General features: G+C 37.0%; 2 protein-coding genes and 1 non-coding gene across 4 annotated transcripts; 2 read left to right on the forward strand and 1 right to left on the reverse strand.

The window, feature by feature from the left end:
* Window positions 1-21,454: 21,454 nt before the first annotated feature.
* Window positions 21,455-21,528, forward strand: TRNAR-UCG (transfer RNA arginine (anticodon UCG)). The gene has a single exon. It is a non-coding gene; the product is annotated as a tRNA-Arg (tRNA).
* Window positions 21,529-24,418: 2,890 nt separating this feature from the next.
* LOC145066886 (uncharacterized) lies at window positions 24,419-26,679 on the forward strand. The gene is made up of 5 exons (XM_079014135.1): window positions 24,419-24,526; window positions 25,375-25,560; window positions 25,632-25,881; window positions 25,956-26,371; window positions 26,590-26,679. Exons 1-5 carry the CDS (start codon window positions 24,419-24,421, stop codon window positions 26,677-26,679), a joined length of 1,050 nt encoding a protein of 349 aa, XP_078870261.1.
* A 39,007-nt stretch (window positions 26,680-65,686) lies between these two features.
* On the reverse strand, window positions 65,687-67,451 carry LOC145070925 (Translin family protein). 2 transcript variants are annotated; one of them, XM_079017878.1, is made up of 7 exons: window positions 67,324-67,451; window positions 67,067-67,188; window positions 66,773-66,852; window positions 66,518-66,659; window positions 66,280-66,429; window positions 65,995-66,196; window positions 65,687-65,909 (listed from the first exon to the last, which is right to left on the reverse strand). In XM_079017878.1, the coding sequence occupies exons 1-7, from the start codon at window positions 67,433-67,435 to the stop codon at window positions 65,809-65,811; spliced, it is 909 nt and encodes a 302-aa protein (XP_078874004.1). In that variant the 5' UTR covers window positions 67,436-67,451; the 3' UTR covers window positions 65,687-65,808. The 2 variants fall into 2 exon arrangements, with proteins under 2 accessions (XP_078874004.1, XP_078874005.1); XM_079017879.1 differs by having other exon boundaries at window positions 67,067-67,182; window positions 67,324-67,437.
* Window positions 67,452-72,089: the final 4,638 nt, after the last annotated feature.

Below are 72,089 nucleotides of genomic sequence, written 5' to 3' on the forward strand. Positions count from 1 at the left end.
AATGGACCATGCCGGGTCGGGTCAAGTCTTACCAATTATAGTTATGGACTTAGACATTAATCCAACATTCTCCCACTTGGATAAGTCTAAAACTATTATTTCAAGTATGACTTCAGAACTCGACTAGCAATCGTAGCTCTCAAAAGCTTCTGTTGAACTCTGACCTTGTAGATGAACTCTGACCTTTGTCAATGACTTGTCCATTAGATAAGTGATCATATATTCCTCCATTATAGATATCATATGGACTGAGACATGGATTATAATCATTCTCTCTGTCCATTTGTTGTTTCCCGATTTCTGATTTATGACGACTGACTAATTGAACAAATCAAATCAGTCCAGGCCCGGCCGAGCACTTACTTTTGTCATCACTGAATCATCGAGGGGCCCACATATATCGCTTTTATCCCTTTGAGGGTAAAAGGAATGGATAAACTTCGAATCATATGCTTGTACTAACTATTTGTTGAATCATACACAAAGGCACGTTTTATAACATCGAGTTACCAATGCGTTTACGTGCAATCAATGTATAACCAACTCATAGTCAACAACTCATATCTCTAGGTTTGAAGAATATAGGATATTATCGTCTCATGATTCACTCGTGATAAAATCCATGAAGTGAATCCAAATGAGCGTGGGTTGAATCCAATACTCAGCCCTTATGAGTACTCATGAATGTTGTAGCAACTATTGCATTGTCTAAAGCACTTTAGACAAATCATACAAGCCAAATTCACGACAGTCTTGATTCATATCTACTTCCAACATATGACCGACTGTGGATGGTTTGAATAACTTGGTCATTCGGGAGAATAACCTAGTTGTTCTGGAAGTCAAAACATGCAAAGTGAAACACAAAATAATACTAGTCCTATATGGCCTCAATACTTTGAGCGTAAATAAAACACCATTTATCTAAGCACCATATTGATCACTCATTATTCATGTTTCGATTAATCAACTTAATACTTGAATTGAAACAGTAGTGATGCCATGCTCCAAGCATGCATACTATGTTTCTCTAAACAATAGCTATGCCATACTCCAAGTATGCACACTATGTTTACATGTGGTCATCTCTTTGTGAAATGTATATCAATTGATCATGACTTCAATGATTCTCATTTCACAATCCCAATCCTTATTGTAAATGTAAGAATACCAAGTTCTTGTCATTTACCGTAATCTATGCAATGATCCTCTTGTAATGATATTCACACAAGTCACAAAGACTTGGCAACAAACATTACAAAGTATTCCAATGGAAAGCAATTCCATGGAGATGAAGTCTCAAATTCAAAGTACATTCCTTTGAACATCCTTCTTTGCATTAAGTTCTTTAATCTTACACAGATTCAAAGAATAACTTCCACCTATGGAAACAATTCCATATTCCCATCTTGACCATCACTTTTGAACAAGAGTTGCCTCTTTCCAAAATATGTCAATACGATCCTTACTCTATACTTCCAATTGTCCATGAGTAACCAAACTTTGGAAAACCCCAAATTGTTCTCGACAATTGCTTAATCATCTTAGTCATATCCAGTTCTAATCCCTTTTCCCTTCTTAACGCCCTAAGCATTAGGAAAATTTAGAATGGTTGAATATTATAACACATGCAATCGATCCTATATCTGAAGCATATGGGATACGATTCATGCTATAAAATTTTTATTTGCCATGTTCTCATAATTCGAACTATGAAGAGGGATGCCGCAATCATAATCGAAATTTGAGAAAGCAACATATATAGAAATTCCTTATGTTGAACCATTTCAACATAACATTCATATATATTCTTGACTAAAGTTGATTAAAATCTCAATCTAAGCTTGTAGAATTGGAATGAAGTATAAATTTCTCTCCCTTAATTATAGTAAAACAACTTTTTCAAAGCGAGTTGAAACTTTTGTTTTCTATAATTAACATTGCTAACTTTCAACATAATCATCATGCTCCCACTAGCATAATGATTATTATCTAACTAGCATAACACTTTATGCTCCCACTAGCTTTGACATGTACCTAGAAATCAGTCAGATTTCTGATACTAGATTGCCTTGATAAGACTTTATCAAATCATACACCTGGAGTCTAAACCTTTCCTTAGATAGCTCACATGTGAGTCTAAACCTTTGCCATTCTCATTAGTTAGTGTGCCGGTTAACCACGCACGCTCCACTAACGACATGAGAATGCAAACTTCACACTTGCTATCTACTTAAATCTACTTAGTGAAAGAGTTTCCTCACTATCATTTTCATGAATCGGAGAGAAACCTTATGACACTTAGATTTTGATGGTGTATGTGTTCCTATCCATGTGAATTTGACATAACCATAATCACACAAAAAGGTTAATGACAAATCCAAATTCATATGGACTGAACTTGTGCAGTCTTAATTTCTTGCCACCTGGTAGCACAATGGCCTGCCATTGCTTCCAAGTTGTTATGAAACCAGTTGAGAACTCTCAGAATTCAAATGCAAAACCATCTTTAACTGGAATGGGCACAGAATATGTCAACACGACAGGTTACAAACCTCAATTCGTGGTCTAGTGATTAACAAAACTCTTGATTAGTTCTTGAATCTATCTTAAGATCCTTTTAAGACTCCCACTGACCTCTTGACCAAAACGAATATTCAAGAGTTAGTGCAGATTCTTATCAAGTTAAACACTTCTTACAATTGGTCTTAGTTGGTCTTTGTTTTATCCAAAACATCACAACTTACCAATTTCAAATGTACAAGAGTAAGAACACATTTTACTCTACATTTAACAAGTGTTTTAAACCTTTCTTAAGATTATGTCACTCAAGGATTAATCTTGGAGTATGACTCTAAGATTTAATTTTGGAACGAAGTATAATTTATCTTTTGATCTAACCATTTCAACAATTCACGATTCCTCTCCTTAGCCAAACAAAATGAACTAAGGTGTCCTTAGAGGATCAATTGTGACATGGTTTCATAATCACTGAGATAATCATAAAACAAGATACTCAAGTACTCTCCCATCTCTTCAGATTATAGAAACTTTTATCTTTCTGCCTTATTTGATTCTTCTTACTCATTATGTCTATCATTAAAACTTCTCCAATGATCCAGAACTATACTTAAACTTGTAAGTATAACCATATTTACTAAACTTTAGTAAATCATAATGAATAATCTTATCAACTTTGTGGTGGACCTGATCAGCGCACACCCATGTGTATCTGATCCCTTTGTCCTTCACTTGATTCACATATACATGTGAACAAGGAATTAGACTTAATTTCCCAAATATATAAAAAAAATTCTCATGATCATACAATACAAGTTGCATGATTCCAAGTTTCTATCCAACTGAAACTTGGGTGATGAGAATCTTTCCTTATTTGGTAAATTATGACACTTCCACTAATGAAAGAATCAAATCCATTTACCCATATTTCTTATCAATGGAAACATATAATCAACAATTTTTCACAAATGCCATTGTAAGGATACTTAAATAAATAAAATCAAAACCATTTTTCTTTTTATTTTAAAACTTTGCGGAAAAATTTATCCTTACAATCCATATGGAAAACTTGTTGTTATCTATTCCTAAGCAATATATCATAACTCTTAAGTAACAACTCAAAATTCTGATCACCGAACCATGCGATCGAAATCCATCTTCGCGATCATAATCAGCATTTACTTCCTTTAAGTTTCTTCACCTTTTCTTTGATTCTTAAAACATCAACATGTGACCTCGTCACATTATGCAATAAGAATCTCAGAATAGAAACTTAATAGAGTTAGACAATGGACTTTACCTGAAGTAGAGTGAAACCTATTGACTTTACCATCCTTAAGATGTTTCAGGTAAATTTAGCACCTTCGCAACCAATGTCTTTCCTTTGGCAACAGAATCATATGAACTCTTTGGAAACGGTACATGGGACTATCACAGACTTAACCTTTCTCTTTACCATTTGGTCAACCGAGTTGACTATGGCCGATCCCTTTCCATTGGGAAGAGAAAGTTTTTCCTGGACCTCCAATGTCACCATTTTCAATGTCCAAATAGGTTTGGAAAGTAGATCTTCCAATCCAATTTGCTTTACTAATGCTCCAAATCACTGCTGATTTAGCATCATCAAGCAAATAGGTAAGATCATTAAGGGTGTTGTCGCGACCTGTCATCAGGGAGTGACAGAAGAACCAAGTCAGCAGCCAGCTACCTCGAGACTTCGACACCCGACTCTCCCGACTTGTCAATATGTGGCTTAATCCCCAAGATCTAATCACATATAGACTTTTCTTGCCAATAGGGAGTGAGTGACTTAGAACTTATCAAGTCTTAAAACTTGTGGGGTAGGGAGATTTATTGGAGGAGGTGGATGAAGTGAAGTATGATTTCTAGTCCCACAAATGCCCAACAAAGGGATTGATCTTTCACCTTGATTTCCATTTGGGATATCATCTTCATTAGGAAGCTTGTTACTAAAGATTTGGGAAGACCATAGCTGTCTAAACTAGACATCTATAATGGGAGAAATTCAAGTTAGTTGATTTAAAGTCCTTAATATAACACCCAATATGAAATATTAAGGCTAGGACCCAACAACCTATTTATAACTGGAAGAGGGATGCCGTAATCCAAATTATAAAATAGTTGAAGGTAGGTAAATGACGATTTACCAATTTCCACCATGAAAACGAAATATTTTATTATTAGGTTTTATTAGTTTTGAAACTCCTAGATCTTTTGAGATACATTGAACTTTTCAATGACATGTTTGAATATCGATTGTGCCCTCTCAAATTTGTGACTAGGATGCCGAGGATCACAAACAAGGTGTGAATAACCATACAAATTGACTTGGTACCCTTAACAATATTACCTAATCGATGTGCCGGTTAACCACACATGCTCCACCGATCTATAATAAAGTCAAGTTACCCTTTGCCACTCTTACTAGTCCATGTTAGTGTGCCGGTTAACCACACACGCTCCACTAACGACTTGGTAAGGTACAAAGTGTAATTTTATGGGCTAGCACCTTTTCACATTTTCCTAAGTAACTAAGATTGGGAATTTATAAGTGTTTAGTTACTTAGTATTTTTCATTATACTTTTAATGAAGGGAGAATTATAGTCCATTCCTACCCGTTCGGCTAACGACCCTCCACCAGTCAAGGAAGCGGTGGGTGAGAGTGGACACCCATTAAACTGCCATTTTATAGGCAGTAACCTTATACCCCCCTTATAGACCGGCTTCGTGAATGAGGCCTACTAACGGTAAGATTGACTTCCTCTTATACATATCTATATAATTAAAATTATAATAATAGTATAAGGGTTGAATTTTAAACTTTTTTTAAAATTTCAATGTTCAATTTGGAATTAAAGTATACATGAGGAGTAACTTTTCAAATTCCAAAACTTGAGGGAAAGTTTTGAAACTATTTCAAGACTCTTTAAATCATAACTTATGAGTTTAATGGTTCATTAAAATGAAGACTCTTCATTTTAATGTAACCCCTTATTCTTTAAAAACACTTTAAAGAAGTGTCTCTTCAACATCCATAACTTGAGGACAAGTTATGGAGTCATTAAACTATTTAATGAAAAAAACTCTTACATTTTATGTAACCTACAAAACTTTTATGAGTTTTTAAGATTCATAAATATGACTTTTCACATAACTTGAAGACAAGTTACAAAAACATATTTTATGAACTTCTTTTAGACTAATATGGATTGAAAACAACTAAAACATAATTTTTTCATTATCAATCTAAACTAACTCATAAATCAAGGAAACATAAAATTCTTGAAAGTTCATAACTTGAGGACAAGTTATGAATTCCATACAATTTTCAACAAGATCATGAATTATATCAACAAACAATTTGCACACAATTCCTATGATCTAGCAAAACTCATAAGCATGATCATTCATAATCAACAATTTTCAAGAATAACATGAAGACATATAAACTTGAAACTTTTATTATAGCATTGAAATTGGTTTAACATAATCATTGCCACATTCAAAACAAGTTTTATAAGCCCAAAACAGTCAAATGTAATGATTCTAGACCAATTCCAGCACCAAAACTCGAAAATATACTGTCTGAGGGTCCAACTCGTCGAGTGCATGAACAAACTCGGCGAGTTGGATGCATTTTTCCTTGGACTCGTCGAGTCCCTTCATGGACTCGGCGAGTCTGCTGGGCAGACAACACCAAAAGTCCATTTTTAAGCAGTTTAAGCAAGTACAACAAGAAAACAAGCCTAGGCTCTAATAACACTGTTGGGTTTTGAGCAATATAACACTCATAAGTGTACATGCAACCCTAAATACCTTGCATCTATGTTTTCTCTATTATACATGCAAATATCAACTTTCCAAGGTATTTTTCTATTCTAGCATACAAAACTTTGAATAACACAAGTTAGAATAACATACCTTTTGTTGGTGCTTGTCTTCATGAAGCTTGAGTGCTTAGTGCCCCAAGTGTGACACCTCAAATGGTTCACACAACACCATAAGCACTTGGAATAACTTAGAGAGAAATTAGAACACTTCAAGAATCGGCTTGCCCTCCATGCATATCTTGGTGGCCGATTTCTCACATCAATAAGATGCTTATATAGTTGTTACAATTAGGGTAAACCCTAATTGTCATTGCTTTCCATTTCCTTGGATCCATGGGTTCAAATACACCATGGAGCATCCAATGGGTTTTAGCCCAACTTGATAATCCATGGAGCATTAGCCCACTATATAAGTATGGATGATTTACACAATCAACCCATATATTTAATTAGTCTTCTTTTGATCACTTAATTAATTCTAGATTAATTCTTGATCAATACTAATTAAATAATCTCTATTAATATATTAGAACTTATAATATATTAATAAACCTTAAGTGTTATTTCTCTCATTTTAGTCTATCCAAGTGCATGATGCCATGCAACCCAAATGGACCATGTCGGGTCGGGTCAAGTCTTACCAATTATAGTTATGGACTTAAACATTAATCCAACATTTTTGACCTTAGAAATAGTTTTATTTCACTTCATGTCCCCTGTTTTACAGAATATTACAATTCAGCCCCTTAAAAACTTCAATTTTCGCAATTTTGGGCTTGTTGGGCCGAAAAGCCCATATTTAGCCCAATAACTCAATTTTTGCATTTTAAGTCCTTTGTAAATTCTGATATTCAGAAAAATGATTATGAAAACTGTTTTGACTCTTTTGACCGTCAAGAAACCGTGACTTGGCAGTTTTTACCCCAAGTTTTGTACTTTTAACATTTTAAGCCCTAAAATGAGTTTTATGTTAAAGTATGTTCCTTATAACCTTATAAGCTATTTTTCTTGACTTGACTAGTGTAAAATAACTTATATTATGTTTGTTTCCTTTCTCATGTCATAGATCTAGAATTATCACCCCTTTTTGTCACATATTTATCATAAAAACACATAACATCACACACATACATGCATAAAATCACACATAGCATACACATACACATAGATCTACACATTTTCTTGTATTATCCCCCATAAAACATATGAAAACCAAAAATATAGGGGTATGAAGTGCACCTTGAGTTGTAATTTTGGTTTTGAAGAAGACTAGAAGAAGATTTCGATCCTAGCAAGTCTTCTTGGTAGATCTCAAACTTAGATGCTTCTAAGGTGCAAGATCACAAGATTGAATGGATTTAGAAGAGATTTTTGGATAAAATGAAGTAGCTAGATCATGGATCCAAACATAAACTTACCTTGGATGATGAGTTTTGTGGAATAATCTCTTAAAAGCCTCTTAGATCTCGAAAATTTGGAGAGGAATGGAGAGAGTTTCCTTGAGAGAATTTTGAGTGAAGTGTGTGTGTGTTTGGGTTCGGCCGAGAGAAAAAGAGAGAGGAAGAGAAGAGAGAGTGAGTGATGAGATGGTGCATGGAAATATGAGTTATATGCATGGAAAACCTCCATGTAAAAATGAGGTGGCAAGCATAAGTCAACTTCTTCCATCTTGGTGGGCTTGGGCCGAAAATGGAGTGGAAAGGAGAAGATTTTTGGGCTTTTAGCCCTTAATCCCATATAATAGTTAAGTTAGGTGATTTTTGGCCCAAATAAATAAAAGTATGATTTTTTATGACCTTATTAGGGCTAAATTAAATTTTTTTGGTCCAATAAGGTCCATTAAAGTTAATCTAGTTTATTTTGGGTTCATAAGGCCCAAAAATGTTAAGTTTCATGTATATGGGTCCAATTAGGGCCCATTTGAGAGTTCTAGGTTCAAGATAGTTAAATTGGAAGCATATTAGTCCATTAGGCCCAATAAGGAAATCCTAGTCCAAAGTGAACTCAAATTGGAATTTCAAAGGTTTCCAATTCTTTGTTGACCACTTGTAGGGCTAGAATGAAGTATTTGATGGAGTTTTGTTGTTATAGAATGAGCATCATGCATGCTTTCATGTTATTGATTCATAATTGTTATAAGTGTTGTGATTACAAGGCACCAAAATTCCTAGTTGTGACATCATCCCCCGTTAGAGGGAATTTCGTCCCGAAATTCTTTTGAAAGCTAGATTTGAGAATGCGAGAATAGATGAGGGTATTTCTGCTTCATTTGATCTTCGTGTTCCCATGTAAATTCTGGTCCGCGTCTTGCATTCCATCGAACTTTCACGATCGGAATGTGACTCTGCTTGGTACGCTTTACCTCTCGGTCCATGATTTCAACCGACTCTTCGATGAACAAAAGGTTTTCATTGATTTCGATTTCCTCTGATGGAATGACGAGAGTCTCGTCAGATAAGCACTTTTTCAAGTTGGAGATGTGGAACACAGGGTGTACACTGCTGAGCTCGGCGGGTAGTTGCAATCTATAAGCCACTGGACCGATTCAGGCAAGAATCTCGAAGGGTCCAATGTATCGAGGGTTCAGTTTGCCCCGTTTCCCAAAATGAATCACTCCTTTCCTAGGAGAGACTTTTAGTAATACCCTATCTCCGACTTCAAATTGCAAGGGTTTTCATCGTTTATCGGCGTAGCTCTTCTGTCTATCTCGTGATGATTGTAGTCGTGCTCTGGTCTGAATTATCTTCTCGGTCGTCTCACGTATGATTTCCGGTCCCGTTAGGGCGTTGTTTGGAGTTTTCCCTCCCGCTAGCTGGGTGTCTCCTACTTCAGCCCAACACAACGGTGATCTACACTTGCGCTCGTATAATGCTTCGAAAGGGGAAACATTGATACTCGAGTGATGACTGTTGTTATACGAGAACTCGATCAAAGGCAAGTGGGTATCCCATGATCTTCCAAAGTCTATTACACACGCTCGGAGCATATATTCCAGTGTTTGAATGGTTCGCTCGCTTTGACCATCCGTTTGTGGGTGGTAGGCAGTGCTCATATCGAGTTGTGTTCCCATAGCTTTCTGAAGCGATTGCGAAAAACGTGAAGTAAATCTACTATCTCTATCTGAGATGATTGATACTGGTACTCCATGGAGTCTCACGATTTCCTTGATGTAGATTCTTGTTAGGCGTTCCATCTTGTATGATTCTTTTATAGGTAGGAAATGGGCGGATTTCGTTAGTCTATCAACTATTAACCAGATCGTGTCCTAACCGTCCGACTACTTGGGTAGTTTGGTCACGAAATCCATGGTAATCCTTTCCCATTTCCACTCGGGAATTACTGGCTGTTGTAGTAATCCAGAGGGCTTCTAATATTCAACCTTTACTTTAGCACAAGTGAGGCACTTGCTCACGTAAGTGGCAATCTCTGCCTTCATATTTGGCCACCAATAATGTTGCTTAACATCCAAGTACATCTTGTCTGAACCCGGATGGATGGAGTATCGCGTCTTGTGAGCCTCTTTCATGACTACCTCTCTGAATCCCCCAAGTTTAGGGACCCATATGCGGTTCATGAGGTAGTATGCTCCATCTTCCTTCACCTCCAAGTTCTTCTCCATTCCACGCAACGCTTCACTTGTTTTGTTTTCCGCCTTCATGGCATCTAACTGATTCGTTCTGATTTGCGAGGTCAAGTGGGATTGGATGGTTATCGAGAGAGTTTTTACACGATGATTTGAGTATTCTTTCCGACTCAAGGCATCGGCTACTACGTTAGCCTTGCCCGGATGATACTTGATTTCGCACTCGTAGTCGTTTAGCAGTTCGACCCATCTTCGTTGTCTCATGTTTAGCTCCTTTTGATTCAAGATGTGCTGAAGACTCTTGTGGTCAGTGAAGATAGTGCACTTGGTACCGTACAAGTAGTGTCTCCAAATCTTCAGGGTGAAGACCACTGCTCCCAGTTCCAGGTCGTGGGTCGTATAATTCACTTCGTGTGTCTTTAGCTGTCGGGACGCATAAGCTATCACCTTTCCACGTAGCATGAGTACACAACCTAAACCCCGATTTGATGCATCACAGTAGACTATAAAGTCTTTTGTTCCTACGGGTAGTGATAGCACTGGCGCACTGCAGAGTGCTTGCTTCAGAGATCGAAACGCGGTTTCCTGCTTGTCCGTCCATACGAAGGGTACACCTTTTTGTGTAAGTGAGGTAAGTGGCTTGGCGGTCTTAGAGAAGTTCTGGACGAATCTTCTATAATAGCCTGCGAGACCCAAAAATTGGCAAATTTCTATGGGTGTTGTTGGGATTGCCCATCCTTCGATGGCTTTGACCTTAGAAGGATCCACATGTATTTCTTCCTGACTAACAACATGACCCAAAAAGTTCACGCTTCGAAGCCAAAACTCGCACTTGGAGAGTTTTGCGTATAACTTTTCGGCTCACAGGGTTTCCAGGATTTGTCGAAGGTGTTGGCCGTGTTCTTCTTCGCTTCGGGAATATACTAGGATATCATCGATGAAAACTATTACGAAATTATCAAGAAAAGGTCGGCAGATTCGATTCATTAGGTCCATGAATGCGGCAGGAGCATTCGTTAGACCAAAGGGCATTACGACGAATTCATAATGTCTGTAACGAGTTCGGAAGGCGGTTTTTGGAATACCTCCTCCCGGACCTTGAGTTGGTGGTATCCGGATCGCAGATCTATCTTTGAGAAGTAACTAGGTCCTTGGAGTTGGTCGAATAGGTCGTCAATTCGTGGAAGTGGATATCGGTTTTTTGACAGTAAGTTTGTTAAGTTCTCTGTAGTCGATACACATCCTGAATGTACCGTCTTTCTTCTTGACAAAGAGAACTGGAGCTCGCCAAGGTGAGAAACTGGGTCGGATGAATCCTTTATCCAAAAGCTCACTGAGTTGACTGGACAACTCTTGCATCTCCGGAGGAGCAAATCTGTAGGGCGATTTGGCGATAGGGGTAGCTCCTGGTACAAGGTCGATTCGAAACTCGACTTGTCTTTCTGGGGGTATCCCCGGAAGATCATCAGGAAAGACGTCTGGGAATTCACGAGCTACTGGAATGTCTTGAATTTTGACTCTTTCTTGGATTTGTCTACTATGTGAGCTAGGAACGTCAAGTCCTTCTTTCGTAGGTGCTTCTGCGCCTTAATGCACGAGATAAGACGAAGGTTCGTACTGGGTTTGTCTCCGTAAACAACTAGGGTTTCATGATTTGGGAGATGAAGGCGAACGACCTTCTCATGTCACATAATTACAGCATGGTGGGGGCTTAACCAATCCATGCCAATAATCACATCAAAACTCCTAACGGAAACAGGCATTAAGTTTATTTGAAAGACGTGGTGATTTAAGGTTAGGGTACATCCGATATAGATTTCCCCAGTGGATTCTGTCTTCCCATTAGCCATTTCCACCGTAAAGGTTTCATTAAGCTTCTGGGGTTTTTGATTTAACAGGTGTTTGAATTTATTGCTCACAAAACTCCGCTCTGCCCCGGTATCAAATAGGATGCATGCATAGGTGTGGTTTAGGGGAAACGTACCAGTAACAACAGTGGGATCCTGAACTGCTTCTCCCTGACCCATAACTAGCACCCTTCTTGTTCCTGTGTTCCCAGAGTTGTTGGCGTTGGGGCAATTCCGATGGATATGCCCTGTCTTTCCACATCCGTAGCATGTGGGGCTTGATCCCGTGTTACTGCTTCTATTTTTGGTGTTGTTGTTGTTGTTGTTGCGGTTGTTGTTGTTGTTGTTGTTGTTTCCTTGCGGTTGATTCTGGGGAGGATAGGTCCTGCAATACTTTGTAGTGTGACCCTTCCGATTGCAGTTGGTGCAATGCATTTCTCTGCATTCGTCGTTGTGGTGGTAGTTACACTTGTTGCACTTTGGGAGATTCCCAGAATACTGCCTAGGAGCACTTGGATTAGCTGAGACTGGAGCATGTACTGTGAAGGGTACTTGAGTGGTTGCAGCATTGACCGCCACCGTTTGTTGCTTCTTTGCTGATTCCGAGCCTTGTCGTCCTTTCCTCTTATTGTTCTTCCCTTTCTTGTTGTCATTCTCTTTCTTGCCCTCGATTTCCGCTGGCTTCTCGCCCTTTTTGTTGTTGTGGTCGTACAGCTTCTTGGCCAAGTCGAACGTTTCAGGTTTTGCAACGATCACATTTCCCTGAATTGGGGAGGTCAGTCCCAGATGAATCGTTCGATTTTCTTTCCTTCAGACGAAATCATGCCATGGCACAATAATGACAGCTCGCTAAACTTTGATATGTGTGCATCTATATCAGAATTTCGGACGGTGAGATCCCACAGCTCTTGCTCCATCTTCTGAATTTCGCCGCGAGGGCAGTACTCCTGCAGCTCCGTCCATGGCATCGAGTTGGCTACAGGGAGAGTCATGGCCTCTATATGCCCATTCCACTAGGTGAGAGCCTGGTCGACAAAGGTGCACGCGACAAACTTCACTTTCAATCCCTCGGGGCATTCACATATTTCGAACACTAATTCCACCTTCTCTATCCACCTTTTCAGGGCTATGACACCACCCGTGCCATTAAAGGTTCGCGGCTTGGCATTGGTGAAATCCTTGTAGGAGCATGTTTTGGTCGGTCCTTGATTTATCTCGTTGTTTGAACTTCCGGCCCCTTGTCCGTTGACTCCACCATTGTTCCCTTGGTGAATTTGTGCCATAGCTGCGGTAACCACATCAGACACAGTTGCTTGGAATGCAGTTGAGTCAACCTATGGAGGGGTTGGTCCAGGGTTACCGCGAGTGGGTCGTCGAGGCATCTTTCTGTCATGGAACGGAAAGATGTTGAGTGTTTGTGCTTTTGTGAGGTTGTGATCCTATAAACTAGGTGTGTGGCGCGAACTTAAGTAATTCCACAATTTAGCATACAATCATGGATATATAACACATAGTAGATTACGACATCATAGTGGAACACATAAAACCTTTCATTAATATTATCCGCATTTTTCGATACATGAAAATTTTGCTCGAAAGAGCAATACATAAGTGATGCAAATTCGGCAGCATAACGGCTCTATGAGTAGTGTAATCACTTAAACATAGAGTCGGGGGTACATAGCATAGATCCTAGTAACATAGTACTAAAGACGGGTATGACTAGTCCTAGTCATGCTGAGTTCTATATAGCAGGTAGTAGAGCAGGTCCTATTAGTAAGGATGACGACGACACTCAATCGTCGAGGTGACGCACCAGAAGTTCAGCTAGTTCATTCGCCTCTTGGGTGATTACCTCTACTTTTCACTCGACTCGTGCAGCCCTTGCCTTGGCCATAATGAGTTGAAGCTTCAGGCTGATAACTGCCTCCTCGAGAGCGCGTAAGTAGTCTGTACCCACCCCTTGAAATATGCGGAAATTTGACGGGGCTTCCAACTGGTGAGGTTCACTACACGCGTCCTCTACGCCCTTTTCCTCGTTTGGCTCCTGGTCCAACTCATCATAATCAAAATCAACCATCACGTATTCGTCCTGTTCCTCTTCAGGTGCAATGTCGTGTGCCTTTCCTTGATCTACCTCTGGCTCATCCTTGACCCTCCCGTGGGCTACTAGGACTTGATGAAACTGAAGGCCCTGGTGTTCTCCTTCCATGTCGACTGAGAAGAGGCATGGGATTAACTATCGTTACTCCTATGACGCTTCTATTATTGTATAGATTAAGTTGTTCTCTTTTTGGTGCTAAAGGAGTATGCTTTTAGGTTCCCTAGCCATCACGATCTCCTCGGGACATGTGATAGTTATACCTTGGAGGAATGTAGTTGATCAGGCTACATCCACTCCTTGATACGACTATGAACAGTCCTGGCTTAACCGAGATGCTAGCATTATCTTGTTTGGTTTGGTTTTATGTTTTGTTTCCTAATTCAAGCAAGCAAAGATGTTTTATAGTTGTGTTTTTATTTGTTTTGTTTTGTTCAAAGTTGGGTTAGTCCCTTTTTGGTTTATAGTTGCAAATCAATGTGTGGTTAGATATGCTAGTTCACTATAAACAATGCTCTGATACCAACCTGTCACACCCCCGAACCAGACGGCGGAACCGTCTGAGGGCTCGCGTGACTTTAATTGAATACCATCACAGTGAATATACATGAATCATAACATAAACGTCACCATGCATCAATATATTACAACTGGAATTGTTCACATCAAGTACATTGTTTTAACATTACACATTCATAACATAAATAGTTGAGTGTTTTTAACAACATAACATCTAACATTACTTAATACTACTCTTCCGCTTACCTGTTACCTGAGAATACAAGTTATTTTGGAAAAACGTCAACATATGAAATGTTGGTGAGTCCATAAGCAATGTTGTGGTAAAATGATTTGTGTATTTTATAAAACCCAGAAAATCCGATATTTTCTTAAAAGACTTTTGTTTATCAAAGTGTGAAGATCCATAAGTTGATGCATGAATGATTTTAAAAGCGCACACACACACACACACATATATATATATATATATACATATATATATATATATATATATATATATATATATATATATATATATATAGGGTTAGGTTATTTTGTTTTCACTATCTATATATTGTGTGCATGTATGATTGATTATGAACCAATCATTTTAGTTATTTTAAGAATGTAATTTATGCATATTACATGTTGAAGATATAATGGATATTAATTACATCTTCAACATTTAATATCCATTAATTACTTTCTTAAAATAACTAAAATGATTGGTCCAAAATCAATCATACATGCACACAATAGATAGTGAAAACATTTGAACCTAACTCTCTCTCTCTCTCTCTCTCTATATATATATATATATATATATATATATATATCTACGAAGGGTATTTTGTAATATTGTTATAAAGTTTCGAACGAGTAGTATTGAATTCCCTGGAAAACCCGATGTTTCCCGATGCTGAAATGTATTTGTGATTACTGATTTTTGTATTGTCTTAACGAATGAATATTGAATTAACCCGTATTGTATATCGTCCTAAGTATGTCTACTTTAATTTCGTGTAAGCCTTAACAAATGAAGAGAAGGGGAGTATTATGTCCCACTACTATCGTAAGTTCCATAGGCTGTCGTGGATGCGAAAGACACGATGGTCCAACTCGCATTTGATTACTGTGACCTTACTAGCTTTTCTAGCGGGACACTTTGGCCTACTAGCACACAAAGCTATTGAAAGTCCTTTTATAAAATATTGGGTCATTGGAGGCCTAATAATATATAAGCGTTATCCCTTTGGGCCCAAAGATCATGTTGGTGGGCTTGCAAGGCCCAACAAGCATAATTTGAAACTCATAAGCCCAAAGTTTGTAGGTTTTACTCATTGTAGTTGTCACGTATCTATTGAAGTGTTTTGATTTAACGTTTGTTGTTTTGTATTGATTCGAGACCGAATCAATTCGTTTATAACGATATTTGGTATTGAAGGTGTATTTGTTTTTCGTTTTGTCGCTAGCCGGATATCTTGTATTCTGTCTTAATGAATTAATTTGTTTAGAAGTATGACTTTGACCCTTTTCACTACCTTTCTTTTATAAAAATAACACTTTTAGTCCTTTATATAAAATAATTTCATTTTTAGTATTTAAGAACATTTTCTTGACATTTTTGTATCATAAACTTGTTGAAAAGACATTTTTAACCCAAATTATATTTAGTAAAAACTTTTAACCCTTCCAGAATGGTATTTCTCGGTTAGAACCCCAAAATTTGCAATTTTTACAGTTTTGGCCCAAAATACAAAAGTTTACATTTTGATCCTTTTTGGAGTTTAAAAGCATTTTTGACCTTAGAAATAGTTTTATTTCACTTCATGTCCCCTGTTTTACAGAATATTACAATTCAGCCCCATAAAAACTTCAATTTTCGCAATTTTGGGCTTGTTGGGCCGAAAAGCCCATATTTAGCCCAATAACTCAAATTTTTGCATTTTAAGTCCTTTGTAAATTCTAATATTCAGAAAAATGATTATGAAAACTGTTTTGACTCTTTTGACCCTCAAGAAACCGTGACTTGGCAGTTTTTACCCCACGTTTTGTATTTTTAACATTTTAAGCCCTAAAATGAGTTTTATGTTAAAGTATGTTCCTTATAACCTTATAAGCTATTTTTCTTGACTTGACTAGTGTAAAATAACTTAGATTATGTTTGTTTCCTTTCTCATGTCATAAATCTAGAATTATCACCCCTTTTTGTCACATATTTATCATAAAAAACATAACATCACACACATACATGCATAAAATCACACATAACATACACATACACATAGATCTACACATTTTCTTGTATTCTCCCCTATAAAACATATGAAAACCGAAAATAGAGGGGTATGAAGCTCACCTTGAGTTGTAGTTTTGGTTTTGAAGAAGACTAGAAGAAGATTTTGATCCTAGCAAGTCTTCTTGGTAGATCTTAAACTTAGATGCTTCTAAGGTGCAAGATCACAAGATTGAATGGATTTAGAAGAGATTTTTGGATAAAATGAAGTAGCTAGATCATGGATCCAAACATAAACTTACCTTGGATGATGAGTTTTGTGGAATAATCTCTTGAAAGCCTCTTAGATCTCGAAAATTTGGAAAGGAATGGAGAGAGTTTCCTTGAGAGAATTTTGAGTGAAGTGTGTGTGTGTGTGGGTGGGTTCGTCCGAGAGCAAAAGAGAGAGGAAGAGAAGAGAGAGTGAGTGATGAGATGGTGCATGGAAATATGAGTTATATGCATGGAAAACTCCATGTAAAAATGAGGTGGCAAGCATAAGTCAACTTCTCCCATCTTGGTGGGCTTGGGCCGAAAATGGAGAGGGAAGGAGAAGATTTTTGGGCTTTTAGCCCTTAAGCCCATATAATAGTTAAGTTAGGTGATTTTTGGCCCAAATAAATAAAAGTATGATTTTTTATGACCTTATTAGTGCTAAATTAAATTTGTTTTGGTCCAATAAGGTCCATTAAAGTTAATCTAGTTTATTTTGGGTTCATAAGGCCCAAAAAAGTTAAGTTTCATGTATATGGGTCCAATTAGGGCCCATTTGAGAGTTCTAGGTTCAAGATAGTTAAATTGGAAGCATATTAGTCCATTAGGCTCAATAAGGAAATCCTAGTCCAAAGTGAACTCAAATTGGAATTTCAAAGGTTTCCAATTCTTTGTTGACCACTTGTAGGGCTAGAATGAAGTATTTGATGGAGTTTTGTTGTTATAGAATGAGCATCATGCATGCTTTCATGTTATTGATTCATAATTGTTATAAGTGTTGTGATTACAAGGCACTAAAATTCCTAGTTGTGACAATTAGCCACCTGGTTTTATTAAAGTCTCATTATTTTATCTTAATTTACGAATAAGTCTCAAACTAAAATTTGGTGATGATTTTACCAATTTTCTCCCTGTAACATATATTTTATTGGTGTTATTGCTGACCTTGACGCCTAATCAATAAATGAGCTGATGAGATGGATATGTTGGGTTATATAATATTATGTTTACCATAAAACTTGATATTCTGATGCATTATATATATTTTGGAATATAAAATGTATCCAACAAACACAACAATAATTTCATAAACTAGCAACAACTTCGTCATTTTTACATTTATAAGAAAATTTTAAATTGTCTATATAATCTTATGTAACCCGATATATCCATCTATCAAACATCAGCTCATTTCCTGTTGTTTTTTTTTCCTGGAAATACACATTTTATTTGTTTCATTGTTGACCTACATACATAGTCATAAACGAGTCGATGAGATTAATATCAAATTTTATAGTATATGTAGCATTATATAATTCATCGTATCCATCTTATTAGCTAATTTAATGACTATGTGTCAATGTCAACAATGAAACATATAAAATGTATATTACATATAGAAAATGGATAAATCATCACTAAATTTTAGTTTGGGACTTATTCATAAATTAGGGTAAAATAATGAGACTTTAATGAAAACATCTAAGTAATGAAACCTGTAAACCGGGAAAAGGGAGTCAAATCGTCATTTTTACCAGTAATTTATGTTTTTTCGTAAACAAATTTAAGTTTGAGATTTTTTCATAAATCAAGGTAAAATATTATGAATTTTCTAAAGATTTCCCTTTTGAAAAAAGCTAGAAATTTTACTAAAAAGTTACTGTTTATCGAACATGTTTTAAACTTGACTTTTTAAAAAGTCAATCAGGCTAAAAGGGTGTGGTGTATTTTTAATCAATGGTAAAACGGTATCACCTAGACATCACATCAACTTTTATATTTTTTATAAATTTTACCTGTGAACTTGGATGTGGTAATGGTTTTTACTTATAAACTTTTTGTTAATTTCAATAATAAAAAAAGAATTTTTTAATAAAAACCATACTAAAATTAAAATTTACATTTTAGAAATCCTACAAATAAAAAATAACATGAAATTAAAAATTACATTAAAAAAACATTAAGTAAAAATTTAAAAAAATCTAGAAAAAAACATAACATTGAAATTTTATTTTCTTTTTAAATTATATTTTCGCAAATCAACGTCTTCACCATTTTAGCTGCCTCCTGATCTTTGGGGTCGTATGTCTCATATCTTGCATCAACAACGAATATTATGTGAGTCAGACGGTTTCAGTCATATGTTTATCTTAAGTTGTATTCAATTGTGTCATTTGTGTCATCATTTCCTCCGATCTAGTTAACCGTTCGGTTTCGACCGACGATTTTGAAGATGTCGTTTAGCTTTTGTTTTTTCCCTTCTCATGGGAGGAGGAGGTGGGCGTATTTCTTCGATGTCATTGTTATCATCATTAAGATTAACGCCTATGTAACCATCCGATGAGACTTGTTGTGAGCTCGAATATGAAGGTGTTCAGCTTCTTTTTGGCTAATTAGCAATGTCTTTGTGTGTTGCAAGTTCCCTCCACCTAATGCTTCTTTTGACAATTTTCCACACATTAATAAACTTAAAAGGCTTTAGCATGTCATATTGAAATGTCGCGTGCGTTTTTTTCAACAAACTTGCTTCATTTTTTCCACTAGCCCATTGTTTTTCAAAGTTTGTGTAAATTTTGTTCCAATACGTTACGATTTTGTTTACAATATTCAATTTCGATTTATATTGGTCGAATGTCTGGTAATATGGATCTCTACCCATTCCTTTACAAAATCGATTCGTAAATATGTAACCAAAATTGATCACGTGATTGACTATTTCCCATGCCGCTATCTTCGGATATGTCAACTCATGTCTTTGTTAATTTTGTATCTTCTTTTTGAGTCCATCTTCTCGGATGGGCTTTCCTTTTTTTTTTTTTTGAGGTTGGTCTTCGGGTTCGGAATCACAAATATTTTCGATAGAGGGAGTGAAAGATGGTTGTGATTGAAAATGGACTTGGGTTTAGGATGTTTATGTTTGTGGTTGGATTGGAATTGAAAATGTTGTGGCATTTGAAATTGTGAATAATAGCTAGGAACATCATCCATTTATAGTCAGTAAGGTGGTGGTGTTGTCAGATCATAACCGAAAGTGTGAATAAGTTCAAAGCATTCTGTTTGCAAGAGTTTGGATTGTTAGAATACATTTTGATTAAAAGGGTGTGTAAATTTGTAATGGGTTGGAAGAATGGTATGTATATATAATGATAAATTTGTTTAAAAAAAACAGAAAATAAAAAACAACTGTTGGTAATATTCACATTTCATCCCAACGGTCACAAAGAGGCATGTTTTCAAAATTTTACCCCGGTGGAGTACTACCGTCTGTACTTATAGCAGCGGTGAAAATGAATGTACAACGGTTAAATAGGACACATAGGCTTACCACGGGTAAGGTCTTTACAATGTCATCCAACCTAAGTTGTATTTGGTCTCCTATTCATCAAGTTTTACCATAATCCACCTCAATATCCTGATTTATGTTATTTCAATTTTTCTCATGGTCCTTTAAAAAAAAACTGGTAGTTCTTTAAATGACGGGAAATAATTTGTACCCAACAGTTTTTTGTCATACCCAACAATATGTGCATTATAAAGTTGTATAATATAACATTTTAAAACACCAATTGTTGTGTATGGAGAAAAATTGTTGTGTACAAATCATCTCTATTAAATAAACCCCGGGAGCCTATGACTCAAATTAGATATATACATTACTTATGCATTTCGCGTATTACATGACATATGGGTTGATAACTAGTCGATGTTCATTACAAAGAGTTGTTTCATTGTTGGACCATTTGAGTATCACGATCCTACAATCATTACGGAAAAGTGGTGTTAATTTTTGTTTAATGGAATACCAAGCGTTAATATAATTCTTGGAAAAAAAATTGTTGAAGAAGTTTTGTGAGCTATTTACCATTGTATTCCAAGAAAATATGGCATCAATCTTGGTTGAGCTTAATACTATTAAAGTGGAAAACATTTCATTTTTTTTTTCAAATATTTATTTTTTCCTTAGTATTTTTATTTTTTGTTGATAATAATATGTCATTCGTTCATCACAATATCATTTTCATTTGACCATTCTAGTCTTCTATTTTTATCAGTCTTCTATTCTTCAAAGGTATGTTTTTTCTTTTAAATAAGGTTAATAACAATCTTATGTGGCAAAATTAATAAATTATAAAAGTAGCAAACGACTATGGATCTAAATAAAGATTTAAAAAGAGCACTATTATAAGACATGTACTCAACAAACACACGAGATAATTACAGCTAAGACAATTCCTCAAGCAACTACTTTGTATGAGCATGAATGACAGAATGAAGCCGTTTTTATATGTGTTTCTCTTAAATGATATAAATTATTAAAAAAAATTATGCTTGTCATCTTTCTTACAAACCTTAATTAATATTTTACGATGACATTATGTCATTTACAAAAACGCAATTGTTTGATTCATTGCGATTTGCGAAGTTTAAAATTTGTGGTTTTTGTAATAGATATTTTGTAATCATTAAGTCATTAATAAATTATCTTTCCTTAAATATGTTAGTATCTATGTATTACCATTGAATGAAATAAATACACATATATGCAGTATAAATATCAATCTGACCGCATAGCGCAGTGGATTAGCGCGTCTGACTTCGGATCAGAAGGTCGTGGGTTCGACTCCCACTGTGGTCGACATTTTTTGATTCATGAAGCTTTTCCATTTTTTTACGTTTTGAAAACTTATAAATAGTTTTATTTTATTTGATTTCGTCCACCATAAGCCAAATTAAAATAGGTGTGATTTATTTCAACTTGCAACTTACGACGAAATGTTGCTTATTTGTAATTTATCTTAAAATCAAAACTGTTTATTTATTATGAAAATATATAAGAAATAAAACAAGGATAATTAATATATACGACACGACCAATTAAATATTATAATGGTCAAAGGAGATTTGACCGCACACAACCCAAAGTCCCAAACACATAAACAAATATGAAATAGTTAAAAAGCCCCATATTTTACTGTCCCGGGTTTTCGGATAAACCCGACCGAAGTCACGTGACTTGACACCAACGAACATGGCCCTGTCATACGTGTTATGGGACCAAACATGGCACTTATCTTACGTGTCAAAAATTTATTTGTTGTTACTTCTTTTCTTATATCAAACTTTTGCTTTTCAGATCTTTAAATGTCTTCTCAAGGTTGGGTAAGGTCATTTTATCATATACCTATTTTATATAAAAGGTGTAAACTTAGATTATTTATATTATCTCAATGTTTTGTTAGAAGTTACAAGTTCGGGTTTTATGTTTGATTGTTAGGCTTTGAGGTATACTATCATTATCAAGTCATCTTAGCATTAATTATTATTATTATTATTAAAAATAAAAGTTTAATATAAAGTTAAAATGACATAATCAATTGGATACTTGATATCAGTAATTTAAGTTTCAATTATAAAAGATTTGAAACATGGAGGAAATAAGTGACCCGTAAAACATTTATTTTAAAATTTAATAGAATGATATCTTACAGCCATTAGACCAACTCCAACCAATCACTAAGACACAATTATAAAGGCCGATAAAGTGGTATGATCATTCCAATCAACCTTTAAAAAACATCATTTTAATGTTTGGGATAGCTTCACACACCAAATATGAAGTCCAAACTACTTAGCCTCTAAAAATCACCAACTTTAGTGATTGGTTGGAATGCAAAAACTATTTTAATGTTAACAAATTACAAATTTAGTGATTTATGGTTGGAGTTGTTCTTAATAAATTGTGGATTTTAAATATATGAAAATGAAAAGTTGAAAAAAAAAATAATTCAAAATATTGTAGAAAATAACATATGTCAAATTCGATAAAAACATAACATTTTGACAAAAACAATTTTATTTTATTAAGTTGGATTATTTGAGGTATATAGCATAAAACTTCTTATTATTATTAAACAAAATTTCACAATTGGTCCCTGTGGTTTATAAAATATCGCACTTTGAGAACTTCCTAGTAAAAAGTCACATGAATGGTCCTTAAGGTTTCAATTCATTGCGCAATTGGTCCTTGACCATAACCCCGTCACTTTTGTATCGTTAGTGCAGGAGTCAAGGTTGTAAAAATCGTTTGACGGTAGCTCGACGGTCGACTGGTGTTAAGGGATTAATCGGTCTTTGCGATGATTAATCGGGGACCATAGACTATTAATAAAATATTAAAATTAATTAAATATTAATATATCTTAAGAAAAAACAAGTACTTCAAAATTAGAAAATAAGAAAAATTGTAATTTGGAAATTTGGAAATACGAAAATATGAACATTTTGGTATAATATTTGAAATTTTGATAATTTTGAAGTAAAAAAAATAAAGTTGGTTTTTTGAATTTTTTAAAAATTTTTTGACCTTTTTTTGACTTTTTTTTTTTTACTTTTGTTGACCGATTAATCCCGCCAAACCCGATTAATCCTAAATTTCCGATTAATGCCCTCATCCTCGACGGTTGGAGAACGCCAAACGATTAATCCACGATTAATCGCCGATTAATCCCGATTTCTGCAACCATGGCAGGGGTAATTTTGTCTTTTCACCCTGCAGTCATTGTAATAATCCTTCATTATGCACATTATACGCATGATCTCTGCAATTAAGTACAAAGATCATCATCCCCAGCTACGCATTATACTTTCGCATTCATCATCGTCTCCAACACAACGCAAGGCAAGGATCATCTTCCAGTTCGATTGAAAATGATAATGGTGTTAACGTTATGGTCAGTTCATTCCAAACACATGAAAGCATCAAACTATGATTTGGAAAGGATATATCGTAAGTGACTTACTAAAGTGATCATAGATTTTGTCGATTTGAAATTACACCCAAATAGTTGAATATTTTTTGTTATTCTTTATTTTAGAGGGAATAAGCAACTAATTCACACTGAAAATCCATCACGGTGGGATATTCATAAAAATCTTTGGGAGAAGGTATGTAGATGGAACAATAGACTATGTTGACTTCGTAGATATTGACATTTTCTCTGTGCATGAGTTGGATACAATGGTTCGTGAAATAGGGTACGTAGAAGGGCAAACTTTGTATTATCATTTTCTTATTCCAGAAGTAGAGTTAGACTTTGGTCTCTTACCTCTGGGGAATGATGGGGATATGCATGTATTGTCAAATTATGTGGAAAAAAATAACCTTTTCAGTATCTAGATAGAGCATGGCCATACAAGGGTTAACAGTTATTTTTTGTCCCCCACAAAGGTTATTATTGAGGAGTTGGTTAATGATGTGTCCCCTGAACTAGATAGGAACCAAAAAAAGGGAAAAGTTGTTGGATCTTCTAGGAAAAAATTAAAGGGTAATGAGCCAGTCATGAATGATGATCCAATCATGACTGATGAGCCAGTCATGAATGATGAGCCGATCATAGATAATGAACCGGTTATAGATGATGAATACGATTGTGAGGATAGTGCAGATGAAAGTGAATTTCATAGTCAGCATGATGAAAAAAAAAGTGTTTGATGAGGAACCTTAGATATATGATGTGGAGGTGAACATGATCAACTTCTGTAGTGTACTTGATGAAGACATTGAGTTGGGGCAACCTGATCCGACAAACAATAATACAGAGGAACATGAAGACATTCAAGATGAACCTTTAGAAGTCTTAGATAATGATATGTTTGAGCCATTCTAAAACCAATTGCTTGTTCATTTGGTAAGGTTCACACTAAATCTTTTAAGATTGGTCAGACATTCAAGGAAAAGGAAAAGATCAGATAAGTTATTGCCAACTACTCTGTAAAAGAAAGGAGGGATCTACATTATGTAAAGAATAACAAGACAAGAGTTAGGGTAAAGTGTAGGGGTTTTGTCCTTGAATTGGTTGGTGACAGTAATAAAGGTAGGGGCAATTTAGTACTTTCCAAAAAAAACAACATGTCCATGGGTTCTTTTGATATCTAGGGCTGATGAATAAAAAGTTTGGATTGCTAAAACATACGAAGATTTCCATTCTTGTTTGCAAACAAGGACAGTGAGGGCTTGTTCATCTAAGTTTCTAGCTAACAACATATTGCATTAAGTTGAAAGTAACCCCACAAGATCCCTACAAGTGCTTTACAGGATGACTTAGTACAGAGGTATTCACTTTCAATATCAAAGATGAAAGTATTTCGGGCAAAAGCTAAGGAAAAACAATTTGTTTATGGTGATTATGAAAAACAGTATGGTATTTTGAGAGAATATGCCATGGAATTGCAGTAAAAGAATCTAGGAACAACTGTGAAGATAGATGTAGAAATTGAACCCAACTTGTGTTCTGAAACAAGGATCTTCAAACATGTATATATACACACACACACACACACACATATATATATATATGTATATATATATATATATATATATATATATATATATATATATATATATATATGCTTAGGTCCATTGAAGGATGGATTTAAAAAAGGTTTGAGGGATTTTCTTGGATTTGATGGTATGCTTTTGAAGGGTCCTTTTCCTGGACAGATCCTCACTGCAGTTGGGCTTGATTCGAACAATGACATTTACCCAGTTGCATATGCCATTGTAGAAATTGAAAATATTAACTCTTGGACATGGTTTTTGGAACACTTTGGTGATGACTTAGATTTGAATTCTTCATCTAACTTCACTTTCATTTCAAATCGACAAAAGGTACCCTCTAACTTCAACAACCTTTATTTTTTTAAATTTCATTTACTAACTTATTTTAATTGTTTTCACAGGGAATTTTGGCTGCAATAAAGAAACTATTTCCATCAGCTGAACAAAGGTTCTGTTTAAGACATGTGTATGACAAAATGAAATTGAAATACAAAGGAGATGAATTGAGGGAAGCAGTATGGTGTTGTGGAAAAGTATATAGAATACCAAAATTTAATAGGGCTATGGAGAAAGTGAAAAATCCTAACCCAGAAGCACATGAGTGGTTAAGTGAAATTCCTGCAAAACACTGGGCAAGATCCCATTTCTCTGGTAAGTATCATACTCTTTTCACTAACATATTTCATAACTATGTTCACTAATTAATTGTTTGGTTCTATACATAGGAAGGGCATTGACCGATAGTTTGACAAATAACTTGTGTGAGGTATTTAAATCCAAGTTAAATGACGCTAGGGACAAGCCTATAATCACTTTTTTGGAATTTATTAAAGAATACCTCACAAAGAGAATAGTAAATGTCCATAAAGTGCTAGACAAATGCAAAGGTTCTCTAAGTACAAATGCAACAACAATCTTAGAAAACAATAAGACAGAGGCAAATAAGATAAGCGTTATATTCAGTGGGGCTAATAAATATCAAGTGATTGGTCTATGGATAGAGCAATCTGTTGTGAACTTGAAAGAGAGGAGTTGCACTTGCATGAAATGGGACATTACAAGTATTCCATGCCAACATGCTATGGCTGCAATGTATGATAAGATGCAAAATGGGTCCGAATGTGGAGATCCTGAGTCTTGGGTGAGCAAATGTTATTGGCTTAGTACATGGAATGCTATGTACCAACACACAATTGACCCAATAAATGGAAGGATCATGTGGCCTAGATCTGATTGTCCAACAACCCTTCTCCCACCCAAACATCACAAACAAGTTTGTTGTTATACATGTTTTGCATAATTTAATTTGAAACTATTTACTAAACTTGTTGCTATGTAACCTTATAAATTTGTTTATAGGTTGGCATGCCAAAGAAAAAAAGGAAGATGGAAGCTGATGAGCCAACTCAAAGTACCGGTTTAAGTAGGAAATACTTAACAGTCATGTAACGACCCGTCCCCGGTATGATGATTCCATAGTATTTAATTAGAAGTTTGCAAGAGGGACTCGGCGAGTTCATAGCCTGACTCGCCGAGTAGGGACGGGATTTCGAGCACGTGTTAGTCGGCGACTCGGCGAGTCCATATTCGGGACTCGGCGAGTCTGCCTGCCTAGGAGAAACCCTAAATCCCCGGGTTGCTCACTATTTAATCCACCTTATAGCCCCCAATCTCGCCTCCTTCACCCTCAGAAATCTGTGAGAAAACCCTAATCCATCCTTGAGTGATCTAAGTGTTCTTGTGTTAAATTTTGAAGGCTTGAAGAAGGAGAAAAAGAAAGGAGCAAGGAGAAGAGGTATAGAGCAAAGATCCAAGGGCAAATCAGAGTTCTTTGAGGTATTCTTCGGATTCCCTCCTGTTTTATGCTTTTAACCTCTATTATAACTCTTCTAGATCTAGTTTGATGCTTCTCTCAAGCCTTATGATTGTATGGATGCCCTATTATGTCGAGATATCCTTAGATCTGTTCATTTAGGAGTTGTAGAGCCCAGATCTATTGCCTTTTTGAAGTTATCTTGCATGAAAACCCTAGATCTAGCCTTTATTATGCTTTTTGAGCCATTTTAGCTTCATGGATGCATATGGGCACGTAAAGATAGAATCTTTACGTGCTAATCGAGTTAAGGGAGTCCAGATCTATTAGTTTTATACACTGGATTCAAGCAGAATCGAGTTTTGAGTTGTTGCATGCAAGCGACTCGGCGAGTCGGAAGAACGACTCAGCGAGTCGAGTCGCGAGTCCCCGTTTTTCCCCTTTTGAGTGATGACGAGTGGAAGCCTGTGAGTAGTAGAGTGGACTCAGTGAGTCGGAGAGCAGACTCAGTAATGGAGGGACTCGGCGAGTTGTTCATACAACTCGGCGAGTCCAAGGCAATCTTCTTAAGCTCAAGAACAACTCGTCGAGTTGTTCATATGACTCGGCGAGTCGGATGAAGATTGTCTGAGTTCTTGGATAGAGAGAGTACTCGTCGAGTCGATGCCATACTCGACGAGTAGCCACGAGTGGGGTTGTGAAATGAGATTAGAGACTCGGCGAGTTGGTGGCCCAACTCGGCGAGTCAGGTCAACTGTGGGTTGACTTTGACCGGGAGAGTTGACTTTGACCAAGGGTAAAAGAGTCATTTTACCCCAGTGCAGTGTTTAGTATTTGATTGAGTGTGTTTATGGCCTTGTAGCCGGGGAGATACCGGAGCAGCAACAGTTAGCTTCCAGAGCCATTCACACAGCAGCCAGTTCACGAGGTGAGTTTCCTTCCAGTAGTAACGGGTCTAAGGCCACAATGCCAGCCCGTTTAGCTAGCAGTCAGCTTCGAACCTCGATCCGATGTAGTAGTTAGTATGCTTGATGCCTTCGTGGTTCAGACAGGATATGTGTTTATGCCAGTTGATATGTTTATGCTATGTTCAGTCAGCTTCGGACTTCGGTCCGATGTAGGGGACAGAGGTCCAGTCAGCTTCGGACTCCGGTCCGATGTAGGGGACGTAGGTCCTAGTCAGCTTCGGACTTCGGTCCGATGTCTCAGTCAGCTTCGGACTTCGGTCCGATGTCCTAGTCAGCTTCGGACTCGGTTCGATGTAGGGGATGAAGATCCCAGTCAGCTTCGGACTTCGGTCCGATGTTCCAGTCAGCTTCGGACTTCGGTCCGATGTAGGGGGCAAGGCCCCGGTTAGCCGGACATCGGTCCGATGCAGTGGGCAAGGCCCAGTATGTTCTTTATATGTTTGTGTGGTATGTGGTAGTTTGGGGGAGCTCACTAAGCTTCGTGCTTACAGTTTCAGTTTTGGTTTCAGGTACTTCCGCAAGCAGAGGGAAGGGCTCGGGATGATGGCATCGCACACACCACAGCCACAGTTTTTATCCTGGGAGTTGATCAGTTATCTTATATATGTTTTGATACAGTCATGACATCGTTTTCTTATTTGTATTTTAGTATGGTTTTGAGATTTGCAACGCATGGTTTTATTATGATATACTCCGTTTTATGATTATGGTTATATTAAAAATGAAATTTTCGGGCCGTATTTTTGGGTCGTTTCAAGTCACTTGCGGCAAATGCCACAACAAAGGTCACAATGCAAAGACATGCAATGGGCAGGGAGGTCCGAGTGAAGCTGGAAAGGGGAGTGGACAGAAGAAGGGGAAATATGTTCTAGTTTAGTTTGTAGCTTTAAGTATGCTTTTGCTATTATGTCTAAGTAAAGTTAGAACACATTTACTAGGTTTGGTTATGGTATGTTTGTAGAAACAATTACTTTTAATAGTTATTTTAGGTATTGTATGTTTGTAACATGATATTGCACTTACATGCATTATGGTTAATGGTATTTTCCTCTGCTATGTTTGAACTAGTACATTTTCAATTTTGGTAATGCCACTTTGGTAACTAGTTTTTTGGTTATGTTATTACAAATTAATAATCAACATTACACTAACATGCAATCAAATTAACAATTATATTCCTTGCTAATACCAGTTCACATTAAAACTAAACATCAAACTTACATTACATATAATATCCATTACATTTTCTTGTCCCAACATTACATACAATCGCAGGTAGGGCTGTAAACGAACCGAACGAACACGAACAAAGGCTTGTTCATGTTCGTTCGTTTAAGTTAGCCAAACAAATGAACGAACGGATAAACGAACGAATTTTTCTTGTTCATGTTCGTTCGTTTAACAAATTGCCTTGTTCATGTTCGTTCGTTTATGTTCGTGAACATGCTAAACGAACATAAACGAACAAAGATAAACAAACACAATTGAATATATGTGAACATAAACGAACTATAATATAGTAATGTAATAAAAACAATTGAAGATATATGAACGTAAAAAAAACTTAAACAAACAAACATAAACAAACGTTCATGAACGTAAATGAACGAACGAGATCATTGTTCATGTTCGTTCATTTAACTAAACGAACGAGAATTGGTGTTCATGTTTGTTTATTTATTAAATAAACGAACATAAATGAACTTCCCGCCGAACAGTTCATGAACGGTTCGCCGAACTTTCAGTTCGTTTACAGCCCTAATCACAAAGAAAATCAATCAAAAGCTATAACAAAATGGGACCAAAACACAGATCCCCCCCCCCCCCCCCCCCCAAAAAAAAAAAGCTTCTTGATTTTTTTACTTAAAAATGTAACACACCAAGAAAAACAACCAACCCAGACAAAGTAACCATTTCACCATCATCAATCTTGCTTCGAGATTGTTTCATCCACGTAACAACCCCAGAATGACAACAGTTGGCCTAGGGCACATGGGAGGGTCAAACCATCCAAAAAAGCTGCATGTTCCTCCTAACCTTGAGCATGACTGAAATCGATGACATGGTTTCAAATAAGTCCACGACGTCACCAAAATCGTCGGCCTTCCACAGTGGCATATCACCATCTTCTTCTTTTTTTGAACAGAATGTGAGGGGGGGGGGGGGAGAACAAAGGTAAGGAACGAGAAGTAGAAAGATACAAAGGTGGGTCTTACATTATATACTCTGATGTACAACAAGGTGAAAAGACAAAATAACCCTTGCACTAATGATACAAAAGTGACGGGGTTAGGTTCAAGGACCAATCGCGCAATAAACTGAAACCTTAAGGACCATTCGTGTGACTTTTTGCTAGGAAGTCCTCAAAGTGTGATATTCTGTAAACCATAGGGACCAATTATGAAATTTTTTTCTTATTATTATTATGTGTGAGACCCTTATACTACACAAGTTTATTAAAAGTAAAAGGTTAAGATAAAGTTGGAATGACATAATCAATTACATATGTGATATTAGCTTTAATTATAGGACATTTGAAACATGAAGGAAATAAATGACTATATAACATTTATTTTGAAATTGAATATAATGATTTACCTTACATATATATAAACCCTTAGTAAAATGTAGATTATAAATTAAAAAAATTAAAAACACAAGAAAATGACAAGTGGGAAAAAATAATTTAAAAAATCCCAAAAAACGACATGTGTCAAATTCGATGAGAACATGACATTTGTCAAAAATGATTTTCATTTACTAGGTTAGATTATTTTACAATAAAAGGGATATGGACTAAAAAATATAACATAATGAATAGTGATTGAAGCCACGTCCTTTCACACAACAAGTTGTCATATCACACCACACTCGTATATGTAGAAAGGGGTGGGGTCGGTATAGTCATGTTGCGAAGTTACCAACATGCATTTGTCGTGTCATGTACACCACACAACCTTATATGTATAATGATTTGTAAGAGGTCATTTGATAGTTGCTAATTGGGTTAGAACTTTTGACTGAGTCCACATCAGCCTGAAACCATGTTGTTTGACTATATCTCTAACTATATATGATATGATGAAAAATGATTAGATTACTCATATGTTGTGTCTTCTGTTGGATAAAATAATTATGAAAAATACAAACTGTCACAAAAAATAAAAAGTAAACATACATCATTTAAAATTCAAATAAAAATTGTCATACAAAATAAATAAAAAAACATAATAATTTGCATATTTACTTATAGAGTAAGATCAAGAAACAAGCATACACACATAAGGGGCTAATTTCCTCCTCATATATATATATATATATATATATATATATATATATATATATATATATATATATATATATATATGTAACGCCCGTAGATTCGGGCTAGTCAATTTAGAGGCAATAGGGGTCGAAAACGACTTTTCGACAAAAGATTATTTAGAATAAATAATCTTAACCAAGTTGTAGAATATGTCACAAGGTTTCCGTACATATAAAGAACGCCGAAATCCGAGTTATAACGAAGAAGTTATGACCCGTCTGACTTCGTATGAAGAAGTTATGATTTTTCGAAGTTTCAGACTAGCAGTGTACAGCCCGAAATTCGAATATTAGATCGAGCGGTTTTTAGCCGACACGACCTGAACGAGAATCGAAGATCTCGTTAAGAGTAGCATAACGAGAAAAAGATGGGCGAAAACGGATGTCGGTTGAAGAAGTTATGAGGATTTAACGGACCAATCCTGTCCCGGCCTGTTAATAATATAAAATTTAAAATCAAGCCAAAATTAGCCGACGGATTCTAAACGAAAGTTGTAGAGTACGTTCCCACCTTCGCGTGGATATAAAGAACGTCGAAAACGGAGCTCGTATGCGAAAGTTATGATTTTTAGAAGTCGAGAATGCAATTTGCGAAGGCTGATAAGGAATTGATGACGTGGCGCGTTGTAGGCCGTCCATCGCTGATCAGATCTCGCTTCGGATGAAGGACACGTCGCCCTCGCTTACGTCCCGCGTCCGAAGGTAGTACGCCCCGCGTACCCTCGCCCTTATCTCTTCCGGAGTGCAAGACAGCCGGTCCGAGGTGGCGCCCTTATCCGAGCCATTACGCCCAGCGTAGGTCCGAGGTATGCCCAGAGTACCGAGGCCTCGCAGGCTATAAAAGGGGGCCGAGATTTCTTCATTCTTCACACCATTTTTCACTTCTCTCTCTACAAACTTTCTCTCTCTAAGTGCTATAAACCCCCCTAAGCCCTAGTTAAACCCCTAGCACCCCGAGGGAAGCCCCGAGGCTCCCGGAGTCCCGAGAAAAAGGAGTCTTTCGGTTTCGAAACGCTGCTCTAATTAAGTTCCGGTTTTTTATAAAATTCGTTGTAAGTGTGTTACGCTTACGCAATTTTTATATAGCTTTCAAATAATTATAGGAATGTTATTAGGTCCTTAAAATAATTATTTGGGCTATTATTATGAGTTATATTGAGTGTTATTAACGCTTATATAATAATAATAGTCAGACAATTAATTTGTCGCGGTTATCGTTAAACTAAACCCTAGTGGTATCGATACTAGGTGTTATCGAAGGAATATTGTTTTGAGAGTATCGAAGCGCTGTCCGAGTGCTAAGTCATCACCTTGCAAGTGAGTGCATGGTCCCTTTCGTCTTACACATAGATATGAAGTATTTTATTATAAATTATGTGCTATGTGTGCATATTGTCTGAATACTTGATGTCTATGCTGGTGAAAGATTTTTTATACATGTTTTAAATGATGTAAACTGTATAAAGTATTTTATATCTACAAAATATGTTGGATAAAACATGGGTAGATGAATGTTGAGGGATAAAAGCTGAATTAGAGAAACATTAGTAGCATGGACCTAGTGCCCTATAGGTATACATTGGCAGCAGTGGACCTAGTACCCTATAGATGAGCACTGGCAGCTACGCCACAACCCGTAGATGTTTTAGATCTACGGTAAACGTCCTAGCAGCTACGCTCTAAGGACAGTATCGGCAGTTGCGCCTAATAGGGAGCCTTATGACCATGACAGTAGCGTTTAAAGGTCAATACCGGCAGAAGCGCCTCATAGAAAATGTCCCAATTCTGGCAACTGCGCCTAAGTGACAAGATTAGCAGCTGCGCTCGACCAATGTGTCATTGGCAACAATGGACTTCATGTTGTTTCCTTAGGAATGAATGAATGAGAAATAGTTGATTCTTAGGGTAGATCCTTAAGAATAAAGAACATAATGGGGATGGGTAATTGGGTTGATTGTTTGATTGTTTGAACATAATAATTATATTATTGTGGGTTGAAAACCCTATGTACTCACCAGGTTTCCCAACCTGACCCACTCAGTTTATTTATATCACAGGTGTTGATATGAAGTGACATTACACTGAGAGATTTAAAGAGATGTAGATCAATAGTGTGAATAATTGTAAGTTCTGTTTATGCTTATGTTCCTGTATTAACGATGACATCCCAAACGTTTTAAAATGAAATAAATATGTTTCTTCGAAAACGTTTTAATAACGTATTTACCATGTTTTTCTGGGAACAAATTCCGCAACATTTTTATGAAATGAAGTACTCTGATTTTTATAAAGCATAAACAAAATCGGTCTTTTCTGGCTGTGAAAATGGGGATGTCACAGTTGGTATCAGAGCATTTGTTTAAGCGAAATAGGAATATGGATTTATTTCTAGACTTAAACTTAGAATGCTAAGCGATGATTGTGAGGTGTGAGCACTAGCTTATTTTAGGAATGATGCCTAAATTGATTTTATGTGCTAAATGCTTTGTGTATGATATGTTATTAATTGTTCGGATCTATGGTCTGTTGCCGACCGGATCTGGAAACCTTATGTGTTTAGGATTCTAAACGTACAACTACGATATTAGAACTAGCATATAAACGTTTCGGAGTGATAAGGATGATTTAAACGTCAATCCTAAATAAAGATCTAGATTCACCTTATCCGGTGTATAGATCAAAATGGTAAGGACATGTAGTGGAAACACGAATGCAAATGGGAACCGAGATCAACCCCCAGTAATTGAGCAAATACCGGTTGTGGTAGCCGCTGTTGAGCCAATAACGATGGCCGGAGTGCAAGCGATGATCCAGGCAATGTTGGATCGTCAAATGGAGGAAACCAGGCATTTGCTCCAGCAAAATCGAGAGGAAGCAACCATTCAGATCGAACAGCCCGAGTTGAACGAAGGGCAGACTGAGGAAGGGAACTACAGTGGGACTGTTAGTCAAGTCAACCCACCAATAGTTCGACAAAACAACCAAGATGACGAAGTCGAGAGGAATGGATGCAAGTACAAGGATTTTCTGACTTGCAAGCCATCAACTTTCACTGGAAAGGAGGATCCGATCGGGGTCATGGATTGGATCTCGGAGATGGAATTAGCTTTCATGACGTGCGGTTGCAAGGGAAAACAACAGACCACATTTGCAGTGCGTCAGTTTCGAGGAGGCGCTATACGTTGGTGGAATACCTTGGGGAAGACTTTGAGCCCCAATGAGCCCCTGCAACTGACATGGGCAGAATTTCTGGTGCAATTCAAACGAAAGTACTGCTCAGCTCAAAACCTGCTCGAGCTAGAGAACTAGTTTCTAACCCTGAAGAAGGGGAGCATGTCAATCGATGAATACACGAACAACTTCACAGAAAAGACGGAATTTGCCTTGTGTCTTGTTCCGGATGAGCTGACGAAAATTGATAAGTACGCAAAGGGATTGCCATGGGAGTACGCGGTGCCAGTGCGTCAGACACCTACCTTGGAGGCAGCTATCTGGGCTGCCAAGTCTGTGGAGGATATGATCAAGGGAAGAGCCGCCAACAAGACCGAGGTTGGTGAAAAGAGGAAGTTTGAGGGGTCTGAAAAGCCCGATGAGAGAAGCAAGACCAATACAAGGAAGTTTAGAGGAGGAGGGAGTGAAGAAAGATGGTGCGAGAAGTGCAAAAAGAAACACTCTGGAAAATGCGGTGAGGAGGTGACTTGTTTCAAGTGTGGGAAGCATGGGCATTATGCCAACGAGTGTAAATTCAACAAAAGGGTGTGTTACGAATGTAACGAGGAAGGGCACTTCAAGCAAGATTTCCCAAAAAGAGAAGGGGCTACAAAGCCAAACATTTCGCCACAACCGAAGGCAAGAGCATTCCATATGATCCTAGACGAAACAGATGACAATGCGAGGATTCAGGAGTGACGGCTTGACATCCAAGGATCGAGTTATAAAGTAGCCATAGAATCATATGATGTAGCCTGTTAGAGGCATAGTCTAGGGTGGACTTGAACACCTATGTAATCGTTTCAAGAAATAATATGAAACCATTGTTTTGTTATCTGATGTGTTAAGTTGTTGTGTGGTTTTCTTGTATGGTGACTTGGAAAAAACTGTGGGACGATACTTGGGACGAGTATGAGTAGGTGTGAATGGTAGTAGAGGCCTATACTACCGGAAGCACATGACTCACACCTGGATCAGGGAAAGTCACAAGGTTACCAAGAAGCTAGTAATTGATTTCGTTTTATTCAAGTATGTCGTTACCATTGTTTCGGTAATGACTAAGAAGATTGTTGTTATCCCGACCCTAGTGGTCATATCCCATTGAGTCCGACTACGATGAGTAGGTTACGTGGTTCAGAGAACCAAGTTTGATGTAGTGTCCGACTTAAACCAAACGATTGAAATCAAAGCGATCAATAGAAGTATCGCGCTCGTTGTTAAAAGAGTTGGTAGCCAGAATTGCCTAAATGTTAAAATGTGATTATATCACATTAAAACATGAAGGAAGGCATAGTCTGTTTTAGAATTTAACTCTAAGAGACCTAAGTCTAAGTGTTGCAACATACGATGATAGGTCATTAGAATATGACACATCGATCTATGGTAGTAATAAAAGAACTCATCTCAAGGTCGTATCTAGTAATGATCGAGATTGTGACTTAAGGGTCATAATTAGTCTAACCTGAGGTAGAGAGCAGGTGTACGATCGAGTACTGCTTACAGTCAATGAGTCTAAGAGATAGACTTGAAGGAATATAAAAGTTATAATTATTACCTAGGATGAAGAGATGACGTATGGGGTCATTATACGAGCCCTGTTTCGTTGATGATTCCGGGACGTAATCATCCTAAGGGGGAGATAATTGTAACGCCCGTAGATCCGGGCTAGTCAATTTAGAGGTAATAGGGGTCGAAAACAACTTTTCGACAAAATATTATTTAGAATAAATAATCTTAACCAAGTTGTAGAATATGTCACAAGGTTTCCGTACATATAAAGAACGCCGAAATCCGAGTTAAAACGAAGAAGTTATGACCCGTCGAAGTTTCGCGACAGAACCGGCACGATACCGGGAAGCGTAAATAGTGAATTTACGATAGAGCGAGATTTAGCCTTAGCGATCTAAATGAAAGTCATAGAATATGTTAAACTAAGAACATCGATAAAAATAACGCCCAAATCTGACTTCGTATGAAGAAGTTATGATTTTTCGAAGTTTCGGACTAGCAGTGTACAACCCGAAATTCGAATATTAGATCGAGCGGTTTTTAGCCGACACGACCTGAACGAGAATCGAAGATCTCGTTAAGAGTAGCATAACGAGAAAAAGATGGGCGAAAACGGATGTCGGATGAAGAAGTTATGAGGATTTAACGGACCAATCCTGTCCCAGCCTGTTAATAATATAAAATTTAAAATCAAGCCAAAATTAGCCGACGGATTCTAAACGAAAGTTGTAGAGTACGTTCCCACCTTCGCGTGGATATAAAGAACGTCGAAAACGGAGCTCGTATGCGAAAGTTATGATTTTTAGAAGTCGAGAATGCAATTTGCGAAGGCTGATAAGGAATTGATGACGTGGCGCGTTGTAGGCCGTCCATCGCTGATCAGATCTCGCTTCGGATGAAGGACACGTCGCCCTCGCTTACGTCCCGCGTCCGAAGGTAGTACGCCCCGCGTACCCTCGCCCTTATCTCTTCCGGAGTGCAAGACAGCCGGTCCGAGGTGGCGCCCTTATCCGAGCCATTACGCCCAGCGTAGGTCCGAGGTATGCCCAGAGTACCGAGGCCTCGCAGGCTATAAAAGGGGGCCGAGATTTCTTCATTCTTCACACCATTTTTCACTTCTCTCTCTACAAACTTTCTCTCTCTAAGTGCTATAAACCCCCCTAAGCCCTAGTTAAACCCCTAGCACCCCGAGGGAAGCCCCGAGGCTCCCGGAGTCCCGAGAAAAAGGAGTCTTTCGGTTTCGAAACGCTGCTCTAATTAAGTTCCGGTTTTTTATAAAATTCGTTGTAAGTGTGTTACGCTTACGCAATTTTTATATAGCTTTCAAATAATTATAGGAATGTTATTAGGTCCTTAAAATAATTATTTGGGCTATTATTATGAGTTATATTGAGTGTTATTAACGCTTATATAATAATAATAGTCAGACAATTAATTTGTCGCGGTTATCGTTAAACTAAACCCTAGTGGTATCGATACTAGGTGTTATCGAAGGAATATTGTTTTGAGAGTATCGAAGCGTTGTCCGAGTGCTAAGTCATCACCTTGCAAGTGAGTGCATGGTCCCTTTCGTCTTACACATAGATATGAAGTATTTTATTATAAATTATGTGCTATGTGTGCATATTGTCTGAATACTTGATGTCTATGCTGGTGAAAGATTTTTTATACATGTTTTAAATGATGTAAACTGTATAAAGTATTTTATATCTACAAAATATGTTGGATAAAACATGGGTAGATGAATGTTGAGGGATAAAAGCTGAATTAGAGAAACATTAGTAGCATGGACCTAGTGCCCTATAGGTATACATTGGCAGCAGTGGACCTAGTACCCTATAGATGAGCACTGGCAGCTGCGCCACAACCCGTAGATGTTTTAGATCTATGGTAAACGTCCTAGCAGCTGCGCTCTAAGGACAGTATCGGCAGTTGCGCCTAATAGGGAGCCTTATGACCATGACAGTAGCTTTTAAAGGTCAATACCGGCAGAAGCACCTCATAGAAAATGTCCCAATTCTGGCAGCTGCGCCTAAGTGACAAGATTAGCAGTTGCGCTCGACCAATGTGTCATTGGCAACAATGGATTTCATGTTGTTTCCTTAGGATGATCCTTAGGAATGAATGAATGAGAAATAGCTGATTCTTAGGGTAGATCCTTAAGAATAAAGAACATAATGGGGATGGGTAATTGGGTTGATTGTTTGATTGTTTGAACATAATAATTATATTATTGTGGGTTGAAAACCCTATGTACTCACCAGGTTTCCCAAGCTGACCCACTCAGTTTATTTATATCACAGGTGTTGATATGAAGTGACATTACACTAAGAGATTTAAAGAGATGTAGATCACTAGTGTGAATAATTGTAAGTTCTGTTTATGCTTATGTTCCTGTATTAACGATGACATCCCAAACGTTTTAAAATGAAATAAATACGTTTCTTCTAAAATGTTTTAATAACGTATTTACCATGTTTTTCTGCGAACAAATTCCGCAACATTTTTATGAAATGAAGTACTCTGATTTTTATAAAGCATAAACAAAATCGGTCTTTTCTGGTCGTGAAAATGGGGATGTCACAATATATATATATATATATATATATATATATATATATATATATATATATATATATATATATATATATATATAAACATTGTAGCACCATGGTTCTTGGTATGTATTTTTTTTTATTTAAGTATTTTGCATTTTGGCCTGGGACTCGACGAGTTGAAGGACCAACTCGCCGAGTAGAAGCGGGAGGGGACGCGGGATTTAAGTGATGGACTCGTCGAGTTGAGTCCCGGACTCGACGAGTAGACTCTGACTGGACAAAAACCCTAATCTGAAGGTTTACACCCTATTTAATCATCTCTTTCAGCCACCACTCGTCCATATGGCTCCCAGGAACCCTCCATATCAAACCCTAAGTGTTTTGGTGCAAGATATAAGGCTTTTGAGTGATTTTTGTGGGTTTTGACCTCAAGGAAGAAGGAAGAGCATAGAAGGATCAAGAGGGGACTTAAGGATTCGAGTTTGGTTCATCATTTGCAGTCTTTGAAAGGTATAAAGTTTGTACCTTGCTTGCTTGTTTGTTAGATCCCTTTTTGGGGAAGATTTAGGGTTTTTAAGCCATATGAGGTAGCCAACCATGATTGCAAACATGGTTGGGGGTCAAGACTTCGGATCTAAGTCTTGGGAGGAGTCACAAGGCAGATTTGGGTTGCTTTTGCACCCAAGGAAGGTCCCATGCAACATAAGAGCCATTTTAGAGCTTTTTAGGCTTAAAAGTCGCATGCATGCACGTAAAGTTCGAAACTTTACATGCTAGATCGAGCATAGGGGCTTGGATCTATCTTTTGGTCAAAGGTTGTACATCAGAAATCGAGGATTTAGGGTGTGGACGTTACCGACTCGACGAGTCCGTTCTTGGGACTCGACGAGTCCAAGGCATAGAGTCCCTTATCTGTTGAGGGTCAAAAGAACCCAGTTGGGTGTTAGAAGGGTTGTAGAAGGTCCGAAGGAGTGACCCAACGTTTTGGGCTTAGCCTTAGACCTGGAGTTCATGGGACTCGACGAATGCTAGAACAGACTCGGCGAGTCCAAGGCAATCTCCTTATGGATGAAGATGAACTTGACGAGTTGTTCATACAACTCGGCAAGTCAAGGTCAGAACTTGTTCATCAGATGAAGGTGAACTCGACAAGTTGTTCATACAACTCGGCGAGTCGGATGAAGGTTCATTCGATGTTCATATAGAGGAGGAACTTGTCGAGTCGTTGCCAAACTCGAAGAGTCGAGTTGTGGATAAGGATGAGTAAAGGGTTAGGGACTCGACGAGTTGACGGCCCAACTCGGCGAGTCGGGTCAACTAGCAGTTGACTTTGACTTGGACTTGGTTGGGGGAAAAATAATCATTTTACCCTAAGAGTAGATATCAGTTTCCGACTGAGTGTTTTGTGGGGATTATAGCCGGAGGATTACAGAGCAGCAACAAACAGAGGTTTCCCGCACAGATTAGCAACAGCTACTCGTTCTAGGTGAGTTACCTTCCAGTAGTGGTGGGTCTATGGCCACAATGTCGGCCCACCAGTAGGAGTTGTTGTTGGATTAGTGTCTAAGTCCATAACTATTTTGGTATGTACTTGACCCGATGGTGCATGGTCCTTTTGGGTTGCCTTCACCAAAGCAACTTGATAGGATGAATTATGGAGATAGAGAGAGAGAGGATTAATTATGATTTATTAATATATTATATATTAAAGGAGAAATCATATTGTTTAATTAATATTAGTCAATAATTAATTAAGAATTAATTTTGTGGCTAAAAGACATTAATTAAACTTAAGGGACTAGAACTGTCAATTGTATGATAGTTGAATATTAGGCTAATGGACTCCATATTAGAGGAGTGGACGAATTTTATAGGGAAACCCATTAGAAATCGTCCTAGGCCTCTAAGGATGGAATCCATGAGTTGCTTAGGGCCTAAGCAGTCAAATTAGGGTTTCCTTGTTAGATAACCCTAATAGCCTCACTATTTAAGGACCCTAGGGCACCAAAAACGTGGCCAACTGATTTTCTACACGTTTTTTGGGTGCCTCCTCTCTATTAATTCTTCATCCTCTTGCTCTTGGTGTTTGTGAGCCATTAGAGGAGTGACACTTGTGACTCTAAGCTTTCTAAAGCCATTACAAGGAGGATTTGAGATTGTTATTGCTACATAAAAATCAAGGTATGATATAAAACCTAATTCATATATTAATATCGATTATCATATGCTAGATCTAGGGTTTAAAGTCTTGGATGAATGCATGTACAATAGAGAAACCTAGATCCACGCATTAGGGTTTGCATGATCACATAGGATGTTCTTATGGCTAAATCCCATCAGTGGTATCAGATCCTTGATTGGTTTCTATTGTATTGATGCCTTGTTTATTTGTTCAAGCTTTAAAATCGTTTTTTTTTTGTGCCCCTGACTGATGAACTCGGCGAGTAGCTCCAACTCGGCGAGTTCATAGTGGAACTCGACGAGTTCGAGCGTCAGTTAGAGCAGATTTCAGGATTTCTTGTTGTTTTGCTTGAGGATACTTGCCTTAATTGCTTTGGGTCATTAATATCTGAATTTTATCATATATTTGAGTATATCCTTGACCAAACAAAATATAATTACCATTTAATTGAATGATAATTTCCTTATATGATAATAATTGATTATTTGAATTAAATTGATAAATTGTCTTACAAGTAATATTGACTAGGTCAAATTTAGATAATCATTAAATTAATTAGTTGATTTATATTATTTGCTATTTGATCCTTTATGTTTTGAAAAGTTCAAAACTTGTCCTCAAGTTTTGATATTTAAGTTTTGTGATTAAAAGTTTAATTTGAATAATTTAAATTTCAAACCCTAGAATTTTACAAGTTTAAAATTCAACCCTATACTATTATAGTATTACAAGCTTAATATATATATATATATATATGATTTAAAATGCTAGTCTTACCGTTAGTAGGCCTCATTCACGAAGCCAGTCTATAAGGTGGGTATAAGGTTGCTTCCTATAAAATGGCGCTTAATGGGTGTACTCTCACACCCACCGCTTGCTTGACTGGTGGAGGGTCGTTAGCCGAACGAGTAGGATAGGGCAATCCTCTCCTCATTAATAAGTATAATGAATCTATATAAAGTAACTAAATGTTTTTCATAAAATTCCCAATCTTAGTTACTTTAGGCAAGAGTGAATTTGATGCAATTCCATGAAATTACACTTTGTGCCCTTGCAAAGACGTTAGTGGAGCGTGTGTGGTTAACCTGCACACTAAATGGTTCTAAGCAAAGGTGGCAAAGGGTGAGTCATTGTTTGTCATAGTTCGATGGAGCGTGTGTGGTTAACCGGCACATCAAATAGGTGACTGTAACAATGAGGGCATCATGTATGTTTGCATGGTTATTCACACCCTGTTTTGTGATCCTCGGCATCCCAGTCACAAATCGAGGGGCATATCGAGATTTAAACATGCCATTGAAAAGTTCAATGAATCTCAAAAGGATCTATGAGTTTTTCAATACATTTACAACTTAATCTTTTTTTGTTTTTCATGGTGGAAAATTAGTGAATCGTCATTCACTTACCTTCAAATGTTCTGCAATTTGGGTTACGGCGTCCCTCTCCCAAGTTGTAGAGTATTGTGTTGGGTCCTAGCCTTAATATCTCATTTGGGTGATTTATTAAGGACTCAATCAATCAAGTAACTTGAATTTTCTCCCATTTTGTAGATGTCAAAGAATGACAACTATGGTCTTCCCAAATCCCGTGGAACAAGTTTTCCACATGAAGATGATATTCCACGATTCAATCGAGGAACACGAGATCATGCTTCACTTCCTCCACCTCCTCCTATTGTTCTCCCTAACCCACAAGTTCAAAGGATTGAAAAGTTCAAACTCACTAAAGCCCTTTTGGCAAGTAAACGTGAAGAAGGAAAGTCAGTGTGTGCACACGTCCTAGAGATGAAGTCACACATTGAAAGGTTAAGAATGTTGGGATCCGTTTTCTGTGAGGAGCTGGCTGTTGACTGGGTTCTACAGTCGCTTCCTGACTCATATAGTGAGTTTGTAAGAGAGTATTATATGATGAATCACGACGTGATCCTCATCGATCTCACCGATATGCTTATTGCTGCTGAATCAGCAATGATTTGGCGCACAAGAAAAGAAAAGTTGATTGGTGGATCTGCCTTCCAGACCTCTATGGATATAACCAATGGCAACGAAAGGCATGCCATGGTCAAAAAGTTTGATCATAAGAGAAAGGCAAATTCTAAAGTAGTTCTGTGTGCTGTTCCAAAAGAGTCAATTTGCTTTTATTGCCAATAGAAGGGGCATTGGAGACGAAGATGCCCAGTATACCTGAGAGATCTAAGAGATGGGAGATTCAAGACGTATGACTCTACTTCAGGTAAACTCCACTATCTAACTCCATTAAGTTCCTATTCATTGACTCTTAATACATAATGTAATAAGATTACATTTGAATGTTTTGCAGAATCAGAGAAAAGAAAGGAATCTTGATGGAAGAGAAAGATGAGTCTGATCACGAAGAAATGGATCACGATCGCATGGATTCGAAGATCAAATTTTGAGCTTAGGAAGTTATGATAGAGTTGTTAGGAATATTTGATTACATAGTTTTTCAGTTGATTTTGCATTGTAAGGACATGTTTTCCGCTGCTTTTATGAATAAAATAAAATTTGATTTATCTTATTTATGTATATCCTTGCAATGAGATCGTTGTGAAAAATTGATGTTTGTGTATTTCTATAAATGGATGTGATTCTTAGTTATGTTATTTATGGCAGTGTCAAAATTTTCTAAGTAAGGAAAGATTCCCATCACCCAAGTTTCAATTGGACAGAAACATGGAATCATATGATTTGAATCATGTGATGTATGGAAATCTTGGTACTTAGAGAATTTAAGACTAATTCCTTGACAAAGATTCAAGTGAAGGACTAGGAGAACGGGTTCACAATGTTGTGCACTAGTCAAGTCCATCACAAATAACAATAAGACTATTCGTCATAATTTACTAAAAGTCTAGTAAAAGTGGTTATGCTTACAAGATTAAGTGGAATTCTGAATCATTGAAAAGTTTCAATGAATGGCAGAACAAATATGAAGAATCAATTAGGCAGAAAGATAAAAAGTTTCTCAAATCTAAGAAGAAGGGAGAGTACTTTTGTATCAGATTTTGTGATCGTCTTAATGATTATGAAACATATCACAATTGATCCTCTAAGGACATCTTAGTGCACTAGTATGGCTAAGAAGAGGAATCGGAAATCGTTGAAATGGTTAAATCAAAAGGATGAGTCACACTTCGTTCCAAACTCAAGTCTTAGAATCATACTCCAAGATTGTGAATTGAGTGACACACACTCATCAAATGTGAAGTAGAAAATTGTTTTTCTTACTCTTGCACGTTTGAAATTGGTAAGTTATGATGTCTTGGATAAGACTAAGACCAACTAAGACCAAATGTGTGTAATGTAATTCTCTTGATATAAACACACACAAACTCTTGGATATTTGTTTATCAAGAAATGTTTCTTGATAAGAGAATCTAATATGTCAAGAGGTCAGTGGGAGTCTGAAGATCTTGAAAAGATTCAAGAACTAATCAAGAGTAAACTTATTAAACACTAGCACACGACTTACGGTTTGTAACCTATCGTGTTGACAAAATTCTATTTCTGTGCCAATCCTGTTGAGTGATTATGCATATGAGTTCTACGAGTTCTTAATAGACTGTGTAAGACAAGCACCTTGTTCAATAAAAGTACATTGACTGTCATGGGTGAGCTACTAGATAACTTGGAAGCAATGGTGGGACCCTTGATGGCAAGAAATTAAGAATGAACAAGTTCTGTCCATAAGAGTTTGAATTTGTCACAAACATTATCTTTCGATTATGGTTATGGAAAATTCACATGGATAGGAACACATACACTATAAAATCTAAGTGTTATAAGGTTTCTCTCCTTCATGAAAATGATTGTGAGGAAACGCTTTCACTAAGAGAGATTTTAAGGAGATATCAATTATGTAAATTGCATTCTCAAATTCGATTATGATTACGACATCCCTTTTCATAGTTTGAATTGTGAAATTTGGCAATTAGTGTGAACATTTAGGACTTAGTAAGATAAGTTCTAAATTAGTTTAGACATATAAGTTGTCTAAGGAAAGGTGTGTAATTTTGAGAAGCTTAGATAAAGGCTTATCGAAGCATAAGTATTGATTCCTAGAAGTTTAGCTGGTTCCTAAATACGTGTCAAAGCTAGTGGGAGCATAAATGTTATGCTGGAATGGATATAATCATCATGTTAGTGGGAGCATGATTATTATTTAGTATTGCAAGTTGGCAAAATTAATTATAGAAAAAAAAAAGTTTCACTTTGCAATGTTGCAGGGGTTGAAAAGTTGTTTTTGCTATAATTAAGGGAGAGGATGTTATACTTTGTTTCTAATCTAAAAGCTTAGATCGAGAAATTTTAATTGAATTTAGTCAAGGGTATATTTATTATTTGCATTCTCAAAGTTCGATTATCATTACGACATCCCTCTTCGTAGTTCGAATTTTGAGAACACGGCAAATAGAAATATTATGACGATATTATAGTAAGAAACTGGTAAAGTATCACATTTTTCATTATGAATTGTATCTCGTACGCTTCGGGTATAGGATCAATTGCATATGCTATAATATTTGACCGTTCTAAAATTTTCCAAATGCCTAGGGCATTTAGAGGGAAAAAGCAAATAGAACCGGTTTTGACTAAAATAATTAAATAACTGCCAAGGACAATCTAAGGTTCGCCAAGGGTTGGTCGCTTGTGGGTAGTTAGAAGTAAAGCCATAGATGGACCATATTGACATAATTGTGAATAGATTAGACTCTATTTAGAATAAGTTGTCATATGGCAAATATGGAAATGTTTCCATATTGGGAGTTGGATATTGAGAATCAATGTCTAGATTAGAAACTTTTATGCAAGAAGGATGTTCAAAGGAATGTACTTTGAATACAAGACTTCATGACTATTGAATTGTCTTGTAACAATCTCCAATAGAGTATTTTGTAGTTTCATTGGCCGAGTCTTGGTGACTTTTGTGCCATGACATTACGAAAGGATTGTTGCATAAAATGTTAGGATCTAACATATTCTAGGAGTGGGGAGAATTTTGTATTCTTCCACTAATGGATTAGGAATTGTGAAATGAGTGTGATTGAAAATGTTATTCAATTATACTATTTCACAAAGTAAGGATCATGGGTAAACATAGTGTGCATGCTAAGAGCATGGGACAATTGTTGTTATAATTCAAGTAAGAAGTTGATTACCTGAAACAACAAATAATGAATAATCAATATGGTGATTAAATAAAATGTTTTATTTATACCCAAAGTTTGGGGTCATATGGATTAGTATTATTCTTGTGTTTCACTTTGCATGTTTTGACTTCCCGAATAATAAGATTATTCAAACTCTCCGCAGTCGCTCATTCTTTGGAAGTAGGAGTGAAAGAAGACTGTCATGAATCTGACTGTAGATTGTATAAAGTGTTTTAGACATAGCAAAAGTTTGCTGCAGGGTTCATGAGTGCTGCTATAAGATTAGAGTATTGGATTAAACCCACGCTCACTTGGATCACTTCATGGATTTTATCACAAGTGATTGGTGAGATGATAATATCTTATATTCTTGAAACCGAGATGTGTGAGTTGTATCTTGCGAGTCGGTTACACATTGATAATATGTAAACGCACCAGTAACTTGGTGTTATAATACATATTGTTGTGTGTGATTCGGTGAGTAAGTGCAAGCAAGCATTGAATCAATATTTATCCGTTCCTTTTATCTAAAGTGGGATAAAAGCGATATCTGTGGGCCCCTTGATGATTTAGTGATGACACCCTAAGCGCTTGGCCAAGCCGGGACTAATTTGATGTGTTCAATTGTAGTCTGTTGTCAGTCGTCGTAAATCGGAAATCGGGAAACAACACATAGACAGAGAGAATGATTTAAATCCATGTCTCAGTCTATACGATATCTGGAATGGAAGAATATATGATCCTTTATCTAAAGGACGCGTATCTGATAAGATCAGAGTTGACAGCGGTTTTTGAAAGCTACGCTTGCGGATCAGGATCTAAAGTCATACGCAGAATAGTTATTAGACTTATCCAAGTGGGAGATTGTTGGATTAGTTTCTAAGTCCATAACTATTTTGGTATGTACTTGACCCGATGGTGCATGGTCCTTTTGGGTTGCCTTCACCAAAGCAACTTGATAGGATGAATTATGGAGAGAGAGAGAGAGGATTAATTATGATTTATTAATATATTATGAGAATAATATATTAAAGGAGAAATCATATTGTTTAAATAATATTAGTCAATAATTAATTAAGAATTAATTTTATGGCTAAAAGACATTAATTAAACTTAAGGGACTAGAACTGTCAATTGTATGATTGTTGAATATTGGGCTAATGGACTCCATATTAGAGGGGTGGACGTATTCTATGGGGAAACCCATTAGAAATCATACTAGGCCTCTAAGGAGGGAGTCCATGGGTTGCTTAGGGCCTAAGCAGTCAAATTAGGGTTTCCTTGTTAGATAACCCTAATAACCTCACTATTTAAGGACCCCTAGGGCACCAAAAACGTGGCCAACTGATTTTCTACACGTTTTTTGGGTGCCTCCTCTCTTCTCATTCTTCATCCTCTTGCTCTTGGTGTTTGTGAGCCATTAGAGGAGTGACACTTGTGACTCTAAGCTTTCTAAAGCCATTACAAGGAGGATTTGAGATTGTTATTGCTACATAACAATCAAGGTATGATCTAAACCCTAATTCATATATTAATATTGATTATCGTACGCTAGATCTAGGGTTTAAAGTCTTGGATGAATGCATGTACAATAGAGAAACCTAGATCCAAGCATTAGGATTTGCATGAGCACATAGGATGTTCTTAGGGCTAAATCCCATCAGTTGTATGATTAGATGATTGTCTCTGTGATATCATCTAGGTTTGCTACTACCTGATATGTTATATGCTGGCATGATACGTTATATATGATAGTAGTAGAGTTTGGTTTTTAGGACCGAAGGGTAGGTCAGACACCCCAGATATGTCTGACAGTGTGTGATGATATGTTTATATACTGGCATTGTATGTTATACATGATAGTGGTAATAGGAGATGAATAGTCCCCAAGTTCAGTTGTTAGGACCGAAGGGTAGTTCGAACACCCCAGATATGTATGATAGTATGTTTATGTTATGATATATGTAATAGTAGCAGTATGGGGTGGAATAGGCCCCGAGGGTCGGTTGTTAGGACCGATGGGTAGGTAAGCACCCCATAATGGCTTGACACGGGTAGGACGGCACCCCAAAATGCCCGCAAAGGTAGATCTGATGGGTTTTATGCATAAGAACAATCCTATGTGCTCATACAAACCCTAATGCTGGGATCTAGGTTTCTCTATTGTACATGCTTTGAATCCAAGACTTACAAACCTAGATCTATCATATATAATTCGAAATTATCATCAAGAAAATAGATCTAAGTGTTTTACCTCTTCCAAGTAGCTTGAATCTTTGTAATCTTCTTGATCTTGAGCTTAGAGTCACAATTGTAACTCCTCTAATGGTTCACAAACCCCACAAGCAAGAAGGCAATATGAGAGAGGGTGAGAGGTGCTGAAATCGGCCCTAGGGTTCTCTTAGAAGCAAGTGTAGCCGATTTCCATAGCCTAGGGGTCTTATTTATACTGTTGGCTGCTAGGGTTTCAATCTCAACCCTAATGGATAGCTTAATCACCAAGCAGCCCATAGAACCTTCTAGATTAGGGCCTTTGGACGAAAATATGATGGATCCCCATCATAATTTCGTTCCCCTTTAGTCCATTAGGTTCCCCAGCCCAAAACTCAACTATCATGCATTTGACAGTTTATACCCTTTTTTTTAATTAATCTCTTTTAGTAAAAAATTAATTCCTAATTAATTTATGACTAATACTAATTAAATAAATATGATTTCTCCTTTAATATATTATTCTTATAATATATTAATAAACCATAATATTCTCTCTTTCTCCTTAAATTACCTTGTCAAGTTGCATTGGAGAAGGCAACCCAAAAGGACCATGCATAACCGGGTCAAGTACATACCAAATCTAGTTACGTGCTTAGACACTAATCCAACAATCTCCTACTTGGATAAGTCTAGTAACTATATCTCACATATGACTTCAGAATCCGATTAGCAATCGTAGCTCTTATACTTCACTGTCAACTTTGATCAGCAAATTGTCCTTCAGATAAAGGATCGTATAATCCTCTGTTCTGGATATCATGCTGACAATGATTATGTCCAACATTTGTTCCTCAATCTCTGATTTGTTTGACATAGAATTTAGTTGAACACATCAACTTCATTCTGACCGGGCCCGACACATAAGTCAAACCAAATCATCAAGTGGCCAAGATATCACTTTTATTCTCATAAAATAAAATGAACATATCAACTTCGACTCATATGCATCTATTATTTACTAATTGAATCATACACAACAATGTGTTTTATAACATCACGTTATTAATGTGTTTACACATCATCAGTGCATAACCAACCAACAAACAACAACCATATCTCTAAGTTTTAAGACTATATGATATTATCGCTTTGCGATCACTTAAGGCAAAAACACCACGAAGTGATACCAGCAAACTCGGGTTTAATCCAATGCTCAAATCATATTCATAAGCACGCATGAACTTTGCAGCAAGCCTTTCCTATGCCCAATACCTTTTAGACAATCTACAAACAATTCATGACAGTCTTTATTCATATCTACTTCCAAAATATGACTGACTGTGGACTGTTTGAATAATCCAATCATTCAGGAAGTCAACAAATGCAAAATGGAAACAATAGATAAATAACCAACACAAGATAGTAGCTTTACTCATAAATAACACAATTTTATTTATTCATCAAATGTCAAGTACAAACTATCTATTACACGTTTCCTATCTAATCCAAACCTATATCATCCTTCAGCCCAATGCTCCTAGCGTGCTGCAAGTGTTTGACCCTACTTAGTCCCTTCGTAAGGGGATCTGCTGGGTTTTCTTCTGATGATACCCTCTTCACAACGAGGAGTCCCTCTTCTACCTGATGTCTGATAAAATGGTATTTTCTGTCGATATGTCGAGATCTGCTATGATCTCTTGGTTCCTTGGTCAAGGCAACCGCTCCTTCATTATCACAGAAAATTTCCATCGGATTCTTTATGGATGGCATAACTCCAAGGTTTCCAATGAAGTTCTTCAACCATATAGCCTCCTTTGACGCTTCGCTCGCCATAATGTACTCTGATTCACACGTTGAATCAGCTACAGTCTCCTGCTTGGAACTTTTCCAAGTCACTGCTCCTCCATTTAGGGTAAAGACCCAACCCGACTGCGATCGGTAATTATCCCGATCCGTCTGAAAACTAGCGTCACTGTACCCTCATACCCTTAAGTCATCACTCCCACCAAGGACTAGAAACCATTCCTTGGTCCTTCGTAGGTACTTAAGAATATTCTTAACTGCAATCCAATGGGCTCTACCAGGGTTCCCTTGATATCTGCTGACCATGCTCAAAGCAAAGGCCACATCAGGGCGAGTACAAGTCATAGCGTACATGATAGAGCCTACTGCGGAAGCGTAAGGTACTCGGCTCATATCAACTATCTCTGCCTCTGTACTCGGGCTCTGAGTCTTACCCAACTTGGTATTGCTTTGAATTGGCAACTCCCCTTTCTTGGAATTTTCCATACTAAAACGCTTTAGTACCTTATCCAAGTATGTATCCTGACTGAGTCCTATCAGTCTCTTTTCTCTGTTTCTTACTATCCTTATTCCCAGAATATAAGCAACTTCTCTGAGGTCCTTCATAGCGAAACATTTCCCAAGCCAGGACTTGACCTCCTGCAAGGTTGGGACATTGTTTCCTATGAGTAGTATGTCGTCGACATACAATATGAGGAAGCTCATTATACTCTCACTGGCTTTGACATATACACAAGATTCATCTTCGCTTCGCACAAAGACAAACTCTTTAACTTTCTCGTCAAAACAAAGTTTCCATCTGCAAGACGCTTGTTTCAATCCATAAATGGATTTCTCAAGCTTGCATACTCTATTTGGATGCTTCGCATCGACAAAACCCTTTGGCTGATTCATGTAAACATCCTCAGCCAACTTTCCATTAATGGGGCCCCATAGTAATAACAAAGAATGTGCTAAACTATTCGCAGGAGTAGAAACTGCGGCAGTTAAGAAATTGCAGCCTTCCAAATAGGAACTAGCCAATCCGAAAGCAGTTTTCACGTCCATCTGCCATATTTCATAATCATGAAACGCAGTTATTGCAAGCATTACCCTAAAAGACTTAATCTTCGCAACTTGTGAGAAGGTCTCATCATAGTCAACTCCGAGAGTTTGAGTAAAGCCCTTCGCAACCAATCGCGCCTTATAAGTATGAACTTTCCCATCCATGTCCGTCTTCTTCTTGAAGATCCATTTGCACCCGACTGTCTTACGACACGGTACATTATCAACCAAATTCCAAACTTGGTTGTCGTACATGGATTGAATCTCGCTGTCCATCACCTCTTTCCATTTAGCAGACTCCGGGTCTGCCATGGCTTCCTTGTAGCTACTAGGTTTGTCCAAATTTACTAGTGTACTATCACTAATAAATGTACCCCCTTCAGTAGTAATATGAAATCCATATAACTGGGGTGGAACATTAGCCCTAGTGGAACGTCGAAGAGGTAAGGACTCGTCAACAGGTTCAACAGGAGTTTCCTCCTCAGGTTGAGTGCCAGTGTCAGTGGTTCCTTCATCGCTTTGATCTTGAATCTCTTCAAGTTCAATTTTCCTCCCGCTGTCTTCTTGGCTTATCAATTCCCTTTCTCGGAAAACTTCTCTTCTAGCAACGAAGACAACATTGTCACTCGGTCTATAGAAAAGATAGCCAAAAGACTTCTGAGGATAGCCGATGAAATAACACTTCTCACTACGAGGTTCGAGTTTGTCGTGAGTCTCTTGTCTTACGAAAGCCTCGCAGCCCCAAACCTTGATATGTGCCAACGAGGGAGATTTCCCTGTCCATATCTCGTGAGGAGTCTTGGCAACCTTCTTGGTGGGAACTAAGTTAAGGATATGGGCGGCAGTCTCTAAGGCATACCCCCAGAAAGCTAGTGGTAACGAAGTCCGACTCATCATAGAACGAACCATGTCCAACAAGGTCCGATTACATCTCTCAGCCACACCATTCAATTGTGGCGTCCTCGGAGGTATCAATTGCGAAACAATTCCGCATTCCTTTAGATAGTCGTGAAACTCAAGACTTAGGTACTCTCCTCCTCGGTCTGACTGAAGCATCTTGATGTTCCTGCCCAGCTGATTCTCCGCTTCATTCTTAAACTCTTTGAACTTTTCAAAGGTTTCCGACTATTGCTTGATTAAGTAGATATATCCATATTTGCTATAATCGTCCGTAAAAGTCACGTAGAAGCGGCAATCATCCCTTGTGGTGGATCTAAAGGGGCCACACACATCGGTGTGTATGAGATCCAATAGACCCTCACCCCTTTCACAAGTGCCAGTAAAGGGTGACTTGGTCATCTTCCCAAGTAAACAAGATTCACACGTGTCATCGTCGCTAAGGTCGAATGACTCCAACAAATCCTTTTGGGGTTGGGCTATGCGTTTCTTGTTGACATGGCCAAGGCGACAATGCCACAAGCATGCTTTGTCTAGAATGGTAGACGAATCAATATTCAAAACATTATTTCCTAAATTATCAACAACCATCACAGATTCATAAATCCCATTACAAGGTAATGCATTGAAGTAAAAGACACCATTCAAATAAACATTAATAGAACCTTTACTATTATCAAAAGAATATCTGAAACCTTGTCTAAACAACCCCCGAAATGAAATAATGTTTCTTGCCATATCTGGCGAATAAAAGCAATTGTGTAAATCTATCCCTAACCCATTACTCAACACTAAAGAATAAAAACCGAATTTGGTCACAGGCGATGATCTTCTGTTTCCCGTAATCAGGTTCATCTTTCCATGTTCCACCTCCCTACTTCTTTTTAGGCCCTACATATTAGAACAAATGTGGTAACCACACCCTATATCAAGAACCCATGAAGTAGCAAATGATGAGTTATTAGATTTAACAGAATACATACCTGCAAAGGTGGACTTGATCTTCTTATCCTTTATATCTTGCAGATACTAAGGGCAGCTTCGTTTCCAGTGGCCCTTTTGGTGACAATAGAAGCACTCTGCTTCCTTGTGATCGGAGGAGGGTTTAGCAGGGCCTGCTTTGGTCCCACTTGAGGACGAACCATCACGGGGCTTCCCCTTATGGTGGCTCTTACATGGAGCCTTCCTCTTTTTACCCTTTCCTTGACCTATTGCCATCACAAGAGCGGCCACAGCAGGGGATGGTGCAACGGATTTGTCTTTGAGGTTGCTCTCAGCAGTCCTCAAGAGTCCTTGGAGCTTGCTCAAGGATACCTCTTCCTTATTCATATGGTAGGTCATCCTAAACTGGTTGTAGCAGGAGGGCAAGGAGTGGAGGATTATGTCGATAGCCAAATCCTCATCAAACTTAACATTAAGTTTGAGAAGACGATCAATATACCTCTGCATTTTCTGCAAATGAGAGGTTAGGGATTCTCCACTCTCCATCTTAGCGCTGATCATGTTAGTAATGATCTCATAGCGCTCTTGCCTCGTGCTCTGGTGATACCTGTCCAGCAAATCCTGATGTATTTCATAGATACATGTCCTCATAGGACTTTTGGAGTTCGAGGTTCATTGTGGCCAGCATGATGTAGTGAACTTTCGTAGCATCATGCTCGTGGGCCTCAAAGGCGGCCAACTCTTCAGGAGTAGCAACATCTCGGATGATCTTTTCAAGCTTTTAATCGAGGACATATTCTTTGTCCTCGTAGCGTGTGATCATGCGGATATACCTCATCCACTCGTTGAAGTTTGAACCATCAAATGTCACTTTCTGACACAGGTTCATCAACGAGAATGACCCAGAAGCGTTGTTGTTTGCAAAGATCTGAAAAGAAAAAGAACAAAGTTTGATTAGAAATGAATCCCTAATTAAACACCCAAATGAGAAATTAGGGCTAGGATCCAACAACATTATTTACAAGTTAGAAAGGGATGTCGTACTCTAAAAGTAAATAATTTGAAGGTAAGTGAATGACGATTCACTAATTCTCACCATGAAAAACGAAAAAGACATTTAGGTTTTAAATGTATTGAAAACTCCTAGATCTTTGAGATTCATTGAACTTTTCAATGGCATGTTTAAATCTCGATATGCACTTCAAATTTGCGATTGGGATACCGAGGATCACAAACAAGTTGTGAATAACTATGTGAATCTACATGGCGCACTCAATGTATCTATCATCTAATCAATGTGCCGGTAAACCACACACGCTCCATTGATCTATGACAAACATCGAGTCACCCTTTTCCACTAATGTCATCCCCAAATTAGTGTGCCGGTTAACCACACGTGCTCCACCAACGTTTGACAAGGGTGCGAAGTGTAATTCCATGGATTAGCATCATTTTCACATTTTACCCTAAAGTAACTAAGATTGGGAATTTGTAAAACATGTAGTTATTTTGTATCTTACATTATACTTTTAATGAGGAGAGGGTTGCCCTATCCTACCCGTTCGGCTAACGACCCTCCACCAGTCAAGCCAGCGGTGGGTGTAAGTGTACACCCATTAAGCACTATTTTATAGGCAGCAACCTTATACCCACCTTATAAACTGGCTTCGTGAATGAGGCCTACTAACGGTAAGACTAGCATTTTAAGTTATACATATATATATATATATATATATATATATATATATATATATATATATATATATATATATATTAAGCTTGTAATAATATATAATAGTATAGGGTTGAATTTTAAACTTGTAAAATTCTAAGGGTTTGAAATTTAAATTATTCAAAATTAAACTTTTAATCACAAAATTCAAATTTCAAAACTTGAGGGCAAGTTTTGAACTTTTTCAAAACAAAAGGAATCAAATAACAAATAATTTAAATTAAACAATTAATTTCATAATTATCTATATTTGACCTAATCCAATTTTAGTCATAAGATAATTACCAAATAATTTCAAATAATCCATATTTATCATATAAATAACCAATATTCAAAAGATTTGAAATTATCTATTGTTTTGGTAAGGATAATCATTTAATTAAGGTAAAGTTCGGATTTTAACTTCAAAAAACGATTTAGGCATCAAATCCAAGACAAAACAACAACTAAATCTCGAAATATCCTCTGCCTGACGCACAAACTCGCCGAGTCAACTTTGAACTCGCCGATTCTAGATACTGACTCGCCGAGTTGAGTCGGGCAGAGGCAAGAAAGTCGATTTTCAACAAGAAAAACTGTTAAGCATCACATACAATTGAAACCAATCAAGACTCTGATACCACTGATGGGTTTTATGCATAAGAACAATCCTATGTGCTCATACAAACCCTAATGCTTGGATCTAGGTTTCTCTATTGTACATGCTTTGAATCCAAGACTTACAAACCTAGATCTATCATATATAATTCGAAATTATCATCAAGAAAATAGATCTAAGTGTTTTACCTCTTCCAAGTAGCTTGAATCCTTGTAATCTTCTTGATCTTGAGCTTAGAGTCACAATTGTAACTCCTCTAATGGTTCACAAACCCCACAAGCAAGAAGGAAATATGAGAGAGGGTGAGAGGTGCTGAAATCGGCCCTAGGGTTCTCTTAGAAGCAAGTGTAGCCGATTTCCATAGCCTAGGGTCTTATTTATACTGTTGGCTGCTAGGGTTTCAGTCTAAACCCTAATGGATATCTTAATCACCAAGCAGCCCATAGAACCTTCTAGATTAGGGCCTTTGGACGAAAATATGATGGATCCCCATCATAATTTCGTTCCCCTTTAGTCCATTAGGTTCTCCAGCCCAAAACTCAACTATCATGCATTTGACAGTTTATACCCCTTTATTTAATTAATCTCTTTTAGTAAAAAAATTAATTCCTAATTAATTTATGACTAATACTAATTAAATAAATATGATTTCTCCTTTAATATATTATTCTTATAATATATTAATAAACCATAATATTCTCTCTTTCTCCTTAAATTACCTTGTCAAGTTGCTTTGGAGAAGGCAACCCAAAAGGACCATGCATAACCGGGTCAAGTACATACCAAATATAGTTACAGGCTTAAACACTAATCCAAAAAGGTCGGCACCCTAGAATAGTCGTACGGTTAGGTTGGCACCCCAGAATGGTCGTACCGGGTAGGTCGGGCACCCCAGAATTTCCCCGCAGTATGTATGTTATGTGATTGTAAGGTATGTGGTACAATGGGGGAACTCACTAAGCTTCGTGCTTACAGTTTACAGTTTTGGTTTCAGGTACCTCTTCAGCTAAGGAGAAGGAGTTGGCGCGGTAGCAGCACATTACACACACACTCTTTGTTTTCCGCACTATGGTTATTCTGGGATTGTACTCTAACTTGTTACAAATTTTATGACTTGGGTTTTCAGATATGATACAGTGTTTTATGAGATGATGTGATTTCACAGTATTTTCTTATGAATGTTTTTATGAGCCAGTTAATAAAAACGAAATTTTTGGACTTGAAAATTGGGTCGTTACACACATGATCAAGAAATAATCATACACATATACATACATAAGGGATGATTTCGAAACTTGCTAAACACATGTAACAAATCTATTTATAACACAGATATGTAAAAAATCAGAAAAAAAATTTAGTATAAATATGTAGCAAATTTGTTTTCGTCAAACTTTTATCATGTGGAGCATATCATGAAACATTCATTCTTGGAAAATATGTAACAAACCATAACAAATTCATGGTAAATCAAATGTTATCCAAATTGTTAACACATACATATAGCAAATCATAAACATTGAACCTTATTCAATAGAAAGAAAAAAAAACTTGAAGAAAATGAGGAAGAAAGCTTGAAGGCGAGTATTATCCAAAAACGTTAACACGAAAAATCTCAATCGCACAAAAAAATGTTCAGACAAAACGAACGAATCTCGCTCTCGAGGAAGAAATTGGAGGAAAGGGTGGGTGGACTCGGCGGAGGAAAGAGGAAGAAGTTGTGGAGGCGAAGGCTACATGGTCGCTCTTCCTCCGTTTCTTGTCTTCTGTTCTTGCAATGTTTAAGGCAAAATTGAGATTATTGATTTTGTTCCTAACCCTTCACATTTGCATAGTGGATCGAATCAGGGGATTTGTAACGTCCCGATTTTCAACATAATTTTTTTTTATTTTTATTTATTCAAATATATCAACGTATAATTACATTATACAAAAACATATTGCAAATGCGTGTGTGTACAGTCGAACCTTGCCCTTATCATGAATCAATGAAGCACCTGGGAAACATTTATAATCAACTAGGTAAGCATGAAGCTTAGTGAGTTCTCCAAAATACCATATCCCACAAACATATATAATGCATACACATAATGACCTTCAACATAAAGTTAGTCCGCATCTTGGCCTTCATCATGAAGTTGGTCCGCACTTTTTTTCTTCAGTATAAGATTTGGTCTGCTACTTGGCCTTTAGCATAACGCTAGTCCACCCGAGTCTATAGGCCTCCAGCCCTACGCTGGTCCTCCCTCAGCCCCCACATAGTGTATCAACATATATAAACAGTACAATAGACAACAATCCAACACTACATGCAACTAACAAAACTAGCCTAATTGCATACTACATGGAAACTATATCCTAACATACATAATATATATACTGGAGCACATAATATATTGAGAAAACTCACATGGACAATTACTCAGACGATTGACAACTATCTGGGTGATCCTACTGGGGATCCAACTGGTGGGTAATGCGTCTAACAAGTATTAACCTATAATACTATAACTTATTAATCTTAATGACAATCTGGTAATGAAAAATAGATCTTTCACTAATCCTAATTAATATTGAGAGTTCTATCAAATAAGGATCAACCAAGCAGGATAGTTGCGATGCATGACCATTTTGGCATATAGCCTTTCTGAAATCCAACAACTAAGTCAACGTGACCATTCTAGACACCTCTCCCGTAAGTAGATCAATCAATATTATAACTGGAATTACTGATAAATTTTATTTATACATTCATAACAACGATTATGAATATAAATATAACTGGAATTACTAATAAATCTTATTTATACATTCATAACCATGTAGGCAGGACTTTGATATAGAACACTTCTATTTCTTTGGGCTCTTAGATGCCCCAAGGCTTCGCCAAATACTCAATTTCTAAAGAAAAATTTGGACCAAAGAGGAGAGAGTTTTCCTTGGAAAGGTGTGAGGATGAAATGATGGGGGTTTGATCTTATTTATGGGATATTTTTGCTAGGTGTGTCGTGCGCTTTTGTGACATAGCTCCTTATGGCTCGTACAATGTGTCGAATTTCTGGTGGTCTGCATCCTACCTTCTAGAAGCGTTGCGTGCTACGCCGCGCGCTACGAGATTTAATTGTTTTCTAAAAATGGTAAATTTCTCATACGAGCTTCGTTTTCGACGTTTTTTATATTCACGTGTAGCTATCGACGAGTACTACAGTTTTCATTTAGACTTCGTCGACTAATTATCACCTTATTTTTAACAGACTTTGACTGTTAAAGTTTGCATAAAAATCATAACTCCTTTATACGGTATCCGTTCTATAATGTCTTTATATCGACATACTCCTATTCACGAGATATTCAACTGTCGTTTAGATTGTTTTACCTAACACTCGACCGATTTTAATTTCAATTTCTGCAGCACACACTGTTGTGCTAAAAACTTAAAAAAATCATAACTTCCTTATACGAAATCAGATTTAGGCATTCTTTATATGCACAAGTTCACTTTTCTGATTACTACGAATTTCATCAAAATTATTTATCTTAAATAGTTCTCTATCAAAAACGTTTATTTACGTAACTTGTCGTCTATATTGTAAGGCGAAAATGAAGTGCTATAGGATTTCCATGGATGAAATCCAAGGTTTTAAAGAGAAAACAAACATGCTAATTGAGGATTGAGGACGTAGTCCAACTTTCCACCCTCTTCAAAAGAAAATCAAACACACCCTAACAGCATTAGACTTTATTTTGTATATGTATTTAATCAATGGATTCTTATATGTGATTTACCTTTAAACTTTGTTTATTGTGTTGAAAAAATACGAGTATGACCAATTATTATATATTTTCACTAGCTAAACTATTTTTTGTATATGATTTATCATTAAATTATTTTTATTTGCTTAAATCTTTAAATTTTTTTAAAAAAGTTTTTTTACTACTTTTATAACTTTTTTAAATAACTTATTTATAATATTTTGTATAGCTTTTATTCCAACATTTTTTTACATATATACATACGATTCTTTATCACATTTAATATGACCCACCCAAATGAAAGATTAATGTCTATTTTTTTTTTAAATAATGTAAGATTAATGTACAAGTACAATAACTATGGGCAGGTATATAACATTAATATAACTAGAAGAGGTAAATAATGTTTTTATAATGTAAGATTAATGTTTCTTACCTAAGTAATATGATAAAATAATATGTTAGGATCGAAAGTCTAGTAAGTTTTATATAGATCAAACATATTATGGGTGTGTTCAGTAAAATAATATGTTAGGATCGAAAGTCTAGTAAGTTTTATATAGATCAAACATATTATGGGCGTGTTCAGTAAAAATAGTTGGTAACATGTAGCTTGTAGCGGGAAGTGGGTAGCTTTTAGCTGATAACGTTTTGTTAAACGCTACGTGAAGTAACATTTGGATTTAGAACATTTTTTTTTTAAATTAGACGCTAAAAGTTTGTAGTGTCAAACGAGACTTTCTGTTCAAAACGAAACGTTTTGTCAAACGTTAGAAGCTCTCAAACACTTCCAAAAAATTTATGCCGAACACTAGGTATTCATAACAAAAAGAACATACAAATCATCCTAAGACTATTTTTGCGAAAACCTTGCCTAATATACACATACACTAAAATAATAATTAAAGATATGGTCTCATTTCTCTCTTCCCTTTTTATCTTAAAGGATAGTGGTTGTGTAGAGTGTGCTATATAAGTTGGCACATAGGCCTCGTCTAGAAAATGGGGGTAAGTTGGACGACCGCATAGGGGAGATAATAGTATCATGGCCTATTTTTAAATTTGCCGCTATCTATTAATAACTAAATAAGTTTTATTTATTTGTCAAAGTGTGGCCTCAACATACCTGAAAAGATGTATAGGGTTTAGGGTTTAACTGAGGAAAATACACGTGTTCAAATGCATGCCACAATAACGTTTTCCCCCATTTTACGTCGTAATTTACCTTTATAAGTTTTGTCGCTAAAACCCTCATAAGGCGTCACCCCATTAAATGTGCAACTTCAACTATACTTTCCCCATTTTTATCTAGGTTTGAAAGTTCCGTTGGATTCGGGTTTATAGGTTGGTGGTTCAGAATATATTAACTCAATTCAACCAATATAATATATAGGTTGACGGATTGGAAACTTCAACCCAACCCAACCCAATACACATAACCTATTTAAGTATATGGATATGCCGGTCAGTGGGTCGATTTCGGATCAAAGAGTCAATAAGTCATTTTTAGGTAACTTTTTACATATTAAATCTATACAAATTATACACGTTTCTAAATTAATTAATAATTATCATTTTAAATTGACTAGAAGAAACAAACAACCAAATACAAATCTAACATTATAAGTTAATAAGCAACACATTTGAAAAAAAAAAAAGAGGCTTCTAACGCCAGATATTAATTATATGATATTAATTCATAAATATATTTTTTTTAAATATAATATATATATAGTTGGGTTGGCACGTTGACTGATGAACCCAAACAAGCAACCTAACTCAAGCCATGCAATAAATGCCAATGGGTTGACAGGGCAAAAATCTCAACTCAAACTCATTTATTTTCGTATCGGGTTATGAGTTGGGTCAAAAATTATCACCCGTACTTATATGCCTATGTTATTTTCCTTTTTAATTTATGTTACAAATATATTAGAAAGAAATAATAACACCTTGGAGGTGGTTAAAATCAAGGTTGTTAAAATCGAGATAATGATCGTACAGTCCTATGATCTCACCTAGGTAAATCAATCTCGATCTTATTCAAATCATTTTTCAGTAAAATCGCGGTAGGATCGTAAGATCGTAGGATCGATCGTAAAATAGTATGATTGTTAATATATATTTTTTTTAAAAAATTCAAAATTTTTTTGATTAACTACATAGAGTACCTCTTTTGATTGTATATTGTTAAATAATGTATTAGAAATGTATTTTTTATGTTTCAAAATATTTATTGTTAACTGGATAGTTAACTCATGGATGAATACGTATTTTTATGTTTTAAAATGCTTTTGGTAGGATCTTACGATCCGATTCGATCTTACAATTACGATCTTGCATAGCGGAAAACGATCATATATAAGATCCCGATCTTAACAACCTTGAAGTTAAAATACTCGAATTTATGGGAATATTACGAGAAACTATATTTTGACTTTTATCTTTTTTTTTTTAAATTAAATTCATTTGAAATTATTTATATATGAAATTATTTTCCATATAATTATAACCTTTTGTAATAGAATACTTTGACTTTTATTCAGGGTTCATAGTTTATTTATTAACACGAATCTTAAAAAAATATCTTTGATATAGTAATTTTTGGTGATTTGAAGGGGTCTTTTTCATATTTGGCTCCAAGCCCAAAAAATGTTTGACCCGACCTTGTTGACACAGATCATACATATTAAACAGCTCAAAATACTCTTTAATCTAGGTAAAACATGAAATACCATACATGTACAATACAAGGTTTAGGAAGATTCAAGTGTTGTGAAGGCATTATTGTATACCAACACAATCTCTTTACTCTTTAATTGGATATACATTTATCTTTAAAGTGTATGGACCATATTAGTTAATTCATTATGCAACATGTAGATGATTTATACGACTCTTTAATGTCTTTAAAAACAAATAAATATTTTAATAATTCCCCATCTCAAAGTCTCAAACTCTTTTATCTTTCAAAACGCTATACTTCTATTATGCATAATTTAGTGTATAAATAAACAAGTAGTATATATTTTATAAACATGACCTCATTTGAATTTGATAATATATAGTGTAATATAACTGAAAGACATTACACTTCCCTTTCGGGTTTAGAAAAAAAAATAATAATAAAAAGTAATAATAAAGAAAAAAAAAGATATGAGTCGCACGTTGCTAATTGTTTGTACTTAAAGCTTTTAAACAATAGCCCTTGCGATATTGACAATAAGGCTTATTAATTACTATCAAATAATTTAAATGTTCATCTTTAAATATTTGTACCATAATGTACTACCATCTAATGTGCATGCTTCACAACCACATATGCCTCTAATCCCTTCTTCTTCCACGTATCACTTCAAAAGAAATCATTGTTCATTGAGATTGAAAAATAAACAAAACTTTTTATAAATACACAATCATATCATAGAAAGGTAAAATGGTAAAAAGAAAATGTTTCGGGTTATAACCGGTTTTTGGGTCAATATAATCAATCTTATAGAACCGGTTATGGTTTGGATGAAAACCATATTAGAAAAATCGTTTTTCTAAAGACATACATGCATCATATTTTCTGCATTTTGACAAATAATTATAAATTTTATTAACAAGAAATTCAAAAAAAAAAAAAAAAAAAAAAAAAAAAAAAAACACTTTATTAAACATTTTGGGTTAACAATGGATGCGTTTTAATAATGGGTAACCAATATAAATTGTTGGGCCTTTAAAGACCATAAAAGACTTTAGCTGGGCACACTAATAATTTTAACTGTTTTGGGACCCAAATAAGTGAACTGATCACTTTGCCGACCTTTGTGTGAACCTATAAAAAGACTATACCTGGACCACTAATTATTTTAATTATATTTTTTAGTCATATATTAAATAGAGCTAATCAAGAAAGAACTAAATTTCGAAAATAAACTGAAGAGGTTTTTTCCTTGTTACTTTCTTTAACAAAATCAAACAAACACATGCATAGTATAATTATCATTTTAGTGAATCGTAAAAAATTCAAAAAAAAATACATATGTACGTATTATACACGCATACGTATAATAATTTGTATATATGTGCAAAAATGAGCTTATTTATATATTTATTTTCGAATGACATTTAATCTTATATGTGGTATGGATTCAGATTATGTTTGTGTTTTGACTTGTTTACGAGCTTTGTTTCAGCAGTTTCACTAATGACATGGCCTCTCTTAAAACCCAACATGCATTAGTGAGTGTTATTTTTAGTAAAATTGTTCAAGGCATAAAAGTACAATTTGACATGATTGTTAGACTGAAAATAGTTTTTTAGTGTTTTTAGGCACCACATGTTCAAGATTTTTCTTATGGTCATTCTTATCGATGGTCTTGGCCAATATATATCACAAGTGGAGTATCGTGGTATCTTTAAGTATCGTCTTATAATCCCATTAATATTTGATTGACGAGATATACAATGTTTGTTGCAAAGTATGCTTGAACTTTTTTGAGGAGCATGCAGTATAATGTAGATAGCTCTCGAGTTTTAAGTACCAACATGATCTGGTTAGGCACGTTTTTTGACATTTTTTGATATGTCGGGGTTTCAGCCAAAAAAGTGGCACCTATGAATTTCTTGATTGAACCATTGGAAAGGAGATCAACACTTATATCAGTCAATATTTTTGTTTTTGGATGGGTAAGAAGTAAACACGCATGTGTGGATCTAACATGAGTTTTTCCTCTCCTGGATTTGAGGAATGAGATTTTTACTGTAGGGCACGTTGTTCTAAAAGTTGTCTCATATAAAGTGACAAAACATGTGAAAACATACATGGAAAATCAACACATGTTTATACCTTTCGTGTTTGATACTTTTTGATTCTTTGCACCAAATGTTATCGAACTCATCAATAGAGTTCAACAGATTATGTATAGTAATGTTATGACCCTTAGATTTATGTATGTGGTTTTTAAAAAAATTAGTTGACGATCCAAAAAAAAGATTATGGTTCAGCTTGTTGTCGATTTACCACGAACATCTACAATAAAACTTTAATGACACAGAATATATTTATAAATTTAAAAAGAAAAAATAAAAAATTGCAGACTTTGAGCATATGCACCTTATTTTTATTTTAACGTTTCACTAAAACGATTAGTGCATTATTAACGTGAGTGTTTTGATTGACAAAATCCATGGGGAAAAAATCTATGGGAAAATGACTTAGGTGGGTAACTACCTTTTATCTGTGTTTACATATTGGCAACTTCTTATTTTTTGTACATAAGAAAGCAATTAACTTGTTTTAACTGTTTAAATTACACCAATATTACCGGTTAATACATGTTTTAACCGATAACTCAAAGGGAAAATGACTTAGGAGGGTAACTACATCTTTTTTGTACATAAGAAAGCAACTAACTTGTTTTAACTGTGTAACATCCCAAAAATCATGACCAAAATTTTCGTTTTTAAGTGACCTACTCGGCGAGTTATTCTCCTTCTTTTGGTTCCATTCCCAGCATCTTATCCGGGTCTTGGTACCCTATTTAAATCTGGGTGTTGACTTTGACCATTGACCGTTGACCTTGACTTTGATCAGGTTTGGCTTAGTTTGACTTTTAGAGGGTATTCTGGTCTAAGTGTTATTTTCGTATTGATAGTTCGGGGAGCCAAAGGAGTAGCAGTTCGGGGAATTGCCAGTTAGTCGCCAGCAGAGTTCCAGCCAGGGCTTCAACAGTGCAAGGTGAGTCTCCTCACTGTGTGAATGGGTTTATGGCCACAATGCCAGCCCATGTAGTCTATGAGTAGGAAGACACGGGGGTTAACCCTAGGCATTGTATGCTAGTATGTTATTTCGGACCAAGGTCCGATGTCGGGCGGGTGCCCGAGGAATGTTTGCATGTTAGATTATACTTGTTGTCTGGGTGATACTTGTATGTGCCTGGTAGGGAGGTGAGTGTGGGCGAGGTCCCGTATCTCATCACTAGCTGAGTACGGACGAGGTTCTGTATCTCATTATTAGCAGAGTATGTTTCTTAGGACAGTGATATAGTAAAGTATGTTTGTTTATGTGTTAGCACGTTATATGATTGTATGTGTTTAGCGGGCGGGGTCTAAGAGAGACAGATATGTATACCGAGCGGGGCTCAATGTCAGGCGGGGGCTGACGCCGGAGTATTAAATTAATGGTTTGACAATTATGATTTTAGTATTAAATTAAAAACGAAATTTTTGGTCATGATTTTGGGATGTTACACGGTTAAAACAAGTTAGTTGCTTTCTTATGTACAAAAAAAAAAAAATTGCCAATATATGAACACGAATAAGAGATAGTTACCCTCCTAAGTCATTTTCCCTTTGAGTTACCGGTTAAAACATGTATTAGCCGGTAATATTTGTGTAATTTAAACAGTTAAAACAAGTTAGTTGTTTTCTTATATACAAAAAATAAGAAGTTATCAATATGTGAACACGGATAAGAGGTGGTTACCCTCCTAAGTCATTTTCCCAAAAATCTATAGTTCCCTCCCTCACTTGAGTTTTCTATTGATCTTGTCTAAAATATTAAATAAGACAAATGATTTGCTTTTAATCAATATATATATATATATATATATATATATATATATATATATATATATATATATATATATATATATATATATATATATATATATATATATGATCTTTCAATTAGTTATTTGTTTATATAATATTAATACCTAAAACATTAGACATATTTTTTTTAACAAAAGGATAATGAAAACAAGAGACCAAATATAGATACTTACACCAATTATCCAAAAGCAAGTTTCACAAAACATGAGGTAAAACATTGTAACATTCATAAACACAAAACACAACATAAAAACTACTTAATTAATCAAATTCAGACACTCCCAATAAGGCATAACTCGTATCTTCTTCCATTCCGCTTAGAGATGTATACTCTGACCCTCTCACATGAACACTAAAACAAGCTGCAAAAATAAAAAAACAATACAAAAATTCACACACTACATAAACACACATTACAAAGTTTTTAGATATATAAAAAAAACATACCATTTTCTATTTTCATTACACTCTGAAGCATCACATCCATCTTACTTTTCATATCCCAACTCTCATCCATTTTTGGAGCCAAAAGCGTAAGTTCTCTATAGATTTCACGAACAAATCTACATATCTTTTCAGCATATTCAATTTCCCCATCTGATATTCTCCCAATTGCTAACCTCATCAATTCCCCAGTCAAATCTGCCAGCTAGACCAAAAAAAACATCATGTCAGAATTTACATAAAGATATCAATGTCACTGAGAGGGGCAAAAAGGTAATTTTAACATACCCCCAAGATATAGTCAAGGATGTTGATTTGCAAGGGTTCAAGAGAAGGGTCACTTAGTGGTAACAACAAGGAGTTAATTTCTTCAAGATTCAATAGAGTGCCACTAGTGCAGAATTTACACAATGTTGCAGCTTCGACATATTCTTGAACCTGAAAAGGTGGAGGCTTTATTATTTAAAATAAGTAATTTTGTAATTTTATTTATGGGAATTTTGTGAAATGTGGATAAAGAGGTAACCCCAGGAGAATATGCGCGTCTTAGTTTCCAGAAATCAGTTCCTTGTAATTCGTTTACTAATCGGGCTATATACTGATCTTTCACAGCTGAAAGATCTTTTTCGGCTTTCTGTAACACCTCGTCTTTGTTGTTTTTACTGATTCTGTTGAAGAAGGGTTGGAGTAAAATGAGTTAAATAACTTAAAATTACATAAATCAAGGTTTATAGGAACTAAGAATGGTTAAAGTTTGAAGAAACCATGGATGGAAATTCACCTGTGCACTTGAAAGATCACTTTTTTGCTATTAATGGTTATATCACGGCTTGCTTTCACCACCCTTTCCCTCTTGTCATTCTGCAATAAGTAATTATCGCGAATTCATTTGGGGAAAATCTCGATATGGCAATCATAACAAGTTTGCAATCACAAACGTACTAAAACGGTTTAGTGGGAATCGGGATGCCATTAGGTAAAATCATCAGAAGTAGATTCATGATAATTGATAGAGGTATACATAAGAAGCGAGAAATGTGCGAGTGTTGGGGATAAAGAAATCGAGAATACTAACGAATTGATTGAGGTATTCAGCGTATCTTGAGAAAGAGTCTTTCATGGATGACGATGTTGGGGCTGATTCCGTTGCGATTGATCTAGGTTTTTTAACAGCTCCTTGCATTGTTGAATCTGCAACTGCATTGAAAATGTTAACATAAATGTAAGCGAGTGTAAGTATTGTTTTCGAAATTCGAATTATAAAAGGAGAACTCCACCCAAAACAGAAATTAGGGTTTTTTGCAGGTGAAAAGTTAGGGTTTAAGGAATTACGTTGACGGATGCGGTGAGATTTGGGAGCCATGAGAAAGAGCTGCCTGTGTAAATGTAACGACGCCCACGAGTACAACATCTGCCGACTGGCGCTACCAAAAACGATTTCCATCTCTTCGAATATAACATTTTTTCGTACTTATTTTATTTTTCTAATTATTATCTTTCTCAAGGATTGTAATTCTTGATTAATTAAGTTCACATGACTTAGATTTTATTTTGGCTACGGACGAGCATTGGAACCGGGTATTCGCCTTTGGAACCGAAACCATCTTAGAACCGTCGGTTCCGAAACCGGAACCGCTGGGTACCGTTGGAACCGTATATATATATATATATATATATATATATATATATATATATATATATATATATATGTATATATATATGTTTAGGTTTAGGTTATTTTGTTTAAAATAACTATTGTGTTATTGTATTCATAAATGTAGGCCAATCAAATTTACTTATTTTAAGAAAGTGATTAATATATACTACTATTGAATTAAATATAATTGAAAAAATCATCTTAATTAATTACAAGAGTAATTTAGTCAATTAATATAGATTTAATAAAGGAAAATTGCATTTTTTTTAAGGGATCATAGATTCTATTACTTTTAAAAATCCGATTTTACGAATTATAATTCTTTTAATTCAGACATTCTGACAGAATATGTTTATGAGTATATTCAAAAATGAAAATATTCTCGAACCATAAATAATAAAAATATTCTTGAACCTATTTCTTTATCATGAATTTTAAAAACTTCTAGTAGAATAACAAATTCTTGAACAATCAATTGAAAAATAAAAACAACAAATACATTATTGTAACATCCCAAAATACGGGCCAAAAATTTCATTTTTTTATTTAAGTGATTTGCAAGACGTTTGTAACAAACTACCATACGATCATATCATTTAAATAAAACATGTCTCGTAACTGTAAACCAAAACGTAAAACATAATATTGCCAGAGTACAAATCCCAGAATATATCATAGTGTGGAAAACAAAGAGCGTGTGTGTGATATGCCACTACCGCGCCAGCTCATTCCCCTAGGCTGAAGAGGCACCTGAAACAACTACTGAAAAAGTAAGCATGAAGCTTAGTGAGTTCCCCCACTGTACCACATACCATATAACCACATAACATACATATATTGTCAGGCATATCTGGGTGCCCGACCTACCCCTTCGGTCCTCTCGACCGGATACTGACTAGCATATCTGGGTGTTGGACTCCCCTTCGGTCCTCTCGACCGGATGCTGACTAGCATATTTGGGTGCTGGTCTCCCCTTCGGTCCTCTCGACCGGATGATGGGGACTATTTCCCCTACTACTACCACATAACACATATCACATAATCTATCTAGCATGGTTGGGTATGACTGCCCCTTCGGCCCTATCGACCGGTAATCTGGGGACTATCTCCCCTACTGTCACTAGCACATAGCATCATATCATACTAGCACATAAACATATCATAGGTAGTAGCAACCTTAGATGAATATCACAGAGATAATCATCTAATCATACAACTCCTACTGGTGGGTCGGCATTGTGGTCGTAGACCCACTGCTACTGGAAGGTAACTCATCTCGAAAAGTAGCTGCTGAAAGTCTGTGAAACATCCCAAACTTCAAGACCAAAAATTTCTTTTTAATAAAACATTACTTTAAACAAGACATCATTCCAAAACATAATCTGAGTATAAGTTTTCAAAACACATGTTTATTATCAGAGTAAACATTCCCAGGCTGACTACTCTATGGTGTGTGCCATGCGATCACCCCGAGCTCCTCCCTCCGCTACCGGAAGTACCTGAAAGCAAAACTGAAAACCGTAAGCACAAAGCTTAGTGAGCTCCCCACCTTACCACATACCACGCAAAATCACATACTGCACATACTGGGCCACGCCCGCTATCCTGGGCCTCGCCCTTCTACTTCGGGCCTCGCCCGCTATAACGGCCCCGCCGCTCCAGGCCCCGCCTGGCTTCGAGCCCCGCTCGGATACAGATCTGTTTCACTTAGGCCTCGCCTGTCACAGGGCCTCGCCCACTAACATATAATAGCACATAAACATATCACATAACATTACATAAGCTAAACATATACTAACAACTCTTGCTCTAAGGCCTCGCCTATCTCTGGGCCCCGCCCGAGTCCTGCTACTGATGAGTCATGGAACCTCGTCCATAATCCTGCTGATAGTGAGGTTCGGGCCCAGCCCACCCTCACTCCTTTCCTAACTTGGGTCTCGCCCCTGCTCTGCTGCTACTGAGATGTGGAACACCATCCACACTCTGCTATTGGTGAGATACGGGACCTCGCCCTCACTCACCTCCCTACCAGGCACATACAAGTATCACACAGACAACAAGTATAAATTATCACATAAACCGCTCCTTGGGCACCCGCCCTCTGTCATTGGACCTCGTCCCAATATCATACTAGCATACTGTGCCTAGGGCTAACCCCCGGGTCTTCTACTCATAACTACATGGGTCGGCCTTGTGGCCGTAGACCCATTCATACAAAGGGAAACTCACCTGATACCGCTGAACTGCTGCTGCTAACCCCTTTTGACCGCTACCTGACCGCTAACTCCGAACTGCTGCTCCGCTAGCTCCCCGAGCTACCAATAACAACCCAACACTTAGTCTAACTGACCTCCAAAGGTCAACCAAGTCAACTCTGGTCAAAGTCAATGTCCTGGTCAAAGTCAACCTTCCAGGTCAAGCCTACTCGCCGAGTCACCCTACTGACTCGCCGAGTTCATAAATCCAGAGTCCTTCCACTCGCGACTCTACTCGCCGAGTCAGCCCCTGACTCGCCGAGTTTACTGATTCCCGATTCCTGTCCTGTCCAACTCACTGAGTCCTGGCTCGACTCGCTGACTCGAGTCTTAAATCGAAGGGTTTGGGACCACTCGATCTGACTCGCCGAGTCTAAGAACAGACTCGCCGAGCACACGGCAATCTTCATCCAACTCGCCGAGTTGTTCATCCAACTCGCCGAGTTCATGCCTATCTTCATCCGACTCGACGAGCTGTTCATCCCACTCGTCGAGTTCCTCCTCATCTTCAAGCTACTCGCCGAGTCCACTCGAAGGACTCGTCGAGTCCACTAAGATTCACTTACATGCAGAGGACTTCCGAGTCATGCATGAGCTCCAAACTGTGGATCTACCCTCCCCAAGCCTATTTCCCACGTAAAGTTGCAAACTTTACGTGTAGAGAGGGAGATCTAGGCAAAATACACCCATAGCTAGGGTTTAGGACCAAGAGGCTCCAATTTCCACCCAATGGCTGATACTTTATGGGATTCCATTCCAAAACAAGCATGGATCTGAGGTAGCAACCTCAGATCTGGACTTCAAACTCGAGATTGACCTTAAACATGGCTTAAAAGCCCCAAACTCATATCCAAGGAAGATCTAAAGGAGGGAAACGAATTGATACCTTCCAATGCTCTGAAATGCTTCCCAAACTTCAGATCCAAAGCCACTCCCTGATGCTTCAAAGATTCCCACTCCTTCTTCTTCCTTAACACCACTCAAAAATGGCTAAAAGCTTGAATAAAGACAATGGGGGCTTAAGGTGCGGCGTTCTGGGTGTGAGAGGCTGTAAAGGAGCCCTAGGAAGAAGATTGAGATGTTTAAATAGGTTCCAAGCCCCGGATTTAGGGTTTTCCTCGCACAGACCAGACTCGCCGAGTCCACTTGGCCGACTCGTCGAGTTGGTCACTTTCTTATCGACCCGGATCCCGCTCCGACTCGCCGAGTCCTTCCTTTGACTCGTCGAGTCCCTCTTAAATTTAGGGTTTCCTTTAATTTCTTGGCTTTCAAAATCCTGGGTGTTACAACTCTCCCCCACTTAAACTGAACTTCGTCCTCGAAGTTTACCATGGCCCACCGCCTACAGTCTGCCTCCAATACCCAACACCAGCCGCCTACCTGCGCTGGTCTTCCACCAATACTGCACTGAACCCGCAGAGGTTCTCCACTTCTTTCCTTGCGCAAATCCCTTGCCTTTCCAAGGCAAAGCCTCATAACCGACTTTTCCTTTGACACTGTGAAGGTCCTATCCTTCACTAACTCCATCACCTCCCTGCTATTCCCAGAACGGGTCATCACCGTCAGCACTCACTGACACTCCTTCCTGCCAATACTTGGTGTCGAGCACCCCTCGGCTCAACTAACTGAGCTCCACCATACGCTGCATACTCGCACTGCCACCGACTGGCAATTCAACTATTCCCCGACTGACTTCCTGATAAACCGGGACCGCCCTGGTCCCTACAAACCTATCAATGACTGGATTACCGGTTCCCACCGGTAGCTAGTCCCAACACCATCACTGGTCGCTCCCAGCGACTTCCAAAGAAACCTCGACCACCTATAACTGTTCATACAATCCTGCCATCCAGGCACTACAAACCTGGGATCCCCGATCCCCTAACTTGACACTAAGATCCCGACCAGGTCCCACCTGCGCTGCTAAAACTCACGGGCCTCACCCTCGAGTCTCACCCAACCATACTACTAAGCAACCCTGCTCCCAGGTCTCATCTACACTGCCAATCTCATACGGGCCTCGCCCACGGCTCTCACCCAGCTATATCCTGGAGCGGCCTCTCCCAAGGTCTCACCTCTCTAGAGCTATACAGGCAACTCCTTACTACTCTCATTCACTACCCATTCTTGATCCCTACCTGATCACTAGGAGATAAGGGCCTCGCCCCGACTCCGCTAACGAAACT

Source organism: Lactuca serriola, chromosome 8, assembly GCF_051521515.1.
Source record: "Lactuca serriola cultivar US96UC23 chromosome 8, Lser_US96UC23_V15, whole genome shotgun sequence".
Lineage (NCBI taxonomy): Eukaryota > Viridiplantae > Streptophyta > Magnoliopsida > Asterales > Asteraceae > Lactuca > Lactuca serriola.

What these genes read in the sequence shown, in the direction of transcription:
- LOC145066886 (XM_079014135.1), top strand. Translation starts at nt 24,419, where the DNA reads ATGATCAACTTCTGTAGTGTACTTGATGAAGACATTGAGTTGGGGCAA. An exon ending in TTCAAGATGAACCTTTAGAA is followed by an intron (nt 24,527 to 25,374) that starts GTCTTAGATAAT and finishes ATGCTTTTGAAG; the next exon opens with GGTCCTTTTCCTGGACAGAT. An exon ending in GTGGAGATCCTGAGTCTTGG is followed by an intron (nt 26,372 to 26,589) that starts GTGAGCAAATGT and finishes ATTTGTTTATAG; the next exon opens with GTTGGCATGCCAAAGAAAAA.
- LOC145070925 (XM_079017878.1), bottom strand. Translation starts at nt 67,435, where the DNA reads ATGGAAATCGTTTTTGGTAGCGCCAGTCGGCAGATGTTGTACTCGTGG. An exon ending in ATCTCACCGCATCCGTCAAC is followed by an intron (nt 67,189 to 67,323) that starts GTAATTCCTTAA and finishes TTTTCAATGCAG; the next exon opens with TTGCAGATTCAACAATGCAA. An exon ending in TCCTTGACTATATCTTGGGG is followed by an intron (nt 66,197 to 66,279) that starts GTATGTTAAAAT and finishes TTTTTGGTCTAG; the next exon opens with CTGGCAGATTTGACTGGGGA.